The sequence below is a fragment of the Equus asinus genome, chromosome 17 (assembly GCF_041296235.1).
Source record: "Equus asinus isolate D_3611 breed Donkey chromosome 17, EquAss-T2T_v2, whole genome shotgun sequence".
Classification (NCBI taxonomy): Eukaryota; Metazoa; Chordata; class Mammalia; order Perissodactyla; family Equidae; genus Equus; species Equus asinus.
Genome location: NC_091806.1, coordinates 16,798,094 through 16,870,182, shown reverse-complemented (window position 1 = coordinate 16,870,182; position 72,089 = coordinate 16,798,094). Strand labels below are relative to the sequence as shown.

General features: G+C 35.4%; 1 protein-coding gene across 1 annotated transcript; it reads left to right on the top strand.

Annotated features, from left to right (window-relative positions):
• Window positions 1-21,789: 21,789 nt before the first annotated feature.
• On the top strand, window positions 21,790-39,576 carry LOC139040840 (olfactory receptor 5D13-like). Its single transcript, XM_070488576.1, has 2 exons — window positions 21,790-21,940; window positions 27,579-39,576. The coding sequence occupies exons 1-2, from the start codon at window positions 21,790-21,792 to the stop codon at window positions 28,634-28,636; spliced, it is 1,209 nt and encodes a 402-aa protein (XP_070344677.1). The 3' UTR covers window positions 28,637-39,576.
• The last annotated feature ends 32,513 nt before the right edge of the window (window positions 39,577-72,089 follow it).

Here is a 72,089-nt window from a genome sequence, read left to right as displayed (position 1 = left end):
TACCTTTACTATATTTTTACCTTTACCAATGATTTTATTGTCAGTTTTTTTAGGGTTTTTTTGGATAATATTTTATCACTATTTGTGGTCATCACTTTCCTGCTTAAATAAGTCCCTTCAGCATTCCTTGTAGAACCTGTTTCTTCGTGATAAATTCCTGTAATTTTTGCTTGTCTTGGAAGCTCCTTATCTCTCCTTCAATTCTGAATGACAACCTTGATGGATAGAGTATTCTCGGCTGTATATTTTTTTCCTTTTAGCCTTTAATTACATAATGCCATTCTCTTCTTGCCTCTAGGGTCTCAGCTGAGAAATCAGCCGATAGTCTTATGGACTTTCCTTTGTATGCCACTTGCTGCTTTTCTCTTGCTGCTTTTAGGATTCTTTACATTTAATTTTGGAAATTTTAATTATAATGTGTCTTGCTGTGGGCCTCTTTGGGCTTATCTTGTTTGGAGCTCTCTGTGCTTCCTGTGCTTTGATGTCTGTTTCTTTCCATAGGTTAGGAAAATTTTTATCTATTATTTCTTCAAATAAATTTTCTGCCCCTTTGTCTCTCTCTTCTCCTTCCAGGAAACCTATTATACAAATGTTAGTGCACTTGCTATTGTCCCAGAATTCCTTTAGACTTTTCTCATTCTGTCTAATTCTTTTTTTTTTTTTTCTCTTCAGCTTGGATGATTTCCTCTAGTCTTTCATCTAGCTCATTAATCCTTTATTCTGTATCCTCTACTCTGCTATTGAGTCCATCTAGTGACTTTTTCATTTCCAGTATTGTATTCTTCATTTCTGATTGGTTCTTTTTTTATATTTTCCAGTTCTTTGTTGGTGAGTTCACTGTGTTCATCCAGTCTTCTCCCAATATCTGTGAGCACCCTTATGAGATTTTGTTTGAACTCTTTGTCAGGTAGATTGCTAATTTCTGTTTCATTTAGTCCTTTTTCTGGGATTTTGCCCTGTTCCCTTGTTTGGAATGTATTCCTTTGTCTCTTCATTATGCCTCTATCTCTGTGCTTATTTCTATGTATTAGGTGAGTTGGCTACGTCTCCTGATCTTCGAGAAGTGGCCTTATGTAACAGATGCATTACCCCTCATCACCAGTCCAAAAGACCCAGGAGTGACCCCTTTGTGGGCTACTTGTGTCCTTCTGCTGTGGCAACATTGCCTTTAAGGCAGATACCCAGGGAGTCTAGTCTTTGCTTCCATGGCCAGCTGTTTGTAAATCTAGTTTGGGGAGCCTCAGTACTGTTGGCTACAAGGTCTAAAAACACACTCCTGCTGCAGTTATCCTACTAATTGGGTAGGTACCCAGTGTAGCTGGTTGGTTGGCTCAGGGGTTTACACTTGCTATAGGCCTCAGGCCTATTAGGCTGTTTTCAGATCTCTCAGGAGTGCAGTTGAGTGGGGCTGGTCCTAGGCATAGGAGCACTTAATTTGTTCAGGCTTTAGATGGTGGGACTGATCCTTTTTATGGCTATTTGTGAAGCACAGGTCTTTGGCCACTGATAAGCCTCACCCATCATAGGACTTCACACACCATCAATACTGTCCTGGTCTGTGCACACTTTCCAATACCCTGGAGTGTACTCTGGTGCCCCACTGCAGAGGCCACTACCTCTCCACCAATGCCCCCCACAGTTTACCTGGTCGTCATACAGGCCCTGCCCCACAGAAGCAGACACATTGCCTGCCTGTAGAGGATCAAGGAACCCCATCAATGCAGGCTGACAAGTAGCCAAAGGGCTTACTTTTGGGCAGGGCCTGTCCCTAGGGCCGGCTGACTGCCCTGGCTAAACTGGATTAAATCTGATCTCTAGTGGGTTTGGCAGACCCCTGGGCTAACATGCCAGGGGAAGAACCTCAACGGCATCCACTGGTGTCTGTGTGAGCACAGCTGGACCAGGTCAGAACAATGACCCCCACCAATGTCTCAGTCTCCAGAGAGGTTCCTCCTCTCACCAAGATGCCCACACAGCCCACCAGGTGATTCTATTTTCACCAAAGGACTGTCAGCCCTCTCTCTGGTGATTTTAGGTTGCCAAGATGGGTGAGTTTGTGCATGGGCCCTTTAAGACTTGGCTCATTTTGGCTTTCATCAAATAGCTTTTCTGCGAGTAACCCCACTGCAGTTAATAGCCAGTGACAGCAGATGGTAAGGCTGTCATCTCAGTTGTGCTGAGTCTGAAGGATGCTTATAGCAGTATCAAACCCCGGTCTGGAATTCACTCCTCCAGGCAGGACTGTAGACCTTAGGGTGGCTCCCAACTGGATAGCTGAAAACAACGCTGCTCCCAAAGGTGGCTTTATTTCTCTCCAGCAGGAAATTCTGCCTCTCCCACCTTAGTCAAGACTGTCACTTGTGGGGAATCTTTTTATCCAGTTTTTCAGTTTTCTATCCATGGTAATTTTTCCAAAAATAGTTGTAACCTGGTCATGCTCATGGGAGGAAATGAGTTCACAGTCTGCTTACACTGACATCTTGATGAGATCTGATTACTCTAGCTTTATACTAAGTTTTGAACTTAAGTGTGAGTCCTCAAACTTTGATTTATTTTTCAGGAAGGTTAACTCTGAGGTAACATCTGTGCATGTTGATAGCTTTTTAAATTTTTTTGTTTCTGTTTTTTACTTCTCAGGTATTACAAATACTGGCATTATGAAGAATTTTGCTATATTGTTTGGTGAACATAAATATTTCTGTGAGGTATAGACCTGGGTAAATTTCGGGGTAGTAAGTTATGCTTGTGCTCATCTATTTTAAATATTACAAAACTAGGTACAAATCTAAATATCTTTAAAGAAAGTTCATTCAGCTATAATAATATGACAGTATATTTTAAGTAAAATAAAATTACTAAAGATAAAGATGATTATTTCATAATGATATAGAATGCTACTAAGAAGAGATTACAATTCAAATATCCATACACTTGATAATAGACATTCAAAGTAGGTAAAGGAAAAATCCAGAGCTATAAGAAACAATAGATAAGTTCTTTATCACCATGTAAGACTTTGACATACTTCTCCAATTGATTAATAAGCAAGTATTGTAATGTCTAAGGACATAGAAGTCCTGAATGACATGATTGATGTATTTGACCTAATTAACTTTTACAGAAAATTAGCAACAAAAACAGCATGTACATGTTTTTTAGTACACATAAAAAATTTACCACAATTGATCATTTGCTGAAACATAAAGCAAATCACAGCAAAGGTCAAAGGATTCAAATCATTCAGAATATTTTCTGTGACAATGGAATTAATTTAGGAATCACTAACTTATTCTTTGACTTGACTGAATCTCTTTGCTTATGAATTCCTCATGTATATAGAACCGTGTTGAATTTAGCTTTTTCATTAAATCTGCTAATATAATCAATATGTTCTGTTTCGGTTCTGCAATATTTGATCATGTATATGATATTTTAAAGCATACATGTGTGCATATGCATGTGAATATGTGATACTCACATGTCTATATATAACTAGATAAATGACGTTTCACCATTTAGTTTGTCTTCTTGCTCTGCTTTTAGGAAGGTTTGTATTTTTGTAAGGATGTTCATCTTTATACTAATATCTGTATATATTATTAATCCCCTTTTTATTTGTGTATTTACTTATTATAAACGTATTGAAATGAACTGTTAATGCTCTTTATTACTCAAACTGTGTGATCATGTAAGTTACCAAGGGCCAACACAGTACTCTCAGTTTAACACTAATAAATGGGAAAACAAGATAAAAATAAAAGAGTTGATGCTTGAACTGGGTCAATAATTTATCACCTTTGCAGATGTATTACGTTATCCCTGGAGGGAATGGGGGAGGAATAAATGATCTTCAATGTATATTCACACTATGAACATCTTACTTTCTATTTCTTTCTCTGTTACTGTCTGCAAAGCAATTAAGACTGAAATTCTACTGTCTTGATTTAAAATATGATGTCAGTCTGCCATCTAGTGGTTACCCTATTTGTATCACTTGTAAGGGAAAGACAACTTCATGCTCTGCTACCATTTTCCAGAGGGTTTTGTACTACTGAAACTTATGAAAAAAATTCTACCAATTCCTATGTAATTTGGTTGAGAGTGAGACCACAAATAGATAAGAGCTGAATTGGAAGTGTTGGGGGCAGGTAAAACCAATATGTCTTTTGCGTTATGTCAAATTAGAATAAACTTGAAAAAAATTGCCTCTTATGTAATAAGAAATAATACTAAAATGAGATGTAAGAGATTTATTATCAGGTTTACATTAACTCTTTAATATTTTCTGAAATACGTGCCAGATTTGAGACTCAGCTTACATCAAAGAAATATGAAGACAGTTGCCTATAATCACCTTAATTGTGAGTTATCCCAGACACAGAGCACTACTCATGGGCATATACTTTATACTTTGCATTCTCAAAGGTATATATATATCTATATATCTATCTACATCTATACCCATATCTATATCTATATCTATATCTATATCTATATCTATAACTATATATCTCTTTCTCCAGCTATATATGTATGTATCATACTGGATTTTGGAGGCTATTTAGAATTGAATTTCTCACTTCTTATTGTATGGTATCCTTATGTACTTATATATGCTTGCATGAACGGTCTTCTCAGTTACAGGCAAGAATTAATAAATCTTACATTGAACCAAATGCTTATTAGTTAGGAAGGTTAGAGTATGCTACTTAATCACTATAATAGTTTTCATTGAGAGGGTAGTTAAACCAATCTGTTAGATAGGTATAACTTCTCAGATTTGAGAAAGATAGAAATAATTTAAAAACAAGGGGTATTTTGAGAACATGAAAAATGAAGTGATCTTAGAGCTCTCTACTAATATAAGGATTAGTCGCAGAATATGGGAAATGCAGAGAGACATCGTGGAGTTTTAGTGTTTTGTCTACATTTCTCCTCAAGAGCCACCTCTTTCCTTTTACTTACATCAAAGTTTTTATCTTTATAGCCCCTTCTTATATCCTATAAGTGAAATTGAGCAACAACAGGGATGCTAAAAGTCATTCATACTATTCTATTTTTGGACACTATGGAGAGAAAGTTTTGTTTTTAATTCTGAAATTGGTTTTCCTTTGGATTTTAATCTAGTGGAATTAATTCTCTCAAGAAGACACAGAAAACAAGGCCAGCCATTCTTTCACATTTTAGCTTTGAAATATTTGAAGACATTGGTCAGAGTCTCCTTTGTTGTTGTTATGTATTCCAGATATCTTCAGGACCTTAAGTGACTAATTAGATGCTCTAGTTACATATATACTTCTTGCTGTTAATTACTTGATATTGCAGGGTACCTATACAACTATTAATAGTTATTCGGAACCACTGGCTTACACAATGAGATGCTGTCCAAAACATAATGTTCCCTTCCAAAATAAATGAAAGTGGGACTTACCTCTTTCTGTTTACATAATCTATTTATGCAGTCAAATTGACTTCCTTGATTATAATATTAAAACTGAATCAATTTCTTTCACAATACCTATGGCTTTCTATACCCACAAACTCTTCATTATTCCATCCTTGTCCTGTTGCCAAAAGCCCTATTACAGTGTTCAACAACATACACTGATCCCAACTACATTTTGCACACAATTTGGCTCCTTGATCTTCCAGGCTTATCTCACACTACTACCTGCATAAACTCTACTTCTAATTGATAGGAACATAAACATCCAAATTTCTACAATGGCGCAGACTATCTTCTGCTTAAAAAGTCTTTTGTTTTTCTTTCTTGTCCCTACAATCCCATCTTAATTTATAGTTCAGCCCAAAGTTCAAAACCTTATTGTGATTCTGCCAATCAGAAAAAATCTTGGATGTTATTCAATTGTCTGAAGAGCAACCTTAATATACCTGACAAAAGTTTAAAGTAAAAAAAAAAGTTAGTAAAACAAAGACCCTTTGTGCATAAGGCCCATGCAAAAAGTGCAGTATATTTCAAAACAAATTATTACTTTTTACACTATAGTATAATTACCTTAAAATAATCACATTACTATAAATCACAATTTGGAAAGAGGCCAGGTCCATGTATCACTACTCAGAGGGCATCTTCCCACTAATCTGGAAATAATTTTGGACCTTGCACAATCAAGAAATAAATTTCTATTGCATGGGATGAGAAACTATGGCTCACAAACCAAATCTGGCCCACTGCCTTTTTATAAATAAAATATACAAAATATAAATATAAAATATATATTTTATTGGAACAAGCCTATTGATTTATGTATTCCTATGGCTGCATCTGTGCTACAACATGTAGAACTGAATAGTTGGGATTGAGACTATATGACCCATAAAGCCTAAGACACTTACTATGTGGCTCTTTACAGAAAAAGTTTGCTGACATATGTTCTATTAAATCAAGTCACTGAGATTGAGATGTTTAAATCTTAAGATGTGGCAGCTTCTTAAATAATGCATTATCCTTCCTATAAATGCATTTTATAAACTGAAAAATAAAATATCCACTTTTTAAAAATTCTAACAGTTAATATAAGAATTGAATAGCATTTTTATATTTGGAAGAGTAATGCAAATTGTATTATCTTAAGAAAATTAATGGTTTTTATAGAAAATGAAGCTTATAACACAACGTTAAAGAAATGATAATACATAATTTATCTATAATATGATACTTAGAATATGTTTTACATCCAGATACACACTGATAAATATATATCAATATATAGAGAGAAAACCAGAAATGCAAAAATGATTAAGAATAGTTGTCCCTGGACTGTTGCTCAATAGCTGATTTTTCTTCTGTGCATTTATGTACTTTATTGGTGTTTAAAGACAAAATATTTTTTTCTAGTTCAACATTTTTAATAGATCAATGGATTAAAGTTCATAATGAAATTATTCCCTGAGATTTAGAAGTAATTATATGCAAAGAAAATATGACATGGTTCACTACCTCATCTAATTGCTGTATCTCTGGTCTCCAAGGCAAGATTTCAGTGAGGTTCTCCAGGGTTAACATCCCTAAGGTCCTGGTGGCGTACATGTGTGACACAGTTTGATGTTAAGATTCAGCTTTCTGGTCTCCTTTTCACTCTGAGATCTCTGAATTTATTTGGGATAGATTAGAGGAAAATTCATTTCCCTGAAACATTCATTGTAATATACTGTCGACTTCTGTTACTAGTTTTTTCATGTTTGTTATTCTATTAAATAAAATTGAATTCTCATCCAGAACATTCCTGGATACCATTAATCTTAGTAAAGATGCATTACTAAATGAATAAGTCAAATTATTTGGTATACTTGTGAGTTAATTCAATTCTTATTTTATTTAGCTTTAAAGGAAAATAATGTGTTCAAATAACATTTGGAGGAGGCAAACATATGTGTAAATCTAACTTCCATGATAGCCTGTTAGTTCAGCCACCTAGAAGTAGTATCTGATTCCTTGAGTCTTTGCAGGACTCAAGATGTATCTCAGTGCATTGTGAGTTTACAGTGTGATGCTGATATTACAGGAAAGTCTAACTTCCTTAGTACTATTATGAACTTTTGCTACAATACATGTATGTTATATGCCTAGAGTTCACTCATTGATGTACTCATATATTCATTTCATAAATGTTACAGAGTACTTACTCTGTTCTAGTGTCCCATCTTTTCTTTCATGAACTTTATTTTACTGTGGAACACACAACGTTAAAATATTAAATGATAAAAAATAAGTACAATAGGTATCATGTTACAGATGTGGATAAAATTGGCATTTTTGATGTTTTATAATTATTGATAAAGGATAGTTAAAAGTATGACCATGGTAAATGAGACAAGTGGAGGTAAAATTATTGGAAGGTCAAGGAACTAAGAAAACAGTGCATTGAAAGGATTACCTTTATGTCTATTGAAACCAATTCAGTGAAAGAAAATCCCTAACCAAATAAAAACAAAATATTATAACTCAGAAGCAGCGGCCATCTTTGGAGGTGGTGACATACACTACAATCACCTTCGAGTGATGATAGTATAGAAAAAGCCTCCAAGGTAATAAAAATAGTCTGGACATATTATAATTAAGCTTACTTCTACCACAAATCTCTCTAAACACCTGATATTACAATACACCAAGAAAGGATAACAGATTTTTACAATTTTCAATAACTAGGTAAATGTGGTTGATCAAGTGCTTTATTCTTCCACAGAAAATACTTAAAACATAAGGGGAGAAATGTGTGACTGAGTATTGGGAGGTTACTGGAAAGGGAAACACAGAAATACTTATAGCTACAATAGTAGAAAAAGTTGTAATGACTATTTTGCTGGGACATTACTTATTTTTTGAATTCTCAGTTCTCATAGTTAAACGAGTTAGGGAGGGAAAAAAATTGCAGAAACTTATGATATGTATTTCTCCCAAGAGAAGAATTTTAACTAAACTCAGATTCATGCAAAAACTAGACCAGTCTTCTCATGAAGACACTGAGTCCGATCACTTGAAATATAACAAGGCCAACTCTATTCTTGTTCTTCCTCTCTCAGCTTCATTCTTTTATTATTGCATTTGCACAGATTTAATAACCACTCTATAATTGTGATATTACTAAATTCTAGCTTTTGAAATAATGTAACAGCTAAAACTAAGTATTTTCAAGAACCTTATTTACAGATAATCACTAAGTCTCTCAACATTTCCTCATTTTACCCTGCCATATCCAAATTTTGTTTCTCACTTCTGTGAATCAACTTTCCTATTTTGTCCAAGGAACCCAGAAAACTACAGTGCAAAAGTCACTTTCATTCTCTCAGTTTCTTTAGAATATCCAGAACTCCACGTGCCCTGTTCCTGTTATTCTTAACCATCCAAAGTCACTGTGCTGGGGAACCTGGGCATGATCATGGTTATCAAGACCAATCCCAAACTCCACAACCCCACGTACCTTTTTCTCAGGCACTTATCCTTTGTTGATTTCTGTTACTCCACCATGGTTACACCCAAACTACTAGAAAACTTGGTTGTGGAAGACAGAACCATCTCCTTCACAGGATGCATCATGCAGTTCTTCTTTGCATGCATATTGTGGTAACAGAAACATTCGTGTTGGCAGTGATGGCATATGACCGATTTGTGGCAGTTTGTAACCCTCTTCTCTACACAGTTGTAATGTCCCAGGAACTTTCTTTTTTGTTGGTGGCTGCATCATATTCTTGAGGTACAGTCTTTTCCCTGATCCTTACCAGCTTTCTATCAGAATTATCATTCATAGCAACTAATACCATAAATAACTTTGTGAGTATGCTGCCTTTACCTCTGAGTCTTACTCTGACCCTTACATTAGTCAAAAGATTATTTAGTCTCTAACATATTTAACGAAATAAGCAGCCTGATGATCATTCTTTCTTCCTAAGTGTTAATTTTTATCACTGTCAGGAAGATGTCTTCAACTTAGGGCCACCACAAAGCCTTCTCCACATGTGCCTCCTACCTGACTGCTATTACTTTTTTCCATGGGAACATCCTATTCTCTACTATGTTCCTAATTCCAAAAGTTCACAGCTCATGGTCAAGGTGCCTTCTGTCTTTTACATGGCATTCACCATCATGCTGAATCCACTGATCTACTGCCTCAGGAAAAAATACATGAAGGAGATTGTCAGGAGGTTAATTAATACCAAATTATAATGGCATTAATATAAGATGGTAACATTTACTTCTTCATTTTCAAGAGTGTTGTGGAAAATTGTCCAAGTGGTGTCACGTTTTCCTACTTCAAGTTCCTTTTTTTCAAAAAGCAAAGCAAAAGGGTGTGCTGTCAGCATCATGGCAGAGTGAGTTCGCCAGGGACTCTCTCCCCTCCAAAATACAACCAAAAGGAACAACCACATTCTAACAAAAAATCCTAATAGCACAGAAATCGACAGAGACCCATAGCAGCCAAATGACAGAGGGCAGAAAGGCTGGAGCTCCCCTTGGAGGAGCTGGAATGGAGTAAGAGAGATCTTCACTCCAACCCCTAGAGACTGGGATGGCTGCTGCAGTAGGCTCCGTGAGGGAACGAGTGGGGGAGGGGCCGTGTGTCTGGCAGATTGTCCAGGACTCCCACAGGTCTGTGCAGCCCAGACAGAAAGCCTCTAATGGGGGAAAGCTTTCACCTGAGGGGAATCCATCAAACTAAGGCCCCAGGAAACCAGAGAGCGAGAGCTGATTGGAATCCTGGTAGTGTGCAAGAGAAAGTGCCCCTCCTACCCCAACCCACACTGTGCACTGCCATCTTGGATGAAGGAGGAGATGTCAGAACACATAGCTCTCGACCCCCATCTCGTGGCAACAGGCTGTAACTGCAACCAAATAATAGCATTGTGTGTAAAAACTGTTCCTCTAACATCCAGCAATTTATAAAAGCTCCAGACAAGAAGGAAAACAACAAAAACACAGAATTATGTCCAGTAGACTTGGAAAGAGGCAAACTAAGAGAAAATGAATTCAGAATAGCTATCATTAATAAACTGAATGAGGTAAAGGGAAATATAGAGAAACAAGTCAAGTTCCAGAGTTACTTCACAAAAGAGATTGAAACTATAAAGAATCAATCAGAAATACTAGAGGTGAAAATACAATGGATCAGATAAAACAGAATACAGATTCCCTGAATGCCCATGTAGACACCATAGAGGAGCAAATTAGCATAATTGAAGATAGTCAGGTTGAATGGCTCCAGACAGTGGAAGAAAGAGAACTAAGAACAAAGAAAACTGAAGAAAATCTCTAAGAAATAGCCAACTCAATGAGAAAGGCAAATTAAGAATCATCAGAATTTCTGAGGGCGTGGAAAAGGAAAATGGAGCAGAAAGTTGCTCAATGAAATAATAGCAGAGAAATTCCCAAATCCACAGATTGAAAGAGAAATGCATGTGGAGGAAGCTTTCAGAGCTCCTAGATTTGTCAGTGTAAAAAGACCTACTGCAAGGCATATAGTAGTAAAAATGGCAAAAGCGAAGGACAAAGAAAGAATACTCAGGGTAGCAAGGCAGAAGAACATAACCTACAAAGGAACCCCTATCAGACTTTCAGCAGATTTCTCTACAGAAACTTTACAAGCTAGGAGAGATTGGAATAACACATTCAAAACTTTAAACGATAGAAATCTTCAGCCAAGAATACTCTATCCATCAAAAATAGCCTTCAGATATGAGGGAGTAATTACATCTTTTCCAGACAAACAAAACCTAAGGGACATCATAGCCACGAGACTCCCCCAAATGAAATCCTCAAGAAGGCCCTCATATTAGAAAAAAGAAAAAAAGGGAAAAAGGATTCACAAAACTCACAGTAGGGAGCCAAATATATAGAATCAGGATAGGATAGCAAATATTCAACTATAGCATTAGGATAAAGGGAAGGAAATCACCAAAAACAAAGACAGTCTTATCAATCTAAACACAAACTCACAACACAAGAGATGAAAATAATAACTTAGGAAGGGAGGAGGAAATGGACTGAATCAGTTTAGGCTAAGGAAGTAAGAAGCCACCAGAAAATGGACTATGTTATGCATGAGAATCTGAATACAAACTTCAGGGTAGCCACTAAACTAAAAAACAGAACAGAGCCACAAAACATAAATAAGGAAAAAGCTAAGAAACCCAGCATAAGAAATTGCAGAAATCAATGGGTAGACTAAAACACACAGGACGAGAAACAAAGGTAACACAGGAAAACCGGATAACAAGTGACAGAATGACAGGATTAAGCCCTCATGCATCAATAATCACCCTCCATGTAAATGGATTAGACTCTCCAATAAAAAGACACAGATTGGCAAGATGGATTAAAGAGCAAGATCCAAAAATTTGTTGCCTCCTGTAAACACACCTCAGCTCCAGGGACAAACACAGGCTAGAGTGAAGGGGTGGAAGACAATACTCCAAGCTAATTGCAAACAAAAGAAAGTAGGTGTTGCAATGCTTATATCACACAAAACAGATTTCAAGATAAGACAGGTAAAGAGAGACATAGAGGGGCAATATATAATGATCAAAGTGACACTTCATCAAGAAGCAATAACACTTATAAATATCTATGCACCCAACAGAGGAGCACCAAAGTTCATAAAGCAACTATTAAAAAAAACTAAAAGAAGATATCAAAAATAATACAATAATAGTAGGCAGCCTCAACACCCCACTCCTATCATTGGACAGATCATCCAGACAGAAAATAAACAAGGAAACAGTGGAAGTAAATGAAAAGCTAAAACAGTTGGACTTAATAGACATATATAGAACACTCCATACCAAAACAGCAGAATACACATTCTTCTCAAGCATTCATGGAACATTCTCAAGGATAGACTATATGTTAGGAAACAAGGCAAGTCTCTACAAATTTAAAAAAATTGAAATAATAACAAGCATCTTCTCTAATCATAGTGTTATAAAGCTAGAAATTAATTACGAGAAAAAAGCTGAGAAAGGCACAAAGACGTGGAGACTAAACAATATGCTATTGAGCAAGCAATGGATCATTGATCAAATTAAAGAAGAATTTAAAATATATCTTGAGAAAAATTAAAAGGATAACATGCCATACCAACCCATATGGGATACAGCAAAAGCTGTATTGAGAGGGAAATTCATTGCAATATAGGCATATGTTAACAAACAAGAAAAATCCCAAAAAAGCAATCTTAAACTACACCTAACTGAATTAGAGAAAGAAGAACAAACAAAGCCCAAAGTCAGCAGAAGGAGAGAAATAATAAAAATCAGAGCATAACTAAATGCTATTGAAACAAAAAAAGGCAGTAGAAAGGATCAATGAAACAAAGAGCTGGTTCTTTGAGAAGATAAATAAAATTGACAAACCCCCAGCCAGTCTTAAAATGAAAAAAAGAGAGAAATCTCAAATAAACAAAATCAGAAATGAAAGAGGAGAAATAACAAGACTCTCCAGAAATACAATGGATTATAAGAGAATACGACGAAGAATTATATGCCAACCAAATGGATAACCTAGAGGAAATGGATAAATTCTTGGACTCCTACAACCTTCCAAAGCTCATTCAAGAAGAAGCAGACAATTTGAACAGACCAATCACAAGGAAAGAGGTTGAAACAGCAATCAAAAGCATCCCAAAGAATAAAACCCCAGGACCAGATGGCTTTCCTGGGGAATTCTACCAAACTTTCAGAGAGGATTTAATGCCTATCCTTTCCAGCTATTCCAAAAAATTAGAAAGGATGGAACACTTCCTAACACATTCTATGAGGCCAATATCCCACTGATACCAAAGCCTGACAAGGAAAACACGAAAAAGGAGAACTAAAGGCCAATATCGCTGATGAACATAGATGCAAAAATTCTCAACAAAATTTGGGCAACCCGAATTCAACAATTCATCAAAAGGATCCTACATCATGATCAAGTGGGATTCATACCAGGGACACAGGGATGGTTCAACAGCCACAAATTAATCAACATGATACACCACATCAACAAATTGCAGTATAAAAACCACATGATCATCTCAATAGATGTAGAGAAAGCATTTGACAAGATCCAACAGCCATTTATTATAAAAACTCTGAACAAAATGGGGATAGAAGGGAACTACCTCAACATAATAAAGGCCATATATTACAAATCCACAGCCAACATCACACTCAACTAGCAAAAACTGAGCGCCTTCCCCCTGAAAACAGGAGCAAGACAACGATGCCCTCTATTGTCACTCTTATTTAACATAGTACTGGAGGTTTTGGCCAGAGCAATTATGCAATAAAAAGGCATAAAAGGAATCCAAATAGGGAGGCAAGAAATGAAACTCTGTTTCCAGGCAACATGTTCTTGTATATAGACAACCCCAAAGAATCCATTGGAAAACTTTTAGAAACAATCAACAACTACAGCGAAGTTCCAGGGTATAGAATCAATTTACATAAATCAGTAGCATTTCTATACTCTAATAATGAACTAACAGAAAAAGAACTCAAGAACACAATACCATTCACAATGGAAACAAAAAGAATAAAATACCTTGGGGTGAATTTAACTAAGGAAGTGAAAGACCTATACACGAAAACTACAAGTCTTTTCTAAAAGAAGTAGATGATGACATAAAGAGATATAAAGACATTCCATATACATGGATTGGAAGAATAAATATAGTTAAAATGCCCATTCCATCTAAAGCAATCTACAGATTCAACGCAATCCCAATTAGAATCCCAATGATATTCTTTACAAAGAATCCTAAAATTCCTATGGGGCAACAAAAGACCCCGAATTGCTAAAGCAATCCTGAGGAACAAAAATAAAGCTGGAAGCGTCACAATCCCTGACTTCAAAATATACTACAAAGCTACAGTAATCAAAACAGCATGGTACCAGTACAAAAACAGGTGCACAGATCAATGGAAGAGAATTAAAACCCAGAAATAAAAACACACATCTATGGACAGCTAATCTTCAACAAAGGAGCTGAGGGCCTACAATGGAGAAAAGAAAGTCTTTTCAACAAATGGTTCTGGGGAAACTGCAAAGCCACATGTAAAAGAATGAAAATTGACCATTCTTTTTCACCATTCATGAAAATAAACTCTAAATGGGTCAAAGACCTAAAGGTAAGACCTGAAACCATAAGGCTTCTAGAAGACAACGTAGGCAGTACCCTCTTTGACATCAGTATTAAAAGAATCTTTTCGGACACCATGTGTTCTCAGACAAGGGAAACAATAGAAAGAATAAATAAATGGGACTTCATCAGACTAAAGAGCTTCTTCAAGGCAAATGAAAACAGGATTGAAACAAAAAAACTACCCACTAACTGGGAACAAAATATTTGCAAGTCAAACATCCGACAAATGGTTAATAGCCATAATATATAAAGAACTCACACCACTCAACAACAAAAAAAATCAAACAACCTGATCAAAATATGGGCAGGAGACATGAACAGACATTTCTCCAAAGAAGATATACAGATGGCCAATAGGCACATGAAAAGATGTTCATCATCACTGATCGTCAGGGAAATGCAAATCAAAACTACACTAACATATCACCTTACACCCATTAGAATGACAAAAATAACCAAAACAACTAGCAACAAATGTTGGAGAGGTTGTGGAGAAAAAGGAACCCTCATATGCTTCTGGTGGGAAAGCAAACAATAAGGAGATTCTTCAAAAAATTAAAAATAGAAATACCATATGACCCAGCCATCCCGCTACTGGGTATCTATCCAAAGAGCTTGAAGTCAGCAATTCCAAAAGTCCCATGAATCCCAATGTTCACTGCAGCATTATTTACAATAACCAAGACTTGGAAGCAGCCTAAGTATGCATCAACTGATGGTTGGATAAAGAGGATATGGTATATATATACAATGGAATACTACTCAGCTGTAAAAAAGAATAAAATTGTCCCATTTGCAGCATCATGGATGGACCTTGAGGGAATTATGTTAAGTGAAAATAAGCCAGATAGAGAAGGACAATCTCTGTATGAATCAACTCACATGGGGAATTTAAAAATGCAGACAAAGAGAACAGATTAACGGCAACCAGGGGAAAGGTGGGGTGTGCAATGGGCAGAAAGGGTTAAGGGGTGCAGCTACAATGCAACCGACAAACAATAACGTACAACCGAAATTTCACAAGATTGTAAAGTATCATTAACTCAATAAAAATTAACTTAATTTAAAAAAGCAAAGCAAAACATATGTTTAATGTAACTTCTTGGGAGACAGATCATTCAACCTCTGTTCAATTTAAACTTTAGTAAATTAGCCATAAAATGATAAGTAAAGTTCTGAGAACTTAAATGAAGTCTCTACACACGGAGTTTGTCATGTAAAGATTTCTGAGTTAGTACACATTACCATTTGACTGCCCACTAAATCTTTCGTTCTTTTTCTAAGTCATCACAGAATGGGTTTATAAAGTTGTTCTAAAAATTTATAGCTTACCATCAGGGAGGATACATCAAATGCAATACAGTAAACTAAGAGTTATTCCACACTCAGACATTAAATTTAAAAGAAATATATATATATATATATTTAAATCCACATACGAAGCATTGGTACATTACAAGTACAAAGAAAGCATATCTCTGCCCTGACACCATCCAGAATATTGTTTGCTTAAACTGTATTTGTTAACATAAATTTTATTTGCGCTTTGTATACAAAACATCAAAAACTAAAAATTAAAAACCGCACACTTCAGAAGTAGTTATTGCTTAATCTAAAATTGTCAGTCTTGCCAATCTTGAGTTGTGTATAATATAATTATTGATGCATTATAATGAACGAAGTTAATTGATATGTAACATTAGGCAATTTTTATTTTTTATTGGGGGATTTATTGGAGCAGCCCTGCTAATATCAGCTACAGCATCTTGGTTAACCTGTTAAAGTCTTTCCTAACTAGCAAAGTCACCTCTATCCTGTAGATCTGTGTGGTGATTGAATAGCTCTGCTCTGTGTACCAATGGGCTAGAGTATTTTCTTGCATTGTCAATGGCTGAGTCACAAGACAAAATGTGCTATAACAAAAGCTAGTTCAAGCTTCCATTTGTGTCGTCTTTTAACATTCTATTAGCCAATGCAAATCATATAGCTGAACACAAAGCCAATGGGTGAGAAAGTATATCTTCCTTGTAGAACGGCAAACTTATAGGACAATGAGCTTAGATACAGAGAGGAATGAAGAACTGGGCCCGATATTTCAATATACCTAAAGTTTATGCTCAATTTTACTGAATGGAAAATATTCTTCTTGTATATTTCAGATAAAAACTGTGCTGTAGTTTGACAGAATTTTCCATAAATTGATGGGCCATTAGATTAGCTTCACTAGGTGACTATCTTTGCTAATTGTTTCTGATCATGTTTGACATCTCTCAGGACAGACAAAGTTTTGGTAACTTTCCAGGTATCATGGTTTCAGTCCAACTGCAGACTATGAATGATGTTACTGGCTTAACCCAAATCATGAGTATTTTATCTCCAAATAAGAAATTCCAGGGGCTGGCCTGGTGGTGTAGTGGTTAAGTTTGCACACTCTCCTTCAGTGGCCCCAGGTTCGTGGTTTCAGATACCAGGTGTGTATGTACGCACTGCTCATCAATCCATGCTGTAGCAATGTCCCACATACAAAATAGGGGAAGATTTGCACAGATTTTAGCTCAGGGCCAGTATTCCTCACACACACACACACACACACACACACAAAATTCTAATTTCTATTACAATGAAGATTGCTGTCAAACTTTGTAACCTAACCTATTTGCTTGATTGTTTAGCAATACATAATATTTTCAACAATTTGTGATATACAATTATAGAGTTGCATAATTTAACTTCTAATTCTCTGTCAACCAGATGTCATACACACTCAACTAAGTCAACAAGTCTTCTAATAGTCTGTTTGTATGTTAATAAAAATATAACATCCATTGCTAATCAACTTTTTTTTGTCCTTCTTCTCCCCAGAGCCCCCTAGTACATAGTCGTATGTACTCCTAGTTGTACCATGTGGGATGCTACCCCAGCATGGCTCCATGAGTGGTGCCATGTCTGCGCAGAAGATCTGAACCAGGGAAACTCCAGGCCACTGAAGCAGAGTGTATAAACCGATGCACTTGGCCATGGGGTCAACCCCTAATAAAAATATTTTAATGAAAAAAAAGTATTTATAGGGTGTGAACACAGTGTAGAGTGAACTATATTTGACATATACTATAGACACATGCATTTAAGAAGCTAACCTTTAAAAGAAAACATAGATTATATAAATTAGGTAAATTATAATTTTGAAACTATGATTAGGTTTCTGTTTTACAGGCGAAAACAAAACAAATTATATATTTTAAAAAACTTCTAAATAGCTGCAAACTCCTTTAGAATATATTGTTAGTTACTGTGGAAAATGCTTTTGAATAGATATTATGTACACAAATATAATTCAGACATTCTCCAGAATTTCAAAATTATAATTTCAATCTGAATGCACACATTTTAAATGATGAAATGAGTGTATGTCTGTTAATAGAAATGATTTCATTAAGTGTTCTACAAAGTACTCATGATGGGATTTTCATTTCTCAGTATGAATTTTACTCTTCTTACTTTAAATTCTTATTAGTGGTTTGGATAGGTGCAGCTCTTTTGTTTCATTTCTGAAGAGCTGTGTGAAGTTTTTTGATGAAGGTGTTCACAAGATTATAGGAAGAATTTACATAATTAATAGTCACTTAATAGTGAAAATGTTCTAAGTTGAATGTAGACTACAGTGTGTAAATATTAATTTTCATATAAGATTTAGTAATAATCAAGACTTAAGGAAATTTGCAATGCTGGAAAATTTTCCTATGAGCATTCCAGGGGTAGTTCTTAGGTGATATTCTTGCTGCATGGCTGATCTTCCCTACTATTCGTCATCTTAGAAAAAGATTGACCCTGAAAGAGGAAAAGGAAATTTAGATGGACAGCTAGTGGAAGGATTGTGGAACACCTAGATAAATGCTCTTTCTTAAATATTACTGCCTAAACACTTAGTTGATTCTAGTTCAAGGACAACCTTATTGATGAAAAAAGTTGTGTTCTAAGCACAAAGATAAAACCCAATAGAAAGTATATGAAACTAGTTATGAACTTGTGCATCTGAGAAAAGCAATACATAGGAGTGATTTTCTAGTTATAATTGGTGTTTATTTCCCTACTACTATCATCAAAATTCCAGGAAAGCCTTATAAAAAGTTATAGCCTTATCCCCATGGCTGGCCTGGCAGTGCAGTGGTTAAGTGTGCATGTTCCACTTCTTGGTGGCCCGGGGTTCGCCGGTTCAAATCCTGGGTATGGACACGGCACCACTTGGCATGCCATGCTGTGGTAGGCATCCCACATATAAAAGTAGAGGAAGATGGGCATGGATGTTAGCTCAGGGCTAGGCTTCCTCAGCAAAAAGAGGGGGACTGACAGTAGTTAGCTCAGGGCTGAACTTCCTCAAAAAAAAGTTATAGCCTTATCCCCAATGTAGATGGCACATTAGAGAAGATGTAATTCCAATCTTACATAAACTTACACAAACAACAGAATAAGTAGAGAACACTTTCCCATTCATTTTATGATGCCAGCATCACTAGATAGGTAAGTTACAGAACAACATATCATAAATATATACTGACAAATAGTTAAAATATCAAATCAATTCATCAAGATATAAAATAGATAGTCCATCACATTCAAGAGGGATTTAATCCAAGATTTCAAGTTTGGTATATCATTTCTAATCCATCAATGTGATTCATCACATTAACAAAATAAAATAGAAGAACATATAGTCACCTCAACATGTGTGAAGAATAGTTAATAAAATTAAGCAACTATTCATGATAAAATACTCAGCAAACTAGGAACACAAGGGACAGAGTGTTATAACAAAAAATTCATTTACTTCCTTCTTTCTGGATAATAAATTATCAATAGTATGGAAAATTGAAGCAATGGAATTTCAGTTAAGGGAAGGACAAGATTTTTGCCTTTGACAAATTTGACTCAATTACTGCAGAGACTGAGGCTGAGGAAAAATATAGGATCAAATCTCATTCCCTTTTCATAGCTGGCTTTTTTATGGAAATGAAATTCTCACAATATTAATAATTTTAAAGTAAAAAAATTAATCATGTTAAAATACCCACCATATTGTGCAACCACACCTCTAACTAGTTCCAAAATATTTTCATCATTGCAAAAAATATCATACCCATTAAACATTTTTTCCCAATTTTCCCCTCCTCCCAGGTCCTAATAATGAGCAATCTACTTTCTGTCGCTATGTATTTGCCCATCCTATTCATTTCATATAAAGAGGATCATGCAATATGTGATCTTTGTGCCTGGCTTATTTCATTTGGCATGCTGTTTCAATATACATCCACATTATCATATCTATCAGCACTTTATTTCTTTTTATGGTTAAATAATATTCCATCACCTATAAATACTACATTTAGGGTATCCATCAATTTATTGAAGGACATTTGTTCTGCTTGACCTTTCGTCTAATGTGAATAGTGCTGTGGGGAACATTCATGTGTGAGTGTTTGTGTGCCTGTTGTCAATTCTATTTGATATATAGCTAAGAATGGAATTGCTGGGTACCTAGAGTTAGCCAAACTGTGAGGTTTGAGGGCACAATGTCCAGTAGTGCACTCAATTCTGACACAAAATGAAAGCCTGAGGAATTCCCAAAACCACTCCTAGGTATGCTAATTTCCAAGATATTTCAAACAACTAACTGAAAACTATGCTCAGAGTTATAGTTTATCACAAGCTATGGATACAGATCAATAACACATGGGGAGAGACATATTGGACAGAGTCTAGGAGGAGTCCACAAGAGAAATTCCCATAGTGCTCAGGATATGTTATCATCCCAGCATTAACATTGTACAATAAACATGAGTTATTCCCAACAAGGGAGGTTCACATGAGCCTCAGTGTTCGGTTTTTATTAGGACTCTATCACATGGGCTTGATGGGTTGATTGTCCAAATGGTTGATCTCAGCCTCCAGGTTGATTGATAACCCATATCTAAAGGCCTCTGCCCTAAATTATATGGTTAATCTTTCTGGTATGAGCAATCTCTACCTTAAGATTGTCTAATATGACCAGCTCCACCCTGATATCAGGGGTGGCCAGATGCCCTCCCTAAACAGACACTACTATTAGGTAAGAGATAGATTTCCTCCCAGAAATTGAGGGCAAAGGCCAACTTCTCTTTGTCCAAGGCAAAAATTTTTACTATGCATTGGATTTAATAGTAATTCTATGTTTGTCTATGTGAGGAACCAGCAGACTGAATTCCACAGTGTCTGAGCCGTTTTGGATTCCCATGAACATTGTATGACAGTTCAAGTTGCTCCAAATCCTTGCCAACACTTGCTAATATATGTTTGTTTTTTAGTCATCCCAGTGGATGTGAAGTGCCATCTCATTATAATATTGATTTGCATTTTCCTAAAATCTAAAGATCTTGAGCATCTTTTCATGTGCTATTTTGACATTTGTAAACCTTGTTATATATCTTATTTGACTTTTTGTTACTGAGTTGTAAGAGTGCTATAGAAATTCTGGATACTAGACTGCTATCAGATATTTGATTTGTAAAGCTTTTCTCTTATTTTGTAGGCTTTTTATTCACCTTATTAATAATTTATCTGAAGAAGGAGATTATCCCTGAGCTAATATCCATGCCCATCTTTTTATAATTTATATGTGGGACACTGCCACAGCATGACTTAATAAGTGGTGTGTAGGCCCCTACCCAGGATTTGAAGTAGCTAACCCCAGGCCACCAAAGCAGAGCGTTGAACTTATTAACTGCTGTGCCACTGAGCAGGCCGCTTGATAATGTTTTGTGATGTGTAAATATTTTAAATTTCAAGGAGTCCAATTTATCTATTTTTTCCTTTTGTGGCTTATACTTTTGTTCTCATATCTAGGAATCCATTACCAAATCCAAGGCCATGAAAATGTACCCCTGTTTTTCTTCTAAGTGTTTTATAGTTTTTGCTCTTGCATGTAGGGATTTGTTCCGTCAATGCAGTTTAGCAATTACCATTCTAAAGATAGAAGAGATAACTTGAGATTTTCTTTGAGCCAAGCTGATGATTATAACCTGGGAAGGCAGTTTCCACACAGGAAGAAAGTATTCCAGAGAAGCATTGTTTTCAGTACAGTTTTATACCTTTTTAGAACTAAGAACACACATTAAACATGCCCAGGATACATATTCATCAAAGTTTCAAGGAGGTATTCAGTTGCAAATTAGCAGGACAACATGACCTTGATGTACAGGAAAAGGAATATATCCTGAGTAGTACTGATACAGGTGTTACCCATACTGGTGTTGTAGGAGGGGAAGCATGTATTCTTATCTTCAAAGAGTGCATTCTTCTACTTTCATTATTAAAGCAGATGTACAATGTGTATTTGATAGGTCATAAGTCAAGCTTCTATACTTCAAGCTGAATCAGTTTTAAATGAGAATAACTACCTCATATACTTCAATATGTGAAAATTTCTGGTCCATTCAATTTTGAGTCAATTGTTCTGTGTGGTATGTAGGTGTACAACCTCATTATTATTATTTTTTTTTTGAGGAAGATTAACCCTGAGCTAACATCTGCCACCAATCCTCCTCTTTTTGCTGAGAAAGATTGGCCCTGAGCTACAAAATCCATTCCCGTCTTCTTCTGTTTTATACGTGGGACACCTGCCATAGCATGGTTTGATAAGCAGCATGTAGGTCCACACCTGAGATCCGAACCAGTGAACTCTGGGTTGCCAATGCTGAACATGCAAACTTAACTGCTGCGCCACTGGGCTGGACCCCAACCTCATTATCTTACATGTGAATTTCCAGTTGTCTTGGCACCGCTTATTAAAGAAACTATTCTTTCCCCATTGAATGTCCTAGGAAGCCTGTTGAAAATCAATGTTCCATAGATATGTGGGTTTATTTCTGGATTCTCAATCCTATTCCTGTACTTTGAATATTTATCCTTTTCCTCGTACTATGCTGTAGTTTTGTGGTTAAGTTGTAAAATCAGGAATTGTGAATCCCCCAAATTTGTTGTCTTTCAAGTTTGCTTTAGCTATTCAGTCCCTTAGATTTCCTTATGAATTTGCGGATCAGTTTCTATTTCCACAAAATTCCCTTGGGAATTTTGATAAGGATTGCATACCACAAATTGTGGTAGTATTTCCAGTTTAACAATATTAAGTCTTCCAAGCTATTGTAGAGGACGGAAACTTTACCTCTACCCATTTTAATTTTTCAGTTTGAGCTTTTTAACAAAAAGACATGTTAACGAGAAAAACAGTTAATTAATGCATACAATGCACATCACATAGGAGAAAACTCAACATAGAGAAACTCAAAGGGACACATTAGAACTGTGGCTTAGGTAGCATCTTCAAGAAGGAACAATAAATTTAGAGAGAAATGACAAGACAAAGGAAAGCTGTTTTTGGCTTTGTAAGGCAGCAAAATCTTGGAAGGTAAGTAAATGGATGGAAAGCGATTGAGTAAGGTTTGTTTACAAATGTCTTTGGTGCCTTTGAGCTGGTAAGAGTCTGTCTCCAGTAAAAGAAGAATTAATATCTTGCCTTTTAGGAGAAAAAGGGAGACTAGAGAGAGCTTTTCCTGCATTTGCTGCCTCCTACTTGCCTTCAACTCAAAATAATGTTTATGTAAAAGGCATATTTTAGGATAATATAATCTGGTTTCCTTCACTATGAACACACAATACCTTTTCATTTATTTAGCTGTTCTTTCATTTGTTTCAGTAGTGGTTTTTAGTTTTCAGTGTACAAGTCTTTCACCTCCTTGTTAAGTTTTCTAGGTATTTCATTCTGTTAGGTGCTACTTAAGTGGAATTATTTTCTTAATTTCTGTGAAGATTGCTCATCTCTGCCTTATAGAAGCACAACTGATTTTTTCCCGCTTATTTTGTACCATGTAACTTTGCTGAATTTGTTTATTGGTTCTATTAGTTTTTTGTTGTCATTAATTCTTTGGGAGATATAAATATATATATATATAGATATAGATGTATCCTATGAATAGACATAGTTTAACTTGTTTCAAACTTGGATGCCTTTCGTTTCTATTTTTAGCCTAAGTACACTGGCTAGAACTTCCAGTACAAAAAGGCCAGGAGTGGTGAAAGTTGCATCCTTGTCTTCTTCCTCATCTTAGTAGAAAGCTTTCAGTCTTTAACCATTTCTTATGCTACTGGTGGAATTTCATGAACAGCTTTTATTAGTTTCGTAATAGGCTTTATTAGCTTGATAAAGTTCCCTACTAGTCATAGTTTTCTGAGCGCTTTTATCGTGAGAGAGTGCTTGAATATGTCTAATGCTTTCCCTGTGTCAATTGAGGTGATCACGTGGTTTTATTCCTCTGTTCTCTTAATGTTACAGTGCACTGATTGGTTGTTTATGTTGAACCAGACTTAACTTCCTGGAACAATCTCACCAGATCATGTTATATAATCCTTTCAGTATGCTATTGGATTCAGTTTGCTAGTCTTTTGTTGAGGATTCTACCAAACATTTAAGGAATCATTGATATCAGTCCTTCTTAAAGTCTTCCAAAAAGTAGAGGGAAAACTTCCAAACTAATTTTCTGAGCCCAACATTACACTGATACCAAAGCTATACAAAGATACCACAATAAAAGCATAGGCCAATATCTCTGATGAACATAGATAAATATTTATAGATGCAGTTCCTCAGGTGTAGTGTTTCTGAGACTGCTGAGTGTCGCTTGTCCTTGATTTTCCTCTGTGCTGTATGAGGTCAGCTTCAATGACATCAAGCTTTTCTAAAGAAGTATTTACAGGGTTGTTCTATGATTGCCTCTTCTTCATTTACAAAAGAGAACCATAACCTCAGAAGCACCATAATGATGGTGAGCCACAGATAGGGAGAAACCTGAGCCCCTATAATATTATAAGGAGCAGAGCCATGAATGTTCAGGAATGCATTTTTGGTCTTGCTTTAGTGAGAAATAATCATCTACTTCATCAAGTCACTGGTAAATTTGATTTGTCTTTAAAAGCACTGTGGAAAGTGTTACCAAAATTAGTGATCATCTTTTTCATAAACTGATATTTTTAGAAAACATATGATCCAAAATTTTTTTCAAGGTTCAATAGTAAATATGAACATCTGAGAGCACTCTACTTACATTTAAAAGGCCAATGCAAATTGTTTTCTATTAATAAAATCAATAGAAATGAATAGTGTGAATAGAAAATCACTTTTACAATATATTACTAATTAACAAAGAAAAAATAAACAATGTGGCTTATTGTGTAGGCAGCTCTATATTTAGAAACACGGGAAGATAAAAATACCTTCATAATAGAAAAATAAATTAAACATGAATTAATAATTGCTCTCTCTAGCTATTGTTTTATAGACACTTTTTCCCTTGCCCATTTCTGTTTTCTACATCCATGTAAAGTTAAGATATATAAAATCTTGTTTATTTTTCTTAAGATTAATTGAGCAAACTTGATAATACAAATGCCCCAGGAGAACTTTGGGAAAATAATATACACCGAAGATGTCACACCGGACAATGTTATGTCTAATTACTAGAATTGCAGTCTTCAACACAATCCTTCAATGATATTCTCTAGTCTTTACATCCCTAAGGTCTTGATTTATATATTTGCAACACAGTTTGCTGCTAGAATTTAGTTTTCAGATGTGATCTTATATCTGATATCTCTGAGTTTTCCTAATATGTTGGAAAAAACGTAACTTATAGGAAACATTTAATGAAATATTCTTGGGACTCCTACTACTGTTTTCAGATCTGTTTCTATTAATCAAATACCAAGCAGGAACAGTCCTGGATTTCCTTAACATTAGCAGAGAATTCTTCAGTAAATGACTCACTCAAGTGCTTCTGTATTTAGGTGAGTTGATTTAGTCTTCTTTTATTTACTTTAGAAGGGATATAGAGGCTCCCAGGAATCATTGCAGTAGATAAATACATGTTTGGAACAGTGTCCACAAATCCACTTAGTTTGACTAGGAGAGGGCTTATGGTGTTATATTCTGATTCCTTTTTTCTTTCAAATGATATTCATCCTGGTTTTCTCATTGGGGGGCCACAATGTAGCCTGCAATGAAATAAACATTTTGGAAAATAGACAATAATAAAAAAAAAATGGGCCTTGTATTCACGCTTCTTATGATCTCTAAGGAAAAAAGTGACAATAACCATGTTTGGAAATGACAAGATACAGCATATGGAATTGTGAGTTATAAATATTAAGTATGTATGTGTACAAAACAGAAGAAACAATGAGAATGTTTATAATAGTAGGTTATAAAATAAAACATTATAAGTGTGAGAATAAAATGGGACAATAAACTATAAACAAATGAGCATGTGCTATGTAGCTGAACTTGCCAAATCCGCCATGACTAAAAAAGAATGTGTTAAATGTTAATGAGGTTGAATTTATAGATACAAGAATTTTTGGAAAAGCAAGGATGAACAATGTAAATTTCATGTATTAATTAATAAAAAGTATTTGGCATCTTAAAATTCATTGGTTCTCAGCTAAATTAATCATGGAAAATTGTTCTGGCAATGTTGCATAGAACATTTTAAATTGAAGGAATGTGATAGGGAAATATGTCCATAATCTATCTTTCCAGTGGCTAGATTTATATTAAGCATTTTTACAGAGGAAGGATCTGCCATGGGAGTGATTTTTGGAAAATAACTTTCCTATGGGCCAAAGCATGTGGGAATCAGAGAAAACTATAGTGTAATGAAAAAATCTGTAGGAGAATGGGGAATACTTATTATGCATCTTAGATGAAGTGCCCAAAGAAATCCTACATTGTTTGTGTTGTGTGGATTCTCTAGGAAAGAATTTCTACATTGTATTCCCAAATGACCCCACCTGTTGACAGGTGTCCATGCTTGGGCCTGATTTTCACAACCAAGTAAGGTTTTTGAAATCATATCAACTACGCATAAATCCAATAAATAAGAAAGCTGGATATCTGCTGTGCATCACATCACATCTTACAGCTTTTAATTTCATTATCAAAATACCTATTTCCTTTCTAGTAACTTAGATTTTGTATTATTACCATGCTCATTTTACTGTTGAATAAATACCTACTGGCATCAGGTAATATTCAAGAAATATTATGGTGCACTATTTGAGGTGGGTCTGTATCCTGACACTGGTCCTTGGAAAAGATTTAAACTTAATTTTTCCTGCAACTTGAAACTTACATGCATCATCCAGTATTTTCATAGTTCTATTATTTGTCACTTACCCAACTTACAAAATTTACCACATTGGAAAATGAAGATCTTTTTGTTCAATATTGTTTCAACTATTATCACTGAAGACACAGCACATATTTTGTTGTGAACACCTCCTGAAGAATAATGCAATACGCCATCAATAATAACATTTAACTATTTTAAAAATTAGTTCAACATGAGTGAAAAGATTAGAATACTTCTACAGCACAGGACCAGAATGTATTGAGACCATTGTGTTACTAAGAGTCAGAAGGGCACTGAAAAGAACGTAGTACAAGTAAGAAAGTATTAAATTGATCATTTTGTAAGAATGTTACCATTTTAAAAAATTTTTAAGAGATGTAAGTTAATTATCTCACAGCTTAAGAGGTGAGGCAGGGAAGAAATTGTAGAAACTCATAATATACATTTCCTCCAATACAACTATTTTTACTAAGCCGAGATTGAACCACGTTAGATTGCCCCTTCTCATTATGTCAGCTGCCTATGATGAAAAAGTATTGTTATTTGAAATATATTGGGATCTACTCTCATTTTTATTCTTCCTGTCTTAACTTTGTTTTTGATTATTCCACTCACACAAAATCCTTATTCACTGTGTAATAATCACATAAGAAAAGACGACCTTTTGAAATAATGTAACAGTGGAATGTAGCATTTTTAGCATCACCCTTAATAGAGATCCATTGAGCCTCTCAACTTCTTCTATTCTTCTTTTCTCTTTTCTTCTATTCTCTTCTATTCTCTTACCAATTTCAAATTTTGGTTCTTACTTCTCTGGGTCAACTTTCATCTTTTATCCACAGGAACCAAGAAAATCAGAGTGGTGGAGTCACCTTTGTTCTTTTGGGCTTCTCAGAATACCCAAAACTCCAGTTGCCTCTGTTTCTGGTATTCCTGACCATCTACACAGTCACTGTGCTGGGAAACCTAGGCATGATTGTGATTATCAAGATCAATCCCAAACTCCACACCCCCATGTACTTTTTCCTCAGCCACTTATCCTTTGTTGATTTCTGTTACTCTACCATAGTCACACCCAAACTATTAGAAAACTTGGTTGTGGAAGACAGAACCATCTCCTTCACAGGATGCATCATGCAATTCTTCTTTGGATGTATTTTTGTGGTGACAGAAACATTCATGTTGGCAGCAATGGCATATGACCGATTTGTGGCAGTTTGTAACCCTCTTCTCTACACAGTTGTAATGTCTCAGAAGCTTTGTTTTTTGTTGGTGTCTGCATCCTACTCTTGGGGTATAGCCTGTTCTTTAATATTCACATGCTTTTTGTTGACCTTATCCTTTTGTGGTAATAACTTCATAAATAACTTTGGCTGTGAGCATGCTGCCATAGTTGCTGTCTCCTGCTCAGATCCATACATTAACCAGAAGATCATGATAGTCTCTGCCACATTCAATGAAATAAGCAGCTTAATAATCATCCTTACTTCATATGTTTTCATTTTTATCACTGTCATGAAGATGCCTTCAACTGAGGGACGCCAAAAAGCCTTCTCCACATGTGCCTCCCACCTGACCACCATTACCATTTTCCATGGGAGCATCCTTTTTCTCTACTGTGTTCCTAACTCCAGAAGTTCATGGCTCATGGTCAAAGTAGCCTCTGTCTTTTACACAGTGGTCATCCCAATGCTGAATCCCCTGATCTACAGCCTCAGGAACAAAGATGTGAAAGATATAGCCCACAAGTTAGTCAATACTAAATTGTTGTGTGATGAATTATAAAAATAGAAATGTTCTTTGTTTCTTTTGAAAGTAGTGGATAGAGTTGTTCTATAGCAAAGCAGTACACAAATCTACGATAACCTTGTAGTTGACGGTCCAATATCTATTTGTTCTAATGTTTAGTAAAATAACATTACAAATAATACTAGGTATAAAACCATAGACTACTTAAACTAAGTCTTTGATTCAAAAATTGGAATATAAAGGGTTCTGTATGGTGTGTATCACAGTATGATTGCTCAGGACAGATTTCAGTTCAATTTAAGTCATTTGGGATTTTTGAGAAGATATGAGGGATTATTGGCTACAATGAGGAAGTATACTTCTTAATATAAAAGTGGTACATTAAGAGCTGTTCAATGTAAAACCCTAAATATCTAAAAAAATTATATTTAGTTCCGTAAGAAACATCTTAGCACTGGAAGAGTCACAGACAAGCATAAATAAATAAGGAATATATTACCCTATAAAAAGTTCCAAATATGATGTAAATTATAATTGGTAGTATAATCAAATATATAATATTTTATTTCCATGCACTAGCACAAGAAAATGGTACATGTGTTGGAAATATGGCCCATCACTCTAGTTTTTCCATTTATGTCAAGGTGGTTGTATATTTCATTGATTGATTGATTTGTTTATTGAAATTTTATTGAGGTAATTTTAATTTATTTGTTACAATAAATAATATAGAGAGATCTTGATGTGCTTTACCCAGTTTCCCTGATGACAGTACAATACAGCAACCAGGATATTGATAATAAAATGCATCAATCTTATTCAGGGACCAGTGATTTACTTACAAAAACCAAACAGTCTTGAACTCCATTGGGATGCAGCAATAACAATCCTTTTGAATCAGTGACTTGACAGAGGTCGCTCTGCTGATACCAACTGGGTCACTTTAGTGTCAACACTGAGCTCACCAGATGAACTAACCTTCAATCTACAGGCCTGCTTGTATACCATCTTTATTGGACCATTTAGCTACTGGTCTGTGTTGAATGCTGAATCACAGTAATGTATGCCCAACAAAAGAACATATTTCAAGCTCCTGTTTGAGTCTCACCTGCTATTATTTTATGAATCAAAGGAAAACACATGGCTAGGCCCGAAGTCAAAGTGTGAGAATGTTACCTACCTCTTGGAGAACTGTAAAGTTACAAGTCAATGGTCAGGGTTATATGGAGAAGTGTAGAGTTTGGTTCAAACTCTAGCAAAGACTGATTAAAACATTTATCTCAAGGAACACATTCTTTCTCGATAAGGCCAGATAACTCTATGGCAGATAACACATAACTCATGACTTGGACATATTTTACCAAAGCTTTCTAATAATTGATAGGTCATTGGGTTGCTTTAAGCAAATGACTGGTTTAGATCAAATATAAGAACTTGCCTTTTCTACTTGTGTCTTGCTAATCATGATTAAGCTTTACAAGCAGAGAATAGAGTGATATCCATGTGTTGTGGTTCTAATTCAACCCATTAAATGTTACTTGTTTCTCTCCATGATTTAGAGTTTTATATTCATATAGAAATTGAATGCTCTTTTCCAGAATGCTTTACATCAAATCATGTGTCTTATGTAACTTACTCTTTACGGATATACTGCAACATTCTCGATACTCAGTGAATTGCAATGGTAACAAAGAATTTACTGTAATTTTTAATTCTTTTTCAACCAGGGGATGTAAGTAAATGTTCATATCAGGTACTATGAAAACCTGTGTGTGTGTGTGTGTGTATCTGTGTGTTTGTATGAGTGTGCATAATTTAGTAAATATCTTTAAAAAAGCAAAAAGTATTTAGGAGGTTTGAGCATGCATCATGGAATATTTGGTATATTCAGTAAGGTTTATAGGGTAAATATTAGAATATATTATTCTTAAATATTGATTTTGAAGTTATACTTGTAATTGTATACTTGTAATTTGAAGTTATAACTTGTAATTGGGTACTCCGGTTTTCTGTCTTGTAATGGAAAGTAAAACAAAAGCATGAAGCTGGCCCCACAATGTAGTGGTTAATTTCGGTGTGCTCCATTTTGGCTGCCTGGGTTCACAGACGGATCCGGGGCATGGACCTATGCTATTCGTCAGCCATGCTGTGAAGGTGACCCATATATAAAATAGAGGAAGGTTGTCACGGATGTTAGCTCAGGGTGAATCTTGCTCAGCAAAACAAAAACAAAAAAATAGTAAACAGTTGCAAAATCCTTTTAGAACAGGATGTTCTTTTATTTTTGTAAACACTCTTGAATGAGAAGTTGATTTACACAAATGTAATGCAAAATTCTTTTCAAAAACTCTTAGGTTATGCTTTCAGCCTAAAAGTAGACATTTTAAGTCTACAGCTAAATGTATGTTACATAATGTGTTAGTTCACTAATGGTTCTAGTAAATGTTGGTTTTAGTTTACTATTTTTCCTACTAATGAATTTATATGATGCTCTTCTTTTGAAATTTTGGATGTAGTATGTATGAATGTGGCTGTTTTTCCTTGAAGTCCTGTGTCAAGACAGGTCAATAATTAGGACTATTTTCTTTCCTAACTAATTTGTGTCCTAGAGGAATAGGTACAAGAATCACATAGATGGATTTAAAACATCAGGACTATGGTCTCTATGGCTGAACTGAAGAATACAGCTAGATCTATAGACAAGATGGGGGTAAATAGCATATAGCCCCTCTCCCAACTCCCAGCTGAAGAAATGCATATTCAGGCTATAACAAACAATAAGCCTAAATGGTTGAATGTAAAAATATGTACAATAATGTTAAATGTGTTTCCATAAAAATACATGTGCCAAAACTTAAGCAAAATAAAGAGATTAAAGAGCATATCATATCAACTATAATGAAGTTGGAGTCATTGGAGTAGATGTGACTGTCATTTTTTCATGATTTTAAGAAGTATCGCCTCTATACAAAGGTAAATTATTTTTAAGACATAAAGATCCACATGTTAATGATTGAGAAGAAATTATATTCTAAGTTGCAGAAGAGGAAGTTTCTTCTAATTATTTTGTTTGTAGTTCATGACAAAAGACTCTGTCAGGATTCTCCAAGGCCTATGTCCCCAAGGTCAGGTACTTAGACATAAAACAAACACCCTGATCATGGAGTATAGGATCCAGGTCTGTCTATTCCTCAAGGACATGTCTATGCTTCCTCCAAAATTTCTTGACAGTTGCAAAAATTATGTTTCTTGGTATCTTTATTAAGTAATGTTTTGCAAGAACCATCAACTGTCTAACTAAACGATTGGGAAAATCTAGAAAAAATCAATTTTGAGTCAATATTTTATTCAGTTTATTAACACTAGCAAGGAAGCCTTCAAGAAAAAAAACAGATACATCAGGAATATCTGACTTTTGGTGAGTTGATTCTACCTGGGATCCTCTTTTCATTCTGAAGTGAGGGATACAGGAATCTAGCAAATTTTTGACAAGAGAAACCTACATGAGCTAAGAGCAATATCTACTTAGTTCATGGTTATAATCAACAGGCTAAATTCTACATTCATTGTTCCCAGGACCATTGTCCTGAACTCGAAATATGTCTATTTTAAGCACATTCAGTGTCATGGAAGAAATGTTAATAAGTCTTATTCTAAAGAAATTATATTCTTCAGGGAAAAGGCTAACACACAGACATACACACACACCCACATGCACACAAACACATACCCATAAAAATAGCAAAATATGTGAGCCATTGTACAAACGTTGTGATGATATGAGTGGGAAAATAATAGAGTAAGAGAAAAGACATGTAGATTACCCAGCGATGTTTTCTTGGGAGAGTTACGTAGTAACTCATGAATGATGGCACAGTGTAAAAGGACAAGTGTAGAAGTGCCATTTCAGAGGCATAGACAGTGGAAGATTAGAAGATACAAATGGCTTGTTTTTGTACAATAAAGTTTTTAAATACTGTTGTGAATGAAGCAGTATGGTAGTGACAAAGGGATGTGATTATATATATATATTCCTGGAGATACTATAGAAATCCAGGCTGAAGATTTTCAATTTGATTTGTTTAGTATAAAATATCTTCACAAACCCCTACCCTATTGCATTCCAGGCTGAGTGAGAGTAAACAGAACTTAATCTTACAGATTGGACAGTAGTTTAGCAGCATAGTTGGGAATCTTATATCCAGATGAGTGGATAGTTGGTAACAGTGGAAATGAAGAGGAAGGACATTTTGACTATTTCTCTTTTTTTCATTTTTCCAAGATTGCCTTTTCCACAGTCAAAGACATAAGCTGGCACAAAGAAAGTCAGGGAGGACAAGATGGGATTAGGAAAGCAAGGGAAAAATGAAGATTATATATAAGTGGATTAAAAATGGATACAATTGTGAGTCCCAGATTGAGTGAAATATCTGAAATTAGAAGGAGTCCAGGATATGAGAGTCTTTTAAAAATAGCTTCCCAAATTTGCTCTGCAAACTTTTTCAAGACTTGGAACTGATGCTGTTTTCTTGGAGATCAACAGCATTAAAGAATCAAGATGGAAGGGACCTGATATTTGTGGAGGCTTTAGCTAAGTGTGGGATTTATTCTCAGATATTTTAAAGTCAAACCTCATTTAAGATGTTCACTCTAAATATTAAATGATCTAGCATGGTTTTGTTATCCACATTTTGTAGATGATAAAATTGAGGCTCATAAAATTAAACAACTTGTTAAAACTACATAAGTAATGAATGACAGAGGGTGAATCTGAACTAATGGGATCTGCTTCCAAAGTCCATGTTCTTTACAAAATGGCATGATGTGATGGCGCTTTTTCTCCATCCATTCAAATCTCATCTCTGAATGAGGAGAAAAAAATGGTTGATATTAGAATTTTATAAGAAAGTTTCAGATAAGAAAAAATAAATGGGATGCTTATTTTCTTTTTTCTGTGCTGTTAACAAAGAAGTAGTTTATTCATTCAAACTCAATTATACCCTCAGGTACCAAGCTAAGTTAGTTAAACACAATACTCTAACTACTTTGATAAAATTATCGCCATAACATTATCTTAACAATTATTATCTTATTAATTCATTTTTAGTACCTGTTTTACTTGTAAACTAATAAATAAACAACGTGAGCCTGGCTCTCAAATGATTGTGAGATGGGTGAGGAAGTGTTACATTCATTATCAGTGATCTTTAACTCTTCCGGATTGTTAAGACTCCTTGTGATTATTCGACTTAAAGTTGGTGTTGAGTACAACATGTTGAACAGAACCTGCATAGTGTTTAAAAGTGGAGGTAAAAGAACATTTAACAAAAATTTAACAAATAGCCCAAATAGCAAGGAGAATGGAATGGGCAATGATAATTGGTAATACTGAAGGAAGCTGAAGAAATGGCAAAGGCAATTGAGGTAGACAGAGCGGCCTGAGTAAAAACAAGAAACAACGTGGTCAGCAGTCAAGCTGCCTAGAATGGAAGATCATGCAAGGAGCAAGAGGAGAATAAAAGAATGAAACAATGCATGAGATTTAATAATAAATGCACAATCCTCAACTTTGTCTGAAAACTTCAATTGCATATGCATGGGATTTGTTACTGGTAAATCATAGACAAAGTTTGGCGAGGCAGTAAATTGACCTAACACTGTTCAAATATTTGACTGCAAATGCTCAGTTAGACATTAATATTAGAAAGGTAGTGAATAACAGCAGATTGCTGAGTTCCATGTTGCTTGGCCTGAAAGGAAATTCCTGAGAAGATATGTTTAGTTCTAGTTTCAGTATCAGCTCAGAAGGGTCAGCGCTATACCCAAAACATTGAGTAGATCCTCTGGAATATTTAGAAACCAGTGTGAGGAAGAAAATGGAAAACACACACATACATGAAACCAACAGTAAAAATATTTACCTAGAAAGAAAGAGCAAGAGATTAATTTTAAGTATCTTCAAATATTTGAATGTCTATAACATAAAAGGGTGTTAGATTTAATTTCTGTGAACTCCAGAGATAGATTTAGACCCATTTGGATCTGGAAAGCACCAGAAAATACATTAAGAAGAATACTGGTTAACAGAAATTTTCAACATAGAATTGACTATGATGGTCTCTGCTTTGCTAAGTTTCACTTACAGTTTGAAAAGGGATCATTAGCTGCAAAGGATGGAGCCTTAATGTAAGGAGGAGCAGCAGAAGTATTGCTAATGAAGACTGAACACAAGGTGAATGAGAATATTCAGGAATGATATGCTTTTTAACTGTGCCAAGTCTTGTCTTAATCTTGGTTTAGAATCTTTCAAGAAGATCTTAGTTTCTAACATGATCTAACAATTCCAGGGATTCTTTCCAATCTAAGTTCTAGAATCTTTGCTGATAGAATGCATTCATCTAGTTTTCTTTCTTTCCTACTTTCTGGTAGCAGATTGTAGCTCAAAATTTTTAACTTGCAGAGATGTGATCCAATGAAAGCAATCTAAGTTACCAAAATAGAGAAGCCTTTTTTATCTACACATGTGACTAAATACATGCAGTTCACAAAAGGTCAACCCACTCTTCCATGTAATGGAAAATGTGGTTGCACAGCTGATGGTTTTTGCCTGGGGTTAGTGGTAGATTTGATTACAGGCTGTTGCTTGTTGCAAACAAAGCCAAAATCGGTGCCACTTCATAGATGGGTTTAAGACAGCACTGTTATACTTGTTACAGCTCCACATTCATTTCCAGACTCAGGGTTTCTTAGGTTTAATCATGTGAAATTCCTAATATTTAAATTCTTTTTGGTTTACAAAAGTGAAATATTTATATTTTTGAAGCTTACACATTTTTTCATTCCTCATTGGCCACCACACCTAAGTTTGTCACTTCAAAAAAGATTTTTGTGTATTGTTGTAAGAGATATTTTTTTAGTACTACTTGTTTGTTTTATAATCGCTAACAAATAAGCATATTTTTTTCTTTTTAATACAGTATGCAATATAAACAGACTGCATAACCAACAAAAGATATTCAATGTGAAACTTTCAAGAAGATCTCTAAAACTCTTCCTCAGAAGACAGTTTTAAATCATTGAGCATTTTGAGCCTTTAGTGAACATACAGTGGGTATGTAATTGAGAAAACTTAATTATCAGTGGAACTTTTGTCCAGACTAATTAAAGATCATTTCAAGTAGATATTCTATGAGTCCTTGATAATGGGATATACCTGGAATACACAAACATTCAATCTATCAATACAGAATTGTGAATGTCTGATGATACATTTTTCCCCAAAGAAATTTACTATTTTTTTAATGTAAAAGTGTTTCATTTCCCAAGGCCACTTCTGCCATGATCATATGACTACTATGATCTATTTGACATTTTTCTGATTTCACTCCATGTTTACTTTGTTCTCGTATAGTTATATTTTATCATAGGATATTCAATGCTCTAAATAGCACACACATTTATAGATCGCTTATAAAATAATACTATTGATGAGTACTAGTTTTTTCTTGTTTTCCAGATGAGGAAACTAAAGTACTGAAGGACAAAGCTAACTGTCCATAATCAAAAACTAAGTTTTCAAGCAAGACTCCAAAGTAGAGCAGAACACTCACAAATGCACAGTGACTGCATTGCATTCAACAGTTTACGTGGAACTTTGCTGAGTTCCTCTTACCCTACCTTCTCAAGTTAAGCTGATCAGGTTTTTTTTTTTTTTCCCTTTCCTTTTTCCTTTTTTTTTAAATCGGAGCCATGGTACTAGATGAGGGAAATCAGATCTCTGTGGCCATTTTCGTCCTCCTGTGCTTCTCAGAATACCTACACCTTTGATCACCCCTCTTCCTAGTGTTCTTGACCATCTACACAGTCACTCTGGTGGGGAACCTGGGCATAATTGTGTTCATAAGGATCAATCCCTAACTCCACACACTCGTACTTTTTTCTTAGCCATTTATCTTTTGAGGGAATTTGTTATTCCAGTGTATTCATACTCAAACTGCTAGAAATCTTGGTCGTGGAAGACAGAACTATCTCCTTCAAAGGATGCATAGTGCAACTTTTCATTGGCTGCACATCTGTGATTACAGAAATGTTCATGTTGGCAGTGATGACCTATGACCAGTTTGTGAATGTTACTAATCCTCTTCTCTACACAGTCACTGTGTCTTAGAAACTCTGTACTCTCTAGGTAGCTGGGACCTACACATGTGGTGGAATATATTCCATGATAATCACATATTCTCTTTTGGAATTATCCTTTGTGGTTCTAATACCATAAGTCACTTCAGCTGTGAGTATTCTGCCATCCTCTCTTTATCCTGTTATGACCCCTACTTTAGTCAGACGACATGTTTAGTTATTTCTATATTCAGTGAGGCTTGTAGCCACCTGATTATCTTCTTCTCCTATCTTGTCATGATTGTCACAATCATCCAGATGCCTTCTACTGGTGGACTCCAAAAACCCTTCTCCACCTGTGCTTCCCAGCGGGCTTCCATCATCATTGTCCATGAGATCATCCTTCTTCTCTACTGTGTGCCCAACGCCAAAAGCTCCTGGCTCCTGGTCAAAGTGGGCATTGTGTTTTTTACACTCATCATCCCCATGCTGGACCCCCTTATCTACAGCCTTAGAAATGAAAATGTGAGAGTGATGGCCAGGAGTTTAATCAACTCCAAACTGCTTTCTCATTCAATATAACTCACGTGAATATATTTATTTATGTTGTACTTACATCCAACAATTTTTCATATATATTTTTGATGCTTTATTTTAAGTAAGTATACGATTATGTTTTAAATCAATTAAATATTGCACTTTCCGTGTTTTTGGTGGTCAGGACACTCTGAATTAATGTAGAAATAATCCATTCTAACACACTTAATCTCAGCTGGTTTCAGAAAAGAAAACGTATTTCAAAATCTTCCGGTTAGACATTATGAGAGTCAGAATGACAAAGAAGGGATATATATTTAGAGACTCATTACTTATGCTATAGTTTAAGTTGTGCTTTATAAAAGTGCTGCAAAAACACAGACAATAACTGCCTTTACTGGATCTGCACTCAGGTTCTCATAACCAATTCTTTTGACCCAGAAAGTTCTATAAAACAGAACTTTTTGTTCCTCTTACTACTTTACTGCATTCCAAGTGAAGTGAGGACCTGGGAGTTTGCATTATGAGAAATATTATCTGACTTTGAGCACATTCTGAAAATATTAACTACTGTCCATATGTACCACTTATTTTTGAGTATCAATGTAATATTTTATTCATTAGAACGTTTTGAAAATAATACTGAATAATAAGGAAAAGTTTAACTTATTTCTAAGAAGACATATCCATTTCTCAGAGATAAAAAGACTGATATTAATAAAATATAATTTTCAATCATCCATTCTCAACAGTAAACTCTTCCCACCTATAATTTTCTTTGTATCAGTACATGACATCCACAACTACTCAGTTGCTTAAACAAGAAAAGGAGAAGGCATTATTTATTTTGATTTACTATTCTGTAGACTCTCTCAAGGTTCTGTCAGTCTGTTGTATTGTTTCTGTCCCCAAAATGGAAATATGTGTTCATGTTTTCTGAGTTATCATTGTCATTAAGGGAGTTTTTAGTAGTTAATACCAAATTAATATACTTCCCACATTTCTTAACCTTATATAAGGCAGGAATCTCAGATAATCTGTAGTGATTTTTTAAAAATATAAAACCATTTATTTTACTTATCAGCTTAGAATTGTACAATAGTTTTTATTACATTTATTATTTTAATCTAACTCTTTGCAAAATGTAGGATCTGCTTAATTCTCTGGCTTCATCATTTTAGATTTAAACCTTCTGAAACATATTTTTCAAACAAACATCCATGTAACTCTCAAGTAGATCAATACATAGAACACGAGTACCCCAGAGTCAATTATTGGCCCTTTCCTCCCTCTCTCAGCAAGTCAAAGGGATGGATTTTATCCAAATGATGCAGTGGCTTTTCTATATAGATTTGATATCTACCTACGCCTCTCAAAACTACAAATTAATATTCCTTCTTTGCAAACTTTATGTAAAGGAAATCATGCGTTCTGTATCTTGTGTATCTGACTTTTATGAATGAATGTTATGTTTTATAAATCATGTTGCATGTATTTATAGTTTATTCAATTTTGCTTCTATTATATATTTTATATTATAAATATTTCTGATTTTTCTTTATTCCATTTGGGGTGTTTCAATTTGGGGGCATGTATACCACTACACTGCACATAATTACTCTTTAGAATGAGATTTATACCCAGAAGTATTATGTATTTATTTAGATCTTAATTATTCAATATGATTTTATCAATTTAGACTCCTAAAAGGAATGTTTGAAAGTTCTAAAGTTATAATTCACTTCCTTGGCAGTGTTTAGTATTATTAGATGTTATGATTTTTACCCATTTATTTGATTTAGAATATTTCATGTGTGGTTTTAATTTGAATATTTATGATCATTGAAGTAAGGCACATTTTAACATATTTGTGGATTTTTTTTCTTTTCACAGTGACTTCTTAGGGCGGTTACCAGTTTTCATTTAAATTATTATGCCATTGTTATTATTTATTCAAAAATTTATTTCATATTATGAAAATAATCTTGGCCATTAAGTACCTTGAAAGTATTTTTGCATTTTGGCTTTACTTTTCACTCAGCTAACGTCCTCAAATAAAGAGCAAGTTTTAATTTTAACTTAGTCAAATGTATTACTTTGTAATGTTTTTCTAATTGTTGAAGATTATATTTATCTACCCTTGAGGTGTAGGAGACATTTGTCTATATCATATTCAAGGATATTTGTTGTTCTTCATATTGCTCTAGGAGTCTCCTGAAATTCACTTTTGTGGTGGTATGAGGTTTGGGTATATAGTAGATTGTTTTACTTGTTCAACATTGTTTGTTCTTTCTTCGTCTTCGTCATGCTTTTCTGTAGGCAAAGAGAGAACAATTCTAATGTGGCTTGCTTGGGACAATGGAAAGTGAATGTGTCATAAGTTCCATAATGGAAGAAGCTTTAAATGCCCCTACATGGTTTGAATCTTTCCTCCTTGAGCTTATGCATTCAACTTTGAGAAGAGCATACCACAAAATAGTGCATGTTCCTTCAGCCTGGTCCTGGAATGAGAAAACAAGGGAATTGAGCCAAACTTAACCAAACACAGCATAGCAGAGCTATGGTCAATCACCACCATTCATGGTACTACTTCGTTTTTAAGCAGATGGATATATCATTGCCACATGCTGTTTACTGAAAAAAATCCATTCTCTCCTTGTTACTCTGTAATACAATCTTGTCATAAATGAAGTGCCCATATGTGTGTTTATCAGTATAATTGTTAGCTGTTGCCACAATAACTCTGATAAAAAAAAACAGCAAGCAACCAATAGCTTAAAAGTACAATTATTTATTTTCAAACATCAGGAGGTCATCTGAAGTCGCTCTACCCTAGGCTATGAGACTAGGAATGTTTTGCTTCGCACCACAGTTCTGTGAATATAGATTGCTCCATATGTCTTTTATCATTTTTAGAATATTTGGCTATTTGTCTTGTGGAAATGTCAGAAAAGCAGTAGAACAAGTGAAAACATTCTAGATCTCTTAAAGCCTAGGCTTAGAACTGCCATACTTTCTTCTCTGCCAGCAGATCATTAAACATGTCACAGGACTGGACTCATAATCCAAAGATGAAGAAATACACTCCATCGATAATAAAGTATGTAGACTTTACAGATGCAAGGAGATGGTGGGTAACTGGACCCAATCATTCAATCTACTTCAGGCAGCTTTTTAACTCTCTATTGCATTTCATTGAAGTATTTGTCATTACTACATATTCTTAATTATTTTAGTTTGAAATAAATCAATTAGAAAATTTTTTTCATCATTTGCACTTTCATACAAACTTCAAGATTTACTTTGGTCATTTATTACATACTTTTGAAGCCTGAGCCCGCTGTGGGCTCTAACTATTATACTTATTCTTTAGATCTCCACTTTAATGCATTCTTAGCTGTAACTATGCCTTCTCTGCTTCATTAATCTATACTCCTCCATCCTCTTCACGTCTTTCTGAAATATGAGCTGGTTTTTATTTTAAACGCTGTCTTTATTAGTGTGACTTTGTTATTTGATTTATTCCTTCATTATCATTACTCTCTTTGATCAAGTTTATGATGGAGGGGAGAGGCAACAAAGATATATAGATTTTAATATATTAAAAAATCCACACTTTCTTTATCACTTCATAGGTGGATGATGGATAGATAGATAAACCTATAAGTTTATTTACTGGTAGACATGCACAAAGTTTGAAAAGTTTAAAAAATAAAAATTAATATTATCTTTGTTGTTGGCTTATCAATTCTTTTTTTATTTCTCACTATAATATCAGCTCAGTACTGAAAAGGCAACAACAGAATGGGAGAAAATATTTGCAAACCATATATCTGATAAAAGATTTATATCCAATACCTATATAAAGAACTCATACAACTCAATAGCAAAAAAAATCATAATCCAATTAAAAAGTTGACTAAGCACTTGATTTAGACATTTCTTCTAAGAAAATGTGCCGATGGCCATAGGCATATGAAAAAAATGTGTGATACCACACCAATCATAAGGGAATAACAAATGACATTCATAATTAAATATCATCCCACAAATGTCTGGGTGACTACTATTAAAAAATCAAAAGACAAGTGTCGGCTAGGATATGGAGGAATTGGAAGACTTGTGCATTGTTGGTGGGAATGCAAAATGGTGCAGCTGCTATGGAAAACTGTATGGAGGTTCTTCACAAAATTAAAAATTGAAATACTATATAAAATAGTAATCCAGCTTCTGGGCATTTATGCAAAATAATTGAAGTCAAGATTTCAAAAAGATATTAACATCCCCACATTCACTGTAGAATTGTACAAAATATTCAAGATGTAGAAACAGCCTAAGTGTCCATGGATAGATAAATGGATAAAGAAAATGGGGTAAATATATACAATAGAATAAAATTTAGCCTTAAAAAAGAAGGGAATTCTGCAATATGTGACCACTTGGATGAAGTTTGAGGACATTATGCTAAGCGAAATAAGTCAGTCACAGAAAGATAAATACTGCATGACTCCACTTACATGAGGCATCCAAAATAATCAAATTCATAGAATTAAAGAGTGAAATGATAGTGGCAGGGGGCTGGGAGAGGGAGAAATAGAGAATTACAAAACAAGGGACATACATAAAATTTCAATTAAGCAAGATGAATGAGCTCTGGAGATCTGCTGTACAAAATTGTGTCTGTAGTCAACAATATCGTATTGTATAATTAAGGATCTCTTAAGAGGATAGTGCTCATGTTAAGTGTTCTTACCACAAGAAAATGAAATTAAAGAAAGAAACATTAGTACATTATGATCACTAAAATCCAAACTTTATTTGGGTTCCATCAGTTTTTCCCATTATTTCACTTTTCTCTTCTGGGATCCAACCCAGGGTATTACTTTCCATTTAGTTGTCATGTCTCCCAAGTCTCCTCTGGTGTGTGACAATTTCTCATTCTTTTCTTGTTTTTCTCGACTTTGACAGGCCTCAGGCATACTGGCTAGTTAGCCTGTAGGAGGCTTCCAAATTTGGATTTGTCTGATGTCTTTCTGATATTAAACTGGGATTACGGATTTTAGGGGAAGAATATCACGGATGTGAAGTCTTTTGCATCACATCATATCAGGGCATAAATGATATCCACACTGTATCACTGATGAAGGCCACATTTATTCTTTGTTTAAGGTAGCATTGGACAAGTTTCTCCACTCTAAACTTGAATGTGGAATTTGAAGCTCAGTTGAGTTAATAGCAGCTATTTCTGAATTTTCCTTTTTTTTCTCATTTAAAACTCAACAGTTTACATTATCTTTAATCAATATGTATTATTTCAATAATTTAATATCTACAAGAAATTAATGGAATAGACTTGGTGATGTAATTATTCCTAATGATTTAGAAGAAAATGCATCTACCACAATGACACAAGGGATATTGTTTCTACTAATTGTATGTTTCATCACCCACTGAGTAATACTTCAATTATGATTCTCTGTAGTTTATATCTCCACAGTCATACAGGCAGATATAAGATGCAGAGCTTTGCAGAGTTTAGACTGTGGTTTCAGCTTTTAGCTTTTTCCTTATATTCTCTGATATTTCTTATGTCTTGGAAGTATAACGCCATTTTACTGGTATACACATTGAAATATATTGCCACTTGTGTTACAAACGTCAAGCCTTGCTGTCTTAAAGAATGTTTGACTACAGAGAAGGAATATGCCTGAAGTTCATTAACTGTCAAAAGAAATGCTCAGTAAAATAATCAAGATCTTCTGGCTTCAGGTCATTTCATGTCTCTTTTGTTAAATTTCTCTTTAGGCGGAAAACATGGAGCTACAGCTCATATAGATTATTCCAAAAATTATAGATGATCCTTTTTATGGTGAGAGACTTTTTGTGTGTGAGGAAGATTGGTTCTGAGCTAACATCTGTTGAGAATCTTCCTCTTTTTGCCTGAGGAAGATTGCCTCTGAGTTAACATGTGTGCCAATCTTCCTCTATGTTGTATGTGGGATGCCACCACAGCATGCCTTAATGAGTGGTGTGTAGGTCTACACCCAGGATCTGAACCCACAAACCCTGGGCCACCCAAGGAGAGTGTGCAAACCTAATCACTACATCAGTGGACTGGCCTTATGGTCAGAGATATTTTAATTGTCACTAACAGGCACGAAGTGTTTCTGACAGTTAAATTTTGTATTACAGAAACTAGCAGAAGTTAGCAATGGGTAAGTCATAGAAAATTTATGTGATATATGATGATTTTTGAAATTTTATAGGCCTAGTTTAAATTTGAGTACAAAACTAATCCTAATCTTTGATTTTCATGAAAACTATTTGAAATCATTTCAGGGATAAAATTCTGTAACGAATTCTCAAGCATTAGGTGAAAGGCACAAACTAGTTACATTTTAAGATTCATTCCAACAGATAAATTCTGTGGGCATTTAATTCTGCATTATGTCTAGAAATGGTCAAAATATAAAATAATTAATACTAAAATTTATGTGGCACCACTTGCAATGCCAAGTTATCTCCTTGATAGTGTGATTCTTAGAACCGTAACAACGTACCCTGTGCTTCTATTCTGGCTCTTCTGTGTTTTTACAGTTTCTTTCATTCTGGAAATTCATGTTTCAGTACTACATTAAAAATCCTAACAAGAGCTGAATTTTAAACAATAGGCTCATTACTACATATTTTCTATATCAGTGGTTCTCATAATTTAGCATGCAACAAAATCACCTGGAGGTCTGGTTAAATCACAAATTGTGGGCCCCATACCAGAGTTTTTGATTCGGGAAATTTTTGATGTGACTAGAGAATTTGCACCCCTAACAAATTTTCAGGTGCTTCTGCTGCTGCTGCTTGGGAAGCATACTTTGAGAATCACTGTTCTATACCAACTTCAGAGAGAAATATGAAGCCTCTTTCTTTTCTGTTTCTCCTTTCTATTCATTTATATTTTTAGGAATAACTATTAGTTCTTTATTCAATAGGAATCATGATGTTATCTAAAGGAAATCAAAGTACCATACCTATTTTTATTATCCATTGTTTTTCAGACTATCCAGAACTCCAGGGGCTGGCCTGGTGGCGCAGCGGTTAAGTTTGCACGTTCCGCTTCTTGGTGGTCTGGGGTTTGCCAGTTCAGATCCCGGGTGCGGACATGGCACCGCTTGGCACACCATGCTGTGGTAGGCGTCCCACACATAAAAAGTAGAGGAAAATGGGCACGGATGTTAGCTCAGGGCCAGGCTTCCTCAGCAAAGAAGGGAAGGACTGGCAGTAGTTAGCTCATGGCTAATCTTCCTCAAAAAAAAAAGAACATCCAGAATTCCAGATTCCACTCTTCCTGGTTTTCTTGTCTACCTACACAGTCACTATAGTGGGAATTTAGGCATGATAATAATCATCAAGATCAATACAAATCTCCATACGATCATACACTTTTTTCTTAGTCACTTATTCTTTATAGACTTCTGTTATTCTATTGTAGTTACACCTAAACTGTTGGAGAACTCAATTGTGGAAGACAGAACCATCTCTTTCTCTGGTTGCATTCTACAATTTTGTTTTGCTTGCATATTTGTAGTAACAGAAACTTTCATGTTAGCAGCGATGGCCTATCACCCATCTTCTGGCAGTTTATAACTCCTTGCTCTATCCCACTACTATGTCTCAGAAGCTTTGTGTGCTGCTGATGTCCGAGTCTTACTCATGGGATATAGTGTGTTCCCTGACACTCACATATTTTCTTCTTGTACTATCCTATTGTAGGTCTAGCATCGTATATAATTTTATCTGTTACCACTCTGTAATTGTTTCTTTCTCCTGCTCATACCCTTATATCAGCCAGATGCTGTGTTTTATCATTGCCATATTCAGTGGGTTGAGCAGCCGGATGATTATTCTGCTGTCCTATATACTAAATTTTATCACTGCTATGAGGATGCCACCAGTAAGTGGGCGCCAGAAAACTTTCTCTGCCTGTGCCTCCCACTTCACAGTCATCACCATTTTGGGATCCATTCTTTTCCTTTACTGTATCCCTAATCCTAAAACATCTTTGCTCATAGTTAAAATAGGTTCTGTGTTTTACACAGCAGTGATTCTCATGCTGAATCCCTTCATCTCCAGTCTTAGGAACAAAGATGTGAAAGACACATTCAGAAAATTAGTTGTCACAACATTGCTTTCTAACTCAATATAATATTGTTAGATTCATTATTTTGTTTCTGAAAAAATCAGATTTATTATGCTACAGATTATTCAACTCTTGTAGTGTAATTGATAATTCCAATCATTTTATCAATAGGCCATTAGTTAATATATCTGTGGCAGCACATTTTATGATTATGTATTTTTTCATACATTAATTTTCAGTGAAATAGCTCTAAACCACATGTAAACTAAAAATTTAGAAAATAAAATTCTTGGACTATATTTTACAATATTTGGAAATTGTCTTTGGATGCTTTATCATATAGTTAATTATATATGTGTGTTTCCAAAGTAAAACTAATTCGTTGTTCATCCCTAAATTCATATATTATTTTATTCCCAAAAAATTGTGTAATAAAAGCAGTATGATATTACAGTAGTAAGTCCCAAAATGGGTTCAGGCATATGCATTCATCTAAATTTAAATAAACATGCCATTATAATTTAATGAAGAGATGATTTTCAGCAAATAATGCTGAGATAACTGGATATTCATACGGATAAATGAGCCTTAATTTTTTCCTCACACAATACACAACTATTAGCTTGAATTAAATGAAATGAATCATAAATCTAACATAAAAATTAAAACTAGAAATTTTAGTATTTAAAATTTGAAATTTTTGGCAGCAATTTTTTCAGATAAAATGTGAAAAGTATAGATCACCAAAAAATTGAGAAAAGAAACTTCCATCAACATTCGTATCTTGTGGTAAGAGTTTCCTATTGATGAAAGACATGATTAAGAAAAGAAAAATGTAAGTCACAGGCCAGGAGTAAATATTTGCAATATAGATGTTTGACAAATTGTTTGTACGTGGAAGATATAGAGAACTTTTTACACTCAAAACAAGACAAACAATCTGCTTAAAGAATTGGAGAAATATTTTAGCGCTTGAAAAATCAAGATATACAAATCATCTATAAACACATGAAAAAATACTAAACATCATTAGTTATCAATGAAATTTGTGTTAAATCCACAATGAGACACCACTGCATACTAGTTAGAATGGCTGAAATGAATAAGACTGAAATACTAAGTATTGATGAAAATGTGGAGCAAGTGGAATGCTCATACATTTCAGATGGGAGTAAAGGGTAAAATTAATTTTAAAATAGTTTACAATATCGTAAGAGGTTGTGCAAAAACTTTCAACACAGCTCAACAATTCCTTTCCTAGGTATTCACCCATGAGAAATGAAATCCAATATTTTAGCTTAGGAGAAAATTGATTTCTAGAGTATATGACATAGGGAAGGGAAAAGAGTAAGGAGAGTGATGTTTGTGGATATTTTTGTGCTTTTATGAACTTTTTTTGGCTTTTTGATTTTAAATACATGATTTTGGGGGCCGGCCTGGTGGTGCAATGATTAAGTTCACACGTTTTGCTTTGGCGGTCCAGGGTTCACCAGTTCAGATCCCAGATGCGGGCCTATGCACCGCTTGTCAAGCCACGCTGTGACAAGCATCCCACATATAAATTAGAGGAAGATGGGTATGTATGTTAACTCAGGGTCAGGCTTCCTCAGCAAAAAGAAGAGGAGTGGAAGCAGAAGTTAGCTCAGAGCTAACCCTCCTCAAAAAATAAGCAAAAAATAGTGATTTTCCTAGAAAATGTGGATTTTCTATCCATGAAGACGTGTTTCCATAGACCTATCAAGGTTAAACAGGAAATGACTGAAGAGATATGGAAAGATCTTGGCTCTTAACATAGAGAAATATGTGTGTGTATATATATATATATATATATATATGCACAAACACATCCATAAATTTATACACACCTAAATAAATTATGGTACTATATACATATACTTGTTAGCATATGTAAATCTTGTCCTACGTTGTGACTATGATTGCCTTCTTATAATATCTATGTTACCAAGCCTTTCAGAACCCTACTGATGAGGTATAATTGCCCTCTCATGTAATTGTCCTTTTGAGGTTCATGAGAGTTTAGTTTGTACATAAAAGAACAATTTTCAAATTGCTATTAATACTGAGAACAATCAGATCCTGTTTATATGAGTCAATGTCTAGTCAAGACATAAAACAACTATTCTTGGTTTTTAAGGAGAGGGAAATTAGAACAGTGATTTGTCTTAAATGTACTGGAAGGACTGCTGGAAGAAAAAGGGGGAAAGAGATCTTCCAGAGATTAGTAAAGAAGCCATCAAACTCAGCAGGCTGGAGGCAAAAATTTTTCTCAAGACTCAGCCCTCCTATTGCCTTCGCTGCTCTTTGAGTTGGCTGGGGTTTTGATTGAGACCTGACAGATATGTAGCTCCCTCAGTTATGAAAGGCTCATAATGGTTGAGCTCTACCTTCTGATATTTGAGTTCACCACTCTCTCTTGCTACCCCATGCAGCTTAATAGCCAGACAAATATTGTGAGGGGGAGATGGTAAAGGTTTTGTGAAAGGTCTCAATTCTCTAGTCAGATTCTTTTCTCCTAAGTACCATGACATTTATGTAGAACGTTTCAGTCTGCCTTTCTGATTCAGGTCCCCAGCCCCCCATGCCCCCTAGAATATAACACATGCCCTGTGGGAAATATTGGTCATGACTTTTGGATTTCTTTAGTTTTTGGCTCATGAATAAATTATTGTGTGTCCACAAAGCATTGCTGTATTCTTTGTTTTCTCAGTAGTATCCCTCTGCAAGCCCCAAATGTGAAACTCAGCATTTTTTCAGAATCAGAAAAAGTTGGCAGTAAAGGAAACAGCTGGTGATAGCAGGTTCACCAAGGAGGATCTCTTTCCTCTATGAAATTTTGATTTGTTTGTCCTAGTTTTTTTAATTTTTCTCTTTAAAATAATTTTTGCAATTTCTCTTTTTAAAAATGTTATTTCTTCTAAGTTCTTAGTTATTGCATTTACATTTTTGTGAGTAAACCTGCATTTTAAAAAATATACTATAAATAAAACTTTCATTAATACAGAAAAAAAAAATGTTATTTCAGGGGAAATGTGGATCTGCAGTATCTTCTCATCCTACCTGAATTAGAAGACAAGGACTGACTCTCCAATGAACAATGGAAGGTAGAAGACAATGAGTGACATTGTTAAACTGGTGAAGAAAATAACTGTAAAACTATGATCCTACGCCTAAGAAATATTCTTTAAAAATATAGATGGAACAAAGCCTTTTCAGAAAAAAAAAAGCTAAAGAAATGTCTTCAGTGGGTTTACAGTAAAAGAAATCATAAGAAGAGTTCTTCAAGCAGAATGAAACCTGATAGATCTTGGAGCATGACTGTTGACTATGGAAAACTCAACCAAATAGTTGCCCTTGAGCAGATGAATGTGGCTTATGGAACATAGTATTCAATCACTGATTTGGCAAATGCATTATTTTCATTTTTAATTTTAAAAGAAAAGCAGAAACAATTCACATTTCCATGGATGGATAAAAGTATTTCTGTAAAGTTTCACTCAGGGCCATGTTAATTCTCCAGCTACCAAGAGGTAGTTAGTGTGCTGAAGGTCTTAGTAAGACACAAAGGAATGAAAAGATTCAGAGAACTGCAACATCAATGATGTGTTTAGGGTTTAAGTAAAGAGAAATAGTCCAACATATCCTCCCCAAAATAAAAGACGAATTATTGCATTTTCTGTTCCCCACCAGAAGTGAGAAAGCACAACTCTTAGAAGAACTCTTTTAAGATTTAGAGGCAATACTTTCCTGTAAATACTGCTCTTACCCTTATACCGGGTCTGATAAACAACCCTTAAGGTAATTGATTACCACTTTCTGGAGTATATAACTTTGTATAATCTCCTCCCATTGTGTGCAGGTGAGACCTGTGACTTGCTTCTAAACAATACAATATGGCAAATGTAATAGGATGTCATCACCTTGGTTAAGTTATGTTATATAGCAAGAAGTAGAATACTGCATGTGCAATTAAACTCCAAAAGATCTTCCTTTTCAGTTAATTACATGGGGGTTTATCCTGGGGGGGCTTGGTTTAATTAGTGAAAGCCATTGAAAGAAATACTAGGTCCTTCCTGAAGTTAGAAAGACTCTTTTCATTGCTGACTTTGAAAACCATGCTGTGAGAGGGCCTACAGAGAGGACCATGTAACAAGGAACTGCAGGTGGCTTCTAGGATCGGATCAACAGCCTGCAAGAAAATGGGTACCTTAGCCCTATATCTGCAAGATTAAATATACCAACAACTTGAAGAGCTTTAAGGGGATCTTTCCCCTGTTGAGCTTCTTATCAAACCACAACTCTGACTGACATCTGAATTGCAGCCTGATAACACCCTGCAGAGTCCAGAAAACCCAGGTAAGTGGTGCCTGGACTGCTCCCCTGTAGAAACTGTGATATAAAAATGTGTATTACTTGGGGCTGGCCCCGTGACCGAATGGTTAAGTTCGCATGCTCCGCTGCAGGCAGCCCAGTGTTTCGTTGGTTCAGATTCTGGGCGCAGACATAGCACTGCTCATCAAGCCACGCTGAGGCAGCGTCCCACATGCCGCAACTAGAAGGAGCCACAACGAAGAATATACAACTATGTACAGGGGGCTTTGGGGAGAAAAAGGAAAAAATAAAATCTTTAAAAAAAATGTGTATTACTTTAAGCCAATCAGTAGGCAGTAATTTATTCTGCATCATGGAATCATCATATCATCATACTCATATATCAGGTGACACAAAAGTTTCCATCTTTGACTGGCTCTAGGTCAGAAATCGGCTTCAGAGCTGGTCCAGGGTGCAGAGGTTAGTGGTGGGAACAACATGCAGTGTGGAACACATGTCTATCCCAGTGGGAAAATAACAATGCAGATCCCTCGGATTCTGAAGCAAGGCCATTTCATCTACAATAAATAATTCTATGCCTTGTGATAAGTAGCCACAGTTGTGTTATGGCTTTCTGAAAGAGTCTGGAAAGGGTTAGTCAGATTGTCAGGGGCCAAGAGAAAGCATAAGTGGATCTAATGGGGTGATATTTGAGTGTGGTGGAACCAATAGATTGGTTGACACCCAGTGGTTTTAGATAGTTAAATATGCTTCTAGTATACATTTGTCATTTTTAAGAAGGTATAGATTAATTGTATTAATTGTATTAATAGAAGCTTGGAAGAGTAGATTGCCCATATTTGGAAGAAATGCAAATTAGTTCCAATGAAGTGAATCAATGATTCCAAGAAAAATAATGATTATTTTATGTTAAATGAAAAAGATAGAATCCAACTTATGTTGCTTATGGATTTCAAGACCCACGTATTATGCATAGAAAAATCCAGAAAAATAATACAGCAAATATTAACAGCAATTATCTCTGAATGGTTGCATTTCAGCTGATTTAGCTTTCCCCTTGCTGTTTGCTGTGGTCACCAGGTATTCTAAGTCAATTTGTATTTTGTCCATAATTAATATTCTATTTTATTTATTTATTTTGAGGAAGATCAGCCTTGAGCTAACATCTGCCACAAATCCTCCCCTTTTTGCTGAGGAAGATTGGCCCTGAGTTAACATCCATGCCCATCTTCCTCTATTTTATATGTGGGATGCCTGTTGCAGCATGGCTTGATGAGTAGTGCATAGGTCTGTGCCTGGGATCTGAACTAGTGAACCCCGGGCCACTGAAGTGGAGCAAGAGAACGTAACCGCTATGGCACTGGACTGGCGCTTTTAATTAATATTTTAAAACATATTCATGAAGTGGGCTTGAGGAAGCATTCTCTCCAGCAATTTACAAGGAATTACATTCTTGTAAAATCCAACATAGGAGAGCATTCAATCTAATTTCTAAGTTTGTGATATAAGACGAAACAATTCAGCAAAGATTCTCTAGAGTCTAAATCCCTGATGTCATGGAGGCGTACATAAGCCCTACAGTTTGACTCCTAGGAGTCAGATTCAGCTTCCAAATCTCTCTCCCTTCCTCTCTGTCTCTTCCTGACTTTTTTGGGATGTTAAGGGAAATATTCTCATCACATTAATTAAAATTTATTGTTGACTCCTGCTATATTTGCAAACTTCTTAATGTTTTAAATGATGTTTGAATTCTGAGTGGTAACTATTTCATGACTATTAATACTAGGAACAGGATCTTAAGGTGAGGTAGTTTCAGTTTGGGTGATTTATCTTGTGTTATCTTTCTCTTACGTGGAGACTGAAGCTCTGCAACCTTTGAGGTGGGGAACACTCTTGCTTAGTCTAAATGCCATAATGTCTCCTGAGTCTATTTTCCCAAAGTCTCACATTGCTGAGCTTTGATCTCTCCCTACCTTCACACATTATGTAAATATGTGTAAAGTATATATGCAAAGTAATAATGAACAGAATATATCATGAAATTTCAATTTCCTGAGTAATGTCTGTAGGTATACCAGGAATGTGGAAAATATTGCTGGAGTGAAAAGGGAAAGTCTCTTTGTGATGGTGATTTTCGTTTAAAGCTTTGGATATTGTAAGTGCTGCATCAGTACACTGGGAAAAGAGGAAGTTAAAGATAAAAAAAGAGAAAAGTAAAATAACCCAAGGAATAAATGAGCAAGGGTTGTTCATTATATGCTGAGAATATCGGCGTGATTGAAGAAGATTGAGCAGTAGGGAACAGCTGGAGTAAGGCTTTAGGTAAAACTGAGAAGAGACATTTAGAATTAGCTAATAGGGAGAAATCAAAGCTTTCAGAGCCAAAGACTGTCATAATAACCACAGTAATCAAGGGAAGAAGAAGCTGATGTTCTCACACAGGAAAGTTGGCTGTACCTCAGCTACAGTAATCCACCTGAGTCACGATTGCAGCCTGCTAAGTTTCCCACAAGCACCAACCTGAGATTAGAAAGAGAGGACAAGACAGTCATTATAATAATGAGAAAGCAAGGGAAAAAAATGACAATTTATTGAAGGACAGTAAGGGGTGAATTAAGAAAAATAGAGTGAAGAGAAGATCCAAGAAAGAGCTGAGATACCCTTTGACATCCCAAATTGTACCCACATGTTCATTACTGCCCACTTTGGTTCTTGATCTGTTTCTTAGATTTTTAAAAATAATATAAGAATTCTAAAATAATACCAATCTGTTATAGTACTAAGAATTAAAGGGGGAAGTGTGGACAAACTTACATATCCTGGACTCCACAACTGTTAGACTTTGTGGTAGGTATGTTAACATCATTTCCTAATTTAATACTTACACACGTGTGAAATATGTATCATCATGTCTTTATTACCGATAAAAAAGTTGAGGCTGAGAAAATTTCATTAATTCACCAAAGATAACACAGTAAATGACAAAGCCTGGAACTGAATTTAAATCTATGTTTCCAAGCCCATGCTTCTTTCATTATGCTGGTGTGTCATTAGCTCTTTGTTACTTTCCTTCCCATTCTTTTTCTACATGTGGGAAATACATTCTTTTGAGTGTCACCAGTAGCATTTAGCTGTGAAGGAGATGATAGATTCTTTCTATCTTGACCTGGTCAGACAAAACTAAAATGGTGTCTTCATCTATGGGAATAATGCTAATAGTATTTTGTTAACCTGAACATGTCAGACGTTGCTTGTTACTGACACATGACACATGTTATAAACTTACTTTTACAAACATTGTTAAATGATTAAAAATACTTTTGATCTTTTGAACTGCTTGAGAATACAAATGCTTTTGTTTTCTCAAAATAACATATACAAATATAACAAAGATCGCATGCCTCAAAACAAGATAATCGCATATGTAGCTTTATTCAAAACCAACGTTTACATCACCAGAAATTTGGAGGGTTATTATGTAATCATTGGTGTTTATTACCATATTACCTTAAAAATACAGAAAATACATATTAGAGAATATAGAAGGCTCTGGAGAATATAGAAGGCTCTAGAGAATATAGAAGCCTTGAGCAAACCACAGTATAGGTTACTCCCCACCAAATTTTCTTGATCAAGCAAGTCACGATTCCCATTTAACGGATCCATCACTCTGTTCCCTAGTAGAAGCATCACTACTCTAAACTACTAGAGTTCATAGTTTCACTTATGAGAAACAGAGATTTAGCTGGCTGTCACTAAGGATAATATGTAGAAGACCCACTCCTATTTTCACTCTGGACCCATAAATTCTGGGTCCCATAAATTATTAGAGAAACAGCAATGTATAGTGGTTTCCAATTTCAAGCATATAACACATTCGGAGGGCATTTGTTCTATCCCTCTAAACTATTGTGAACAGAGCTTTTCCCATAATTAAATTTAAAAAATCTTATTCTAATTTTCCCAGTATACTTTTTGAATTTTTGAATACTAGATGAATTTTCCTTTGCCACTGTCTTTCAGGAACACTGAACGGCAGGAATGTAGTGCTACAAATGTTCACTTTTGTGTGGTGCCCGCATATTATGCAGAATCATCTGAAAATAAGACCCCAATGCTTCCTTCCATATTCAGGTTGTCATAGGGAATACCTTATGAGGCTACAAGTTGAGGCTGTGAAAGAGAAAGCAATGTAACCAAAGTATTGACTGCAAACATTGTGGCCACTTGCTCAGGAACAGGAGTGCTGTTGGCTGCTGTGCATGCCTAATGTTACAGATTGGTGAGGTAGACAACAGCCGGTTCCTGATGGAAAGTGTAGGCTCCATAGTAACTTAGTAGCCTATTGTCAATCACTGAGTCTCTGTTAAGGTGCATTAAAAAGTCAGAAGCTGTTTCTCAAAAGGTGACTAGTTAACTGCAGAGGCACTTATTGCTTTGCTTTAAAATCCTAAAGGTCTGATCTGTAATTCAAAGTTTATCCAAAGTTCTGAACAATGCTCATCTGCAAATACACTTCAAGAACAACCATCTATGCCGGGTCATATGGCCCAAATACAACAGCAGCTTGCTGGGAGACTGGACTCGTGAGAGTTTTCTCTTGTTTAGGAATCCACTCAAAATGTACACCATTTGGGTGACTTCATAAATGGGTTGCAATAACTTGTCTAAAATTGGTATATGCTGCCTATAAAATCAAAAGAGGCCCACTGAATTTTGTTGTAGATCAGGGGGGCTTTGAGTAATACTGCCTTACCTTAGTCTTACTAATTCAAGAGGGCATTTTAATTATGTGCAAACAAAGCCTAGTAGTCAGTTTCAAGATGCCATTTTTCTGTGTAGTTTGAAGGAAATTCCAGTCATTGAAAATGGCACAAGGGAGCTGTCATTTGCCTTAATTACTTGTTTTGATGCTTGTAAGAAATAAGCTGTCAGTGATTATCCAGAGTTTGAGTCTCCAGGGCTACAAAATTAGATGTAAGAGGCTTGGGCTCCCAGTTATACCCATGTTGTGGAGAAACTGGAGGGTGGTGGCCTCTTTCTCGACAGCAGGTAAGTGCATTTAGGTTTTCTATGAAACAGTTAAAGTATTATTTTCTTCATATAGTAACCGGGGTCTTCTTTTATTTTCATTTTTATATTAAGTCACTATAAATGCTATCCAATTGCGAATCCAATAATGTTAAAGAAAAGTTAACACTCATGGAAATAATTGGCTTCAAGTCCATTGACACTCATTTCAAAAAGAATAGAATGAAACTTTCCACCTGGAAGTTGTTATTTATCCGTCTCTGTGTATATACACTGCTGGTGGGAAGGCAAACTGGTGCAGCCACTATGGAAAACAGTATGGAGATTCCTCAAAAAACTAAAAATAGAACTACCATTCGATCCAGCCATCCCACTACTGGGTATTTATCCAAAGAGCCTGAAGTCAGCAATCCCAAAAGTCCTGTGCACCCCAATGTTTATTGCAGCACTGTTTACAATAGCCAAGACGTGGAAGCAACCTAAGTGCCCAGCAACAGACAAATGGATAAAGAAGATGTGGCACATATATACAATGGAATACTACTCAGCTGCAAAACAGAACAAAATCATTCCATTTGCAATAACATGGATGGACCTTGAGAGAATTATGTTAAGTGAAATAAGCCAGCCAGAGAAAGATAATCTGTGTATGACTCCACTCATATGAGGAATTTAAAACTATGGACCAAGAACAGTTTAGTGGATACCAGGGGAAAGGTGGGGTGGGGGGTGGGCACAAAGGGTGAAGTGCTGCACCTACAACATGACTGACAAACGTTAATGTACAATTGAAATTTCACAAGATTGTAACCTATCAATAACTCAATAAAAAAAATTGGAAAAAAAAAAGTGCCATGGATGGTGCACAGATTGAGGGAATCAGGTGAGACTAGAAATAGGTTACTGGAGGAAGGTTTATGTACAAAAGGATTATTTACAAAAGTGTAGGTATAGGAGAACTTCAAGGCATGGTGACGTAGAGAGAATAATGGTCCCAATGATGTCCACCTTCCAATCCCCAGAACCTATGAGCGTGTTACCTTCCCACGGCAAAGGGGACTTTGCAGGGGTTATTAAGGCAAGGGTCTTGGGATGTGGAGAGTTCCCTGGGTGATCCATGTGGCACCAATGGCATCACGAGGGGCCTAATAAGTGAAAGAGGCCGGTGGTAGGGTCATAGAGGGAGATGTGGTGACGGATAGAAACAGATATCACAGATGAGAGAAGGTGCTGGGTGGCTGGACATGAAGATGCAGGAAGGGGCCACAAGTCAAGGACTGTAGGTGGCATCCAGATGCTGGGAAGTCAAAAGGAGACTCCAGAAGGCACTAGCCATACAGACATCTTAAATTTAGCTCAGTGAGACTGATTTGGTGATAGAGGGCATCCTTGTCTCGTTCCTGTTTTCAGGGGGATGGCGTTCAGTTTTTGCCCATTGAGCATGATGTTCGCTATGGGTTTGTCGTATATGGCCTTTATTATGTTGAGGTAGTTTCCTTCTATGCCCATTTTGTTCAGAGTTTTTATCATAAATGGCTGTTGGATCTTGTCAAATGCCTTCTCTGCATCTATTGAGATGATCATGTGGTTTTTATTCCTCAGTTTGTTGATGTGGTGTATCACGTTGATTGATTTGTGGATGTTGAACCATCCCTGTGTCCCTGGTATGAATCCCACCTGATCCTGATGTATGATTCTTTTGATGAATTGCTGAATTCTGGTTGCCAAAATTTTGTTTAGAATTTTTGCATCTATGTTCATCAGTGATATTGGCCTGTAGTTCTCTTTTTTCGTGGTGTCCTTGTCAGGTTTTGGGATCAGCATGATGTTGGCCTCACAGAATGTGTTAGGAAGTGTTCCATCTTCCCTAATTTTTTGGAGTAGCTTGAAAAGGATGGGTATTAAATCCTCTCTGAAAGTTTGGTAGAATTCCCCAGGAAAGCCATCTGGTCCTGGGGTTTTATTCTTTGGGATGCTTTTGATTGCTGTTTCAATCTCTTTCCTTGTGATTGGTCTGTTCAAATTGTCTGCCTCTTCTTGAGTGAGCTTTGGGAGACTGTAGGAGTCCAAGAATTTATCCATTTCCTCTAGGTTATCCATTCTGTTGGCACATAGTTTTTTGTAGTATTCTCTTATAATCTGTTGTATTTCTGCAGAGTCTGTTGTTATTTCTCCTCGCTCATTTCTGATTTTGTTTATTTGAGCTTTCTCCTTTTTTTTCTCTGTAAGTCTGGCTAGTGGTTTGTCAATTTTATTTATCTTCTCAAAAAACCAGCTCTTTGTCTCATTGATCCTTTCTACTGCCTTTTTCAATAGTATTTATTTCTGCTCTGATTTTTATTATTTCTCTCCTTCTGCTGACTTTGGGCTTCATTTGTTCTTTTTTCTCTAGTTCAGTTAGGTGTGCTTTAAGGTTGCTTATTTGGGATTTCTCTTGTTTGTCAAGATGTGCCTGTATTGCGATGAATTTTCCTCTTAATACAGCTTTTGCTGTATCCCATATGAGTTGGTATGGCATGCTATCATTTTCATTTGTTTCCAGGTATTTTATTATTTCTTCTTTAATTTCTTCAATGATCCATTGCTTGTTCAGTAGTGTGTTTAGTCTCCACATCTTTGTGCCTTTCTCAGCCTTTTTCTTGTAATTAATTTCTAGCCTTATAGCACTATGATCTGAGAAGATGCTTGTTATTATTTCAATTTTTTTAAATTTGTAGAGGTTTGTCTTGTTTCCCAACATATGGTCTATCCTAGAGAATGTTCCATGTGCACTTGAGAAGAATGTGTATTCAGCTCCTTCAGGGTGGAGTGATCTATATATGTCTATTAAGTCCAATTGTTTTAGTTTTTCATTCAGCTCCACTATTTCCTTGTTGATTTTCTGTCTGGATGATCTGTCCATTGATGTGAGAGGGGTGGTGAGGTCCCCTACTATGATTGTGTTGTTTTTAACATCTTCCTTTAGGTCTGTTAATAGTTGCTTTATGAATCTTGGTGCTCCTGTGTTGGGTGCATAGATATTTATAAGCGTTATTTCTTCTTGATGAAGTGTCCCTTTGATCATTATATATTGTCCCTCTGTGTCTCTCTTTACCTGTGTTATTTTGAAACCCACTTGGTCTGATATGAGAATTGCAACATCTGCCTTTTTTTCCTTGCTATTTGCTTGAAGTATTGTCCTCCACCCCTTCACCCTGAGTCTGTGTTTGTCCTTGGGGCTGAGGTGTGTTTCCTGGAGGCAAGAAATTGTTGGATCTTGTTCTTTAATCCATTTTGCCACTCTGTGTCTTTTTATTGGACAGTTCAACCCGTTCACATTGAGAGTGATTATTGATGCATGTGGACTTAATGCTGTCAATCTTTCGCTCATTATCTTGTTTTCCTGTGTTTCTTTTCCTGTGTGCTTTAGACTATCCATGTAATACTGCAATTTCTTATGCTGGGTTTCTTAGATTTTTCCTTATCTATGATTTGTGACTCTGTTCTGTACTTTATTTTAGTGTCTACCTTGAAGTTTGTATTTAGAATCTCGTGTATAATATAGTCTATTCTCTGGTGGTCTCTTACTTACTCGACCAATACTGATTTAGACCCTTTGCTCTTCCCCTCCTAAATAATTATTTTCATTTTTTATTCCAACTTGTCTTATTAACTGGTAGTTAGAGTGCTAAGATCGTCCTTGTTTTGGTAGTTTCCTTATTTTTACCCTAATGCTATAGTTGAATATTTGCTATCCTGTTCTGGTTCTATCCATCGGTCTCCCTAGTCTGTGGCTTGTGTCCCCTTTCTCCCTTTTTTTCTTTTTTCAAGTATGAGAGCCTTCTTGAGGAATTTCTTGTAATGGAGGGCTTTTAGTTACAAATTCCCTTAACTTTTGCTTGTCTGGAAAAGATTTAATTTCTCCCTCATATCTGAAGGAAATTCTTGCTGAATAGAGTATTCTTGGCTGAAGGTTTTTATCCTTTAAAGCTTTGAATATATCACTCCATTCTCTCCTAGCTTGTAGGGTTTCTGTAGAGAAATCGGCTGACAGTCTGATAGGGGCTCCTTTATAGGTTATTCTCTTTTTTTTCCTTACTTCCCTGAGTATTCTTTCCTTATCATTCCTATGTGCCAACTTTACTATTATGTGCCTTGCGGAGGGTCTTTTTACACTGACAAATCTAGGAGATCTAAAACCCTCCTCTACACACATTTCCCCGTTGATCCCTAGATTTGGGAAGTTCTCTTCAATAATTTCGTTAAGCACACTTTCTGCGCCATTTTCCTTTTCCCTATTCTCGGGAATTCCTATGATCCTTATGTTCTTACTCCTCATTGAATCCATTATCTCTCGGAGATTTTCCTCATTTTTTTTAATTCTTAGTTCTCTTTCTTCCTCTGTCTGGCGCCATTCAGCCTGTCTGTCCTCGATTATGCTGATTTGCTCCTCTAGGTTGCCTACACGGGCATTCAGGAAATCCGTATTCTGTTTTATCTGGTCCATTGTGTTTTTCATCTCAAGTAATTCTGTTTGATTCTTCTTTATGATTTCAATCTCTTTTGTGAAGTAACTCCAGAACTCGGCTTGTTTCTCTATCTTTCTCTCTACCTTATTGAGTTTTTTGATTATAGCTGCTCTGAATTCATTATCATTTAGTTTACCTAATTCCAAGTCCTCAGGACTTAATTCTGTGTTTTTATTGTTTTCCTTCTGGTCTGGGGCTTTTATAAATTGCTGGATGGTAGAGGAGCGGTTTTTTCTCATGGTGGTAGAATTCAGTTGCAGTTACAGCCTGTCGCCACTAAATGGGGGTCGGGAGTGGCGTTAGCTCTCCGCCTTGGGGCAAGATGGCTGCGCCCACTGGCTTTGCTGGGGGGGGAGTGGCTGTTACGTGCTGGTCTGGGTTCAGATCAGTTCTGTTCTCTGGTCTCCCAAGGCCCTTGATTTATATGGTCCCCACGGACGGAAGCTTTCCCCCCCATCAGCGGGTCTCCACTGAATCAGCGGCAGGAGTCCTGGATGATCCCCTGGTCACGCGGCCCCTCCCCTGCACCTGCCCGACCCGCGCCGCAGCATCGCAGACTCTAGGGGAGGGAGCGATGTTCTCTCCTACCGTTCCAGCGCCTCCGAGGGTGTAAGCAAGGTTATGATCTCCGCCTTCTTGGTAGTGTAGGTCTCTAACGAGCTGGCATTATGTTTATTCTCTGAAATTCAGTTCTTCCAATCTTTTGTTGTATTTTGGAGGGGAGAGAATCCCGGGTCAGCTCACCCCGCCATTTTGCTCCGACCCTCTCTATCTGATACATGTTTTGAGAATATTTTCTCCCAGTCTGTGGCTTGTCTTTTTATTTTGTATGAATTTTTCAAAGATTAAAAGTTTTTAATTTTGATGAAGTCCATTTTATCACTTTTTTCTTTTATGATTTGTGCCTTCTTAATGTCCTACTTAAGAAATCTTTTCTTAACTCAGGACACTAAAATTTTCTCTTGTGTTTTCTTTAAGAATTCCTATGGTTTTCTTCCTTTTGGGTTTATACCCTATTATGAATTTCTTTTCCCATATATAGTGTCCTGTAAGAGTTGAGAATTATTTTTCTGCCTATGACACCATTAGTTTAAAAGATTTTCCCTTTGCCCATTGAATTGTTTTGGCAACTTTGACTCAAATCAATTCACCCTGTACATGTAGGTCTATTTCAGGACTCTTTATTCTGTTCTATTGAGCTATATGACTATCTTTTCACCAATAACAGAGTGTCTTGATCACTGTAGCCTGAGAATTAATTCTTCCAACATTGTCTTTCTTTTTTAAATTGCTATGGCTATTCTATATCCTTTGATTTTCGATATAAATTTTAGAATCAGTATGTCAATTCCGATAAAAAAGCCTGCTGTGATTATGACTGGGATTGCATTGAATCTATAGATTGAACTGAGGACAATTCATGTCTTAACAATATTGAATCCCCTGATCCATGAACATAATATATCACTTTATTTCTTTAACCTCTCTCAACAATATCTTGCTGTTTTCATATATATCTTTTGTCCACTTTAGCCCTAATATTCCATATTTTATGCTATTGTATATAAGTATTTTTTTAATTTAAATTTCCAATTGTGTGCGGCTGGTATTTAGAAATACAACTGATCTTTGTGTGTTCGCCTGTATCATATAACATTGCTGAATTCATTTCTTGGTTCTAGCATCTTTTTGTAGGTGGAGAGTACTTAGGATGTTGTAGATAGACAGTCAAGTCATATACATAAGAAGACAGCTTTCTGTCTTCCTTTCCAACATGCATGTTATTTCTTCTTCTTGCTAATAAAACTGGTTGAGAACTCCAGTCTAATGCTTAATAGAAGTAGTGAGGGCCGACATCCTTGCTGGCTCCTGACCTTTGGAGAAAAGCATTCAGCCTTTCCAACATTAAATATTATATAAGTTGTAGATTTTTCATAAATGAGCTTTTATCAGGATAAGAAAGTTTCTTGCTATTCCTAGCTTCTGAGAGATTTTGTCATGAATAGATGCTAGCTTTTGTCAAATCCTTTTTTCTTCATCTACTGAGAAAATCATATGGTTTTTTTTCTTCAGTCTGTTAAAACGGTGAATTACACTGAACTCTAAACACTAAACCAATCTTGCAGTCCTACAAAAATCCCACTTGCAACTGAGATATTATCCTTTATATATACTGAGGATTCAGTTTGCCAAAAATCTGCTACAACTGAGAAATTAAAACTCTGTAAAGCCCTAAAATTCCGGAACATAAAAAAAAGGTCAATATGCATATGAATACCTAACCAGAAGTAATAATTCTAAATAATGTCACATAAATTATAAATATAATTCAACTGAGACATCAGAAGAAAGAACCACTGATAATAACAAACTGCAATAACAGGAAGCAATAGGTCCAAAAAGTTTCATGTACAAACTGTAATGATTGAAGGAGTTTTTCTTAATTTCTCTGGAGGTATGAGGGGTTGTCAGGTGATCTGAGTTCCCTTTTAAAAACGGCTTGTTTATCAGCCTGACATTTTATAGCCCGATTATAGCTTAAAAAGCTAGTTATAAATCAAATTATATTCCCACTGGCTTGTATTATAAATGTTTCATATGTTTACAGTAAAAGTAGTTTTCAAAATTATACACTAAAAGAAAACTATAGTTTAATAATGTATCATTACTACTAACAATAGGTCACACAAAGTTCAAGACTTTACTGAAACCTAAAATTTTAACTTCTATATCTTTGAGACTAGTTCCCTACAGGGCTACAAATTCTTTAATGACAAGACCAGAAAAGCCCTATACTCAAGCATACTGTCTCCATAAGCAATTTTTTTCCACTAAGTATGAATTTCTGCATGCAAATCAAGTCTTATCTTTTAAAAAGCTAATATAAACAATATAATAACAGACAAGAGTTGACATCTGGTACTTACTATGTACCAGGCCGTTCTATGCCCTTTATGTGTTTTATCTCATCTGATTCTCACAGTAACTCTATAAAATAACTGCTGTTGTTACTTACACTTTTCAGATAAGCAAACTGAACAAAGACAGATCACGTAACTTGCTCTAGGTTCACAGCCAGAACCTAGACAATCTGGCCCTGTGTCTGAGCTCTCACATTATATTGCCTAACAACATTAACTTACAAAATATAAGTTATACATTTGTACTGCAAAGACAGCCAGTGCAAAACTAATCTTCTCAAGGGCTTATCTACACAAACAATAGAAAAACTTTTTGATTTCTACATAAGTTTTCAGCAGACAATTGAGGAAATACCTTGAATTGTAAATTGTAACTGAAATTTGACAACTCAAAAGGAAGGAAAAAAGCAATTACTAAAGTGAGATTAATGGGTTGACCTTCAAGTTTGACACTGTTTCACACTTGACGGGGCAAGTGCTCCTAAAACAAGCACAGATAATACAGGAAGACCATATCATACATGCTCTGCTTAAAAATCTTTTTGTATTTTACCTTTTGGTTTCGGGGTAAATCTTGAGCATGTGATGGAGGCTTATAATTCAGGACTAATCTTCTAAAGTCCAAAAGATTGAATAATGACTGAAAAAGAACAACAATTTAAGATAACTAAGGGAAAATTCTATTAACAAAACCATAAAAATATGACGGGTCTTAGAGATTTGTTTTTGACAATTATACTGCTTATACACAGAACAGATGCAATTAGCATAAGACTATTTTCTCCCCAAGAAAAAGTCAAATTTCTTATACCTTAACATACTATTCTTGATCATTAACAATATTTATTGTGTTGCAAAGCAGAAAAGTATACATGGACAATGCAAAAATAAAACCCCACACCATATTATATTACTAAAGCTTTCCTTATATTACTACGTGCTTAACAGTTTCCTCAAAATAGAAGATAAACAAATGTAAAGTCTACAACTTTTCAGACACGTTATGTTCACTATGAGTTATCTAGACGTATCAATTCTACAAGGCTATAGCACAAATAAATTTATAATAATTTAAATTTATTTAATAATAATATTATTATATATTATATTATAATATATTATTATATTATTTATTATATTATCTGTTATAATATAATGATAAATAATTTATTTTGTAAATAATTCTAATTCATTTAAAATAAACAAATTTATTTATAAATAAATAAATCAGATGCTCAGTGATAGCAGAGCAAAGAAATTACATATTATCTCTGTGCTCAAGGAGACACACAACCTAGAAGGAGACACACATATAATTATAACAATAGAAATATGATTCCAAGATACTCTAATTCAGATCATACAGAGCATAATGAGAGCATATGAAAGACGTCCGTGGGAAGGTTTCCTGGAGCTGTTTTTTAAACTATAACTTATAATCCATTAATGTTATCACGATGAACATGTTTAAAACATGAAGTAAAATGCAATGGAAAATATCAGAACATATCATACACTGTAAATTCACCACAGGATACTGTTTGTAAAATTTTTCTTGTATAGATTTTATATACATGTGTACATGTAAAGTGTTTTACAACGTAGACTGTCTTCCTTTCTGAGAATCACAGTTGATAAAGTTTGAAAATCACTGGACAGGAGGCAATGATGTATTAAATCTTAGTAAAGATGGGTTAGCCAACTTGACTAACACATAGATAAAGGTGGCACTACAAATAAAAACAAAGTTTTGTTTAGTAGGTGGGTGTTTGGAAAATTGGCCTAGTATATATAAGAAATAGAGTCAGATATAGATATATAGATATAGATGTGGATTAAAGGCCTAAATATGAAAGGTAAAACCATAAAGCTGATAACAGGAACTGTAGGAAAATATTTTGGTTATCTTGCGATCTGGAAGTATTTCTTAATGCAACAATATGAACATGAGATAATTCATTTATTTATTCATTTAGCAAATATTTATGGAGCACTCACTACATGGCCAGACACAAGGAAGACAGGCAAAAGAGAATAAAATATATTAAGTCTCTGCCCTGATCACAATCTTGTGATTACAAGTTAAAACAATGAGTATAGACGTTATAAATCAGAAAAAATGTGAATACAATAATAGTAGACCAAGCTCAGAACCCTAGGGAAAAAGAATCATTTAAAAGCCAGAGGAACGATGAGAAAGACAAAATAAGAATAGTAAGGGAAATGGAGAGTATGAGATCACAGAAGAAAAAGGAGTAGAGAAACCAAGGGCTTTCACATATAGCTGTGTATCAGAATAACAGTGGAGCTTTAAAAGGAACCTGTGCCAGGGGCCTCTCAACAAAGACACAAAGTACCACAGAAGATTCTGAAGCACATCAAAGAATACCGGCAAATTTTAAGAAGGACAAGATGAGCATTACTCTCAAAGGTTGCCACATTCCAGTAAAGTAAGGGCAGGAAAAACAACCTTTGGATTTGTCAATTAGAAAACCATCTTTTCAGTAGAATGGGAGAAGAACAGCAGTAATAAGTACTGAAGAAATGAGATATAAGTAAGGGGGGCAACGTATGGGCTGTTCTTATGAGGAATTTAAATTGGAAAGAGAATATGGACAAATTAGGAGAATCCCAGTCCTATTTCTGTGCTCTGAGTTCCCGCTGGAGAACATTTTCCTGCTTCCTGAACACCCAGTAGAATTTCATCTGGTGTAGGTCTGCTGGTGGTGAATTATTTCACCATCTGCTAAAATCAAAATTGTTCTTACTTCATTTTTGTAATATTTTTGCTAGTTCTAGAATTCTATATGGCCAGTTAGTATTTCCAGCACTTTAAAGATCGCATTTCTGTTGGGAAGTCAGCTGTTAGATTTATTTTTGCTCCTTCATAGAGGTGATATATATCTTTTCCAACTGGCTACTTTTAGGATTTTCTCTTTGTCTATAGTTTTTTCCGTTTTATTATGATATGCCTTGTCACAGTATTCTTTATGTTCATACTACTTGATTCCTATTCCTTCCTGAATCTGTAGCTCAATCTATTTCATTAGGTTTTGAATACTCTCAGTCATTTCTTCAAATATTACTTTTGCCCTATTCTCTTTTTACTCTCCCTTGAACCACAAATACACTATGTTAGTACTATTCACCATGTTCAAAATCTCTTATATGCTCTTATCTGCATTTCATGGCTTTAATCTGAAAATGTTCTTCAGACCAACTGTCTAGCTGACTAATTCTCTCTTCAGCTGTTTCTAATATGCTGCTATAATTCATCCATTGATTTTGTGACTTTGTTATATTTTTCAGTTCTAAAATTTTTATTTTTTTAATAGTTTTTAGCTTTCTATCAAAATTCTCAATCTGAAACAAACACACATATAGATAAGGAGAACAGATTAGTGGTTACCAGAGGATACGCAGGTAGGGGGCAGGCAAAATGGGTAAAGGGGCACATGTGAATGGTGATGGATAAAAACTAGACTATTGGTGGTGAGCACAATCCAGTCTATACAAAAACTGAAATATAATAATGGAAAACCGGAAATTTACACGATGTTAAAAGCCAGTTAGACCTCAATAAAAAAAAAAAAAATCCTCATTCTGGTTTTTAATTCGTTGAGCATATTAATAGTTATATCAATTCAATTTTCAGGTTTTCCTGTAGGCATATTTCTATTGCCCATTATTTTCTATTAATTTTTAGACACATCTTATTTGCTGATATGACTGATTACAGCTGATGTGAGTGCTAGACATTATACATGACAAACTGGAGAAAATTCAATGATGATATTATCTTCCAAAAGAATTTACAATTGCTTCTGGCAGGAAGCAAGAGTGAGGCCATTTGCAAACCAAGATCAATTTCATCCAATCAATTCTGAGATGAAGGTGGAATTCAGAAACTATAAAGCACGCTTTATTTTCGGGTCTCAGTTAATCCTAGGTTCTAGCCCTTTATAATTCTAACTGAAAGTCTGAGGTACTAGGGCTCTAAATCTGTGCAAAACTTTGCTTAGTTTCCCAGCCATTCAGAACTATTTCTGGAATTGCCTCGAGAATAAAATCAGCCCAAAATGTGAAGCTTACTCTCTGAACATCTTGTTTTCTCAAAGCTTAGCCTCAAAATTACTCACTGCTTTAGGGTTATGTGATGTCTTCAAAAAGCTGTTTTTGTTTTCGTTTTGTTTTGTTTTGCAGTCCAGGAAAATATGATCAAGAAGCTGGTCTAGAACAACCTAACAACTTATCACCCGAAGTAGAACTTGTGACCATCACACAAATCATAGAGATTAACTTTTTTAAGTCCAAAACACTCTGTACTCTAAATCACAGTCATAATAGTAGTGGTCAACATATTCCTCCAAAAGGGGTGGGAAAGGGTAAATATCACTACTGCCTAAATTGTGCTTATGATTGATGCACACTGAAAACAAGTATCCTTTCATTCAGTCTAAAGCTAAAATGTGAATTCTGAAGAGCACTTGCCGAAATGGACCTTGGCTAAACTCCTGCTAACAGCAGAGAGCTATGAGAGATGAGAATTCAAACAATTTGTGGAAAACAAAAAGAATAATGACAAGAGAGCAAAGGAAGACATCAACTGTCTGTAATGGAGGATACCAAGGAGAAGCAAGATAAATTCTCCTTGGTAGATTTAAAAAAAAATGAAATGGTACCACGTAAGTTTCAAGGTAAGGTAGGGACTAAACGTAGATGGCCTGATTACAAGATGAAAGTCCAGATACAGAGCAATTAAGTCCCTCTGTCCTTCCCAGACCCAGAAGATCAGACAACTACTCCCTCCGTGCATGGGATACAGAAAGTTTAGTCTTTGGATATAACTGAACTTAAGTGACTGAGGTTCAGGAAAATCAGTCGCAGTGTGTGCCATGGTAGGAGAGGGCATGAGATTCTGGGCTACACACAGGAGGATTAAGTAAAAACTCGCCAACTGAGCCCCAATCGACCCTCCCGGATCCCCTTTCTCTAGACCTGCTTCTGGAAAGCCAGCAACAGTGCTTAAAACAAAAAGAATCACAATCCAGTCTGGATTTGAGGCAGGGCAATCTTCTGTGGGAAAGTACTCCCCCAACCTCCCTAAAAATGGATCTAATATGTTCGAGCAAATAAAACATATTATTGATAAGACCATAACAGAGATGTTGGAGCATATAGAAAGTTTTAAGAACAAGTATATAGAAAACAGAAAGGAAAAATAATGCCAATTGACAATTCCAGGAAAACAAAAGATTTCAAAGGGGTAGTCGTAGTAAATCAGTGTAATATGTAAAGTCACAGAAAACATCAACACTACTGACTATTTTTAACTTGTAATATAAGTTATGTTGGGAGATGAAAGGAAAGGCAATTCTAGGTAGCTGAAATGAAAGAGCTAAATCCTCATTCTTCTCAGCAGGAAGGCATGTCATTTAGAAAAATGAGATAGGAGAAACAGCTAGAAGTGGCTGTAGGTGCCTTTAAGGAGTATGAGATAGGGAGGATTGAGGCTGATTACTGTTGTTTTTCACTGTAAGCCTTTTATTGCTATGGGGTTTTGGTTTTCTGTTTGAACTATGTACTTACGTTCTTTGATGAAGATTAAAGAGATAAGAGCAAGTAATGTGAATAAACATGTTAAATGATATCCTGAGATTTTTTGAAAACTTGCCACATCTTTTCAATCCCATACAGCATTAGGGTGATAGAAGCAATTAAAGTCTTCAATTCCACCATAAATAATATATGGTCCTTTTTGGTTCATTCACTCACTCATTCAATAATTACTTAAAAGGCTCCTCCAATGTGTCAGACACTGTACTGTATACTGGTATAGAACAATAACCTAGAAGATATGTTCTCTGCCCTCAGGATGCTTGTATTTTAGTCAACCTGTAGTTACATGATTTATGAGTAGGGTGACCATATCCTTCATTATCCAAGGATGAAAGAGGGCTTTATGACTAATTAATAGGCACTAGTGGATCTACAAGAGGAATAAACTGGACTGTACCAGGCAAACTGAGAAGCATGAGCACCTTACTTCTGAGCATCTCAGAAGCATCCAAATAGGAAAGGTGCTAAGGATCATCCTGAGAATCTACGGATTACACTCCAAACTAGAGAGAGAGGAGAATACATACCTCTAAATAACTACCTCACTCACGGATACCCTAGTGGAGAAAGTAGCCCCACTTAGTACTTTTTACATAAAAATTCATTTGAACAGGATTAAAACAGTCCTGACTAGATAAGGGGTCGATGCTCAATCTAAAGACAGTCAGGCTAATATTGCTAGCATCCAAAAGACTATTTAAGCTATTCTCTGTAAAATCTTCTCTTTGCCTCTTATAATCCCTTTCTGATACTCTACCACTTTTCTCCCAAATTATCGGTCCCAATAGCTAAAAGAACAAGTACAATAAAGCTCTACCTTTTGTAGCCTACTCCCACTACCTACTCCAAAGTTAGCAGTTTATAATCTCAGTAACCTTCTATAATTGGTAGATATACTTAGAAGGAAAAGAATCCCAGTTGCTTCCTGCAAGTCCTGCCAACTAAGTAAATTCCATCCCTGAGAAATTTTGTAATTGAAACTTTACAGTACATTTACGTCACAGTTTGAACAAGCTCCAACTCACTTTGGAAAATATAATAAAACACTTCCAACACTAATACAGACTTCCTGCCCAACTTTTCTTTCATAAGTGAGAAGTTCCAATTATGATGATAAACTGTTATAGCTCAGATTATGTCTATGGAATTAAGGAATAATGTCAGAAAATGAAAAAACAAAAAGTTTTTATTACTAGAGATGAAAATAAAAAACTACTTAGAATAATTATAGTAAGGAAAAAAAAAAAACCACAAAGTGATCTTCAGACAAATTTTTTCCCGTCCACAATTTTCCAAAATTTGACGCTTAACATTTTTTTCCAAATCCCCAAGTCAATATCTTAATAATTCACTATAACTCAAATTTTTTAAGGTTAGAGGTTACTTCTCCTAGGTGTCTAAATCTCTCCAAAAGAAAAAATAAGTAATTCCGAAAACCTTATACTTGCCTATGTTAGGAGTGTGGTAAAGCCATGCTACCAGTTAAGTAGCCACTAATCTAAGATAAAACTTAAAAATTAGTAAAATTACTTCAAATTTTGAAAACAAGCGATTTTTCTAGTTCATTCTGCTCTCTACCAAAAAACACCAAAAATTTGAAATGTAAAGCAAAATCTAAGGTCAGCAAATAACACTTAAGATAGATAAACAACTGATTCAAATTTGAATTAAGATATGAGAGGAGTTTAACCTATGAAAATGATAGGTTATGATCCCCATACCTATTATTAGTAATTTAGTTATCATTTCAAACAGGCCTCTTACAATACGCTGTGGAAAAATAAAGAACTCCTCTTCTAACAAACAAATATTGATTATTTCCAAGTACTTTCTTTCTTCTTAAAGTTTTCTAAGAGAAGCGTCTAATCAATGAGCCTCACTTATTGGCCATAATAGTGCAGAGATAGCATCCACTTGTCCAAATAGAGGCAGCGAAGCATATTCATGAACACTCAGATCACAGCCTTCATAGTGAGCTTCATATTTTAAAATGATGTCTAAATTATAAAATTTAGATTGGACAGTGAAATGTAAAACCCCTTACTAATAGTGCAAGTAAAGTAAAGCAAGATAGCCTATCAGGAAGATCGAAGAGACTCTAAGATAGCAAAGAAAATGTTAGATATTGTTGGGATGTAAGTGAATAATTCATGTGTAATCAAGCCTAGGAACAAAGCTATTATTACAGATTTAGGTTAATCCAGGTATTCCTTAATATTTCAATAGCTTGGAAAAGAAATATACATACATACTACATGCTAACTAGTGTTTACCATAGTATATTGAAGAGTGAGGCATAAATCCAGAAAGCTAAAGGAATTCAAATTGCATGGTATCATGTGCCAGAAGCAAAAAAAGTGGGGGAAAAGGTTGAAATTTATTACACTGAAGTGGAAAAAATGGTAAAATTACAAATTAATATCCTACAGAACACAATTAACCTTATAGAAAATGAACTACATAACCAAGTTAGCTGCTTTAATAGCACATGAAAATTTACACTGTCATACATACAGGTTTGGAAAACTACAAATGAAGAGATATTTTTAATATAAAAAGAAGTGGCATAGACATCCAATGATTTTATTATTTATTTATTTATTTATTTTGAGGAAGGTTAGCCCTGAGCTAACTACTGCCAATCCTTCTCTTTTTGCTGAGGAAGGCTGACATCCATGCCCATCTTCTTCTACTTTATATGTGGGACGCCTACCACAGCATGGCTTTTGCCAAGTGGTGCCATGTCTGCACCCGGGATCCAAACCGGCGAAGCCTGGGCCGCCGAGAAGCAGAACATGCACACTTAACCATTGTGCCACTGGGCCGGCCCCTACATCTAATGATTTAAAAAGTACTCATCAGGAACACTAATTAATAAGCTACAATTCTACTGTATTAGCAAAATAAACATAAATATTAATTTTCCTAAAGGGTTATTATTCATAGATTAAGGAGATTGTTAAGGTTTTGCAATCTAATAACATTATTAATGTCTAACTGAGAATGGTAAAGAATTATGACAATAGTCATCACATAAAAGAGTAAGAAAAAAAGAAAAGAAAATTAGTTAAAATTGAGAAGAGGATAGATGTCTATGCATACAAAGATTTTTCATTTTAGAATAAGGGGCTCCAAAAACATTCCATTAAGGGCTTCCCAAGTTAGAAGGAACATGTGTTATTCTTGATTCATCAATATTTATTCTTTACATCATTTTCACCTATACATTGAGAATTATCTGCCAATCTATACCCTCCTCAAATGAAATGCTTCCTTGTATTAAAAATAGTATTTAAATGACTATAATTCTATGAATAACACTTTCCATTATATACAAATCAATCTAATCACAAAAAAAGCAGTTCTAATTTCACATCTTGGTTACATCCTTCCCTTAATTTGCAAGACATACAAAAATATTTTCTTTACATTCTGACAACAATTCTTAGCCGGGAAGGAGGAGAAATTAATTCAAAATAATTTCAAATAAAGCACAGATAGTACTCTAGTGTTAAAACTCCATACCGGGAGAAGGAACAGAGTGGGGTGGGGAATACTGCAATCCCCAAACTAGTTTATTAGATAGAAAGGCATATTAAAACTTAGCCTGCAGTTATGTTTCAAGTATACAACTTAAAAGAAACACAACCCCAAGCCAGTTTCTATTGCTATCGTGCCCACCAAATAAGATCTGCAAAAAGACCCTTACCTGAATAACAGCACTAAACCAGCAAGTATTACCCACATTCTTTAGTCCAACAGGAGCTTTGTCCTGCCTTTTTCTATCGTAAGGGTTTCGAGAATCCCTCCAAACCTCCGTAGGTGTCCTCTTCAAACAGGCTTTATTTTCCGCTATGCTGGCTTCAAGAACTCTTAAGCCATGGGGAGAAAATGATGAAAAAAAAAATAAAGTATTAATCTAGTGCCGTACCGTAGAAATAGCATATCACAAACTAACTATTTTAATTACTTAAGCTCTGGATAACGTATTTGAGGAAGTAATATTTAATGCCAACTTTACTCAAGTAGAGGTTAGCTTTCTTTAAGAATATAGCAGCGGCAATGCCAACAGATCAAGAGACATGCAGTTTTCCTCAGAAAAATGAAATTTCAAACACAAAAAGACAATGTTACATAATATAGAAAGTATGTTAAATTATGTCAACCAATTACAAGTTTAGTACCAGGAATATAGCACCTAGACAAGTTTTCTGAGTAATCACTTTATTAAAGTATATATTTAAAATATAACATAATGACTCATTTTTATAACA

Coding starts and splice junctions, on each gene's coding strand:
- LOC139040840 (XM_070488576.1), top strand. CDS start 21,790: ATGCCCAGGATACATATTCATCAAAGTTTCAAGGAGGTATTCAGTTGC. Junction 21,941..27,578: donor TGTTGTAGGAGGGGAAGCAT/GTATTCTTATCT, acceptor AGATCCATTGAG/CCTCTCAACTTCTTCTATTC.